General features: G+C 34.7%; 26 non-coding genes across 26 annotated transcripts; 19 read left to right on the top strand and 7 right to left on the bottom strand.

Moving 5' to 3' along the window:
- The first annotated feature begins 38,123 nt into the window (after positions 1–38,123).
- On the top strand, positions 38,124–38,196 carry TRNAM-CAU (transfer RNA methionine (anticodon CAU)). Its single transcript has one exon. It is a non-coding gene; the product is annotated as a tRNA-Met (tRNA).
- Positions 38,197–38,219: 23 nt separating this feature from the next.
- TRNAM-CAU (transfer RNA methionine (anticodon CAU)) lies at positions 38,220–38,292 on the top strand. Its single transcript has one exon. It is a non-coding gene; the product is annotated as a tRNA-Met (tRNA).
- A 119-nt stretch (positions 38,293–38,411) lies between these two features.
- On the top strand, positions 38,412–38,484 carry TRNAM-CAU (transfer RNA methionine (anticodon CAU)). Its single transcript has one exon. It is a non-coding gene; the product is annotated as a tRNA-Met (tRNA).
- Positions 38,485–38,603: 119 nt separating this feature from the next.
- On the top strand, positions 38,604–38,676 carry TRNAM-CAU (transfer RNA methionine (anticodon CAU)). The gene has a single exon. It is a non-coding gene; the product is annotated as a tRNA-Met (tRNA).
- A 119-nt stretch (positions 38,677–38,795) lies between these two features.
- TRNAM-CAU (transfer RNA methionine (anticodon CAU)) lies at positions 38,796–38,868 on the top strand. Its single transcript has one exon. It is a non-coding gene; the product is annotated as a tRNA-Met (tRNA).
- A 23-nt stretch (positions 38,869–38,891) lies between these two features.
- On the top strand, positions 38,892–38,964 carry TRNAM-CAU (transfer RNA methionine (anticodon CAU)). Its single transcript has one exon. It is a non-coding gene; the product is annotated as a tRNA-Met (tRNA).
- A 119-nt stretch (positions 38,965–39,083) lies between these two features.
- Positions 39,084–39,156, top strand: TRNAM-CAU (transfer RNA methionine (anticodon CAU)). The gene has a single exon. It is a non-coding gene; the product is annotated as a tRNA-Met (tRNA).
- A 23-nt stretch (positions 39,157–39,179) lies between these two features.
- Positions 39,180–39,252, top strand: TRNAM-CAU (transfer RNA methionine (anticodon CAU)). The gene has a single exon. It is a non-coding gene; the product is annotated as a tRNA-Met (tRNA).
- Positions 39,253–39,371: 119 nt separating this feature from the next.
- TRNAM-CAU (transfer RNA methionine (anticodon CAU)) lies at positions 39,372–39,444 on the top strand. The gene has a single exon. It is a non-coding gene; the product is annotated as a tRNA-Met (tRNA).
- A 23-nt stretch (positions 39,445–39,467) lies between these two features.
- On the top strand, positions 39,468–39,540 carry TRNAM-CAU (transfer RNA methionine (anticodon CAU)). The gene has a single exon. It is a non-coding gene; the product is annotated as a tRNA-Met (tRNA).
- A 23-nt stretch (positions 39,541–39,563) lies between these two features.
- Positions 39,564–39,636, top strand: TRNAM-CAU (transfer RNA methionine (anticodon CAU)). Its single transcript has one exon. It is a non-coding gene; the product is annotated as a tRNA-Met (tRNA).
- A 23-nt stretch (positions 39,637–39,659) lies between these two features.
- TRNAM-CAU (transfer RNA methionine (anticodon CAU)) lies at positions 39,660–39,732 on the top strand. Its single transcript has one exon. It is a non-coding gene; the product is annotated as a tRNA-Met (tRNA).
- A 23-nt stretch (positions 39,733–39,755) lies between these two features.
- TRNAM-CAU (transfer RNA methionine (anticodon CAU)) lies at positions 39,756–39,828 on the top strand. The gene has a single exon. It is a non-coding gene; the product is annotated as a tRNA-Met (tRNA).
- A 23-nt stretch (positions 39,829–39,851) lies between these two features.
- On the top strand, positions 39,852–39,924 carry TRNAM-CAU (transfer RNA methionine (anticodon CAU)). The gene has a single exon. It is a non-coding gene; the product is annotated as a tRNA-Met (tRNA).
- Positions 39,925–39,947: 23 nt separating this feature from the next.
- TRNAM-CAU (transfer RNA methionine (anticodon CAU)) lies at positions 39,948–40,020 on the top strand. The gene has a single exon. It is a non-coding gene; the product is annotated as a tRNA-Met (tRNA).
- Positions 40,021–40,043: 23 nt separating this feature from the next.
- Positions 40,044–40,116, top strand: TRNAM-CAU (transfer RNA methionine (anticodon CAU)). Its single transcript has one exon. It is a non-coding gene; the product is annotated as a tRNA-Met (tRNA).
- Positions 40,117–40,619: 503 nt separating this feature from the next.
- On the top strand, positions 40,620–40,692 carry TRNAM-CAU (transfer RNA methionine (anticodon CAU)). Its single transcript has one exon. It is a non-coding gene; the product is annotated as a tRNA-Met (tRNA).
- A 23-nt stretch (positions 40,693–40,715) lies between these two features.
- On the top strand, positions 40,716–40,788 carry TRNAM-CAU (transfer RNA methionine (anticodon CAU)). Its single transcript has one exon. It is a non-coding gene; the product is annotated as a tRNA-Met (tRNA).
- Positions 40,789–40,811: 23 nt separating this feature from the next.
- TRNAM-CAU (transfer RNA methionine (anticodon CAU)) lies at positions 40,812–40,884 on the top strand. Its single transcript has one exon. It is a non-coding gene; the product is annotated as a tRNA-Met (tRNA).
- Positions 40,885–53,285: 12,401 nt separating this feature from the next.
- On the bottom strand, positions 53,286–53,358 carry TRNAM-CAU (transfer RNA methionine (anticodon CAU)). The gene has a single exon. It is a non-coding gene; the product is annotated as a tRNA-Met (tRNA).
- Positions 53,359–53,477: 119 nt separating this feature from the next.
- On the bottom strand, positions 53,478–53,550 carry TRNAM-CAU (transfer RNA methionine (anticodon CAU)). The gene has a single exon. It is a non-coding gene; the product is annotated as a tRNA-Met (tRNA).
- A 23-nt stretch (positions 53,551–53,573) lies between these two features.
- TRNAM-CAU (transfer RNA methionine (anticodon CAU)) lies at positions 53,574–53,646 on the bottom strand. The gene has a single exon. It is a non-coding gene; the product is annotated as a tRNA-Met (tRNA).
- Positions 53,647–53,669: 23 nt separating this feature from the next.
- Positions 53,670–53,742, bottom strand: TRNAM-CAU (transfer RNA methionine (anticodon CAU)). The gene has a single exon. It is a non-coding gene; the product is annotated as a tRNA-Met (tRNA).
- Positions 53,743–53,861: 119 nt separating this feature from the next.
- TRNAM-CAU (transfer RNA methionine (anticodon CAU)) lies at positions 53,862–53,934 on the bottom strand. The gene has a single exon. It is a non-coding gene; the product is annotated as a tRNA-Met (tRNA).
- A 119-nt stretch (positions 53,935–54,053) lies between these two features.
- TRNAM-CAU (transfer RNA methionine (anticodon CAU)) lies at positions 54,054–54,126 on the bottom strand. Its single transcript has one exon. It is a non-coding gene; the product is annotated as a tRNA-Met (tRNA).
- Positions 54,127–54,245: 119 nt separating this feature from the next.
- TRNAM-CAU (transfer RNA methionine (anticodon CAU)) lies at positions 54,246–54,318 on the bottom strand. The gene has a single exon. It is a non-coding gene; the product is annotated as a tRNA-Met (tRNA).
- Between the last annotated feature and the right edge of the window lie 17,771 nt (positions 54,319–72,089).

Raw genomic sequence — 72,089 nt, 5'->3', positions numbered from 1 at the left:
TTTTGAACTGAGGCTTTGGTACTGCTTTAGTGATTCTGGTAAGCGGCAGAATATTACCATCACTAGATTCAATATCAATGCTTTCACGTCAACGTCTTTTATTTTGATTTTTGTACTGGTTTATTATTAAATTTCAATATAATAACATAAATTACTTCGCAACAGCAATTATGAGACTTGCGTCTAACTCTGGTGGCGTAGTTTATTTATTTACTTTATTGGAGATAGACAGTAACAAAAGGCAGTAAGAAAGTACAAACTTAGAAGCTTAGAAATATAATATTAGTCACAGTTGTTACTCACTATCTCACTGAGAACATATAATGATTTATAGTCAAAAAATGAAAAAACAAATAAGAAAAAAACGTTACTAAGCAGGGATCAAAGACTATGGTTTATCTATTTATATTATGTTTGTTTATATATTTATATTATGGTTTAAATTGCATTGTATGTACTCAATAATTTCGAACGAAATTGTTTTTTAAAAGATACGAGAGAGTACAAGAATATATCAATATCACTAACATATGAATTGTGGAGGTCACACATTCTGTATAAGGGTGCACGTTTACCGATATTTGTCCTAGCCGTTGATAAAAAAAGAGAGATCTAGAACGCGTTCTTGCTGCAGGAATTCGAAAGTTTACTTTTAAGCTTAAAGTTTTAGTTATAGGAAATAACATTCTATCACGACTCTGACTTGTGATGTTTATGTCTAATCAGAATATCTCTACACGACCTAGATGATGTTTACGCTTGGACCGATGATCTATTTACGAAAATGGTTAGTCATATACATGTTCGGGTCAAAATTTACATCACGAGTCAGACTTGTTTAAGCACGACAAGGGGTTAATAAATGTGATCGGAGGAATATGATGCGTGTTTTTTAAACGGTTTTATTTCGTTCGACCCGTACGGAATTTATTTGGATCAAAATTAGAAATTGAAATTTAAGCACCTTCCCGTTGTCAGATTGATCTGAAATTTGGTACACACATTTAATTTAGATGACAATACAATAAAATAAAATCAATAACATTATAAATCTAAGATGGCCGCCAATACAGAATGGCGGATTACATATTTTTCCTTAACCCCCTCAATATGGATATCACATGAAAGGGCTAGTAAAACACGATGATTATGTCAAAATTTAAAATTCAAGATGGACGCCGTTCCAATATGGCGGACTAGGTACATATTTTTTTACAACCACCACAGGGGGAGGTATCAAAAAACCGTTTAACTTAAAAGTTTTTTAAATGTATTTATTTACGTGACGTTCGTATTTTTGATTCTATTGGCCGAGTACGCTGTGACTATTCCTTACCGCAGAACTATTAAAGATATAGTTTGATATACGTTTCTTTTTTGGCAAGATTTACAAGCAATCTTTACTGGAACATCTGGTAATCTTTAATAGCGATATAAGGTGACGAGAAACTTCAACATGGTTAGTTCTAGCATCAATATATTCTGAAAAAGAAAAATCGACCACGAGATCCGGTGATTTCAAAAGCGTTCGCAACCCTCGTCACAATCCTTATATCTCCAATCAATATTATCCGCTATAAAAGTTAAATCATTCAGCTATATTGGATCCTAAATAAAAGACAGGTTGAAATATGAGGACGATTTTCGAATATTTTTTTTTACGTAAATTCATTTGACCGTGTCCGACTTGTACTGATTTATATCCTTTTGACGTTGGTTAAATATTACAGGAAAATAATAAATAAGGGATTCTATAAAGCTGTATTATTGGTTATGATAAATTAAGCTCTGTCTCTCTCTCCTTGACATTTATTATTTACATCTAATGGTGGGGTCTGCCTTTTTCGTTTGCCGCCTCCATTTCGCTTTATCCGACTTGCAGAACTGCATGTCTTTTTTGACCACATCCATCCATCTAGTTTTCGGTCGCCCTCTGGGTCTGGAACCTGGTATGATAAGATTGGATGTGATGTTGCCTATGTACTCTGGAGGCTTCCTCTTTACTTGTCTAAATCAAATTTATAATAAATAAAGCTTTGGTAGCGTAAACAGGAGAAGAATAAGATTGTAAGTCTCATATCCTATTCCCGGTAGACACTTATTAACTGCAAAGTACCAAGCCAACCACCACGAGAAGCATGAAAGGCTCTTTATGCTTACTGGAATAAACCAAAAGCTGTCTGTTTTTATAAACTATCTGTATTTTGACCATAATCAACCCAAACAATCTCCGTATTGTTTTTTTTTAACTGTATGAAACTTTATGAGGCGCTCTAAACCGGTCTTAAAGCATGAAAATTATTTATTTATTCATATCAGTCGATAGATGCCCACTTCAAGGCATAAACTTCTCCCAAAGATCACTGCAGTGATAAGTCTAGCGCTCCCGATGTGCAGCAACTTTATGTTTGATTATGTCATCGGTCGATCATGGGGGTTTACTGGTTCCTGGGCTCGGGAACCTTTCGTCTCCGACAGTTGCATGAGCGATGTGACTTGCCCGCTGCCACTTCGGACGAACAATTCTTCGAATAACAGCCGTAACATTGATTCTCCTACGGATCTCCTCATTTCTACTGCACCGCATTACTCTTTTGCTTTTGGAGTGACTGAGTATTCTTATAAAGCCTATCGGATGCAATCGCGTCTTGCATTCATTTGTATTCACTGGCGATACACACTTTCATAAATCTTCATCTTCAGGAACGTATCGTTTGCGGTAAAATTTTCTCATCAACTTTTTACTAACAATCTGTGAAGGTCGGTCTATTAGGCACAGTATCATGAATTCCCAGACGTGTAACACTTTTGTCAGATATTCCTTTACTGCAACAGAAAACAGTAAAGACTTTTTTACTGCCAGTATCATTTTTACGAAATAATACTTCTTATTATTTTCAGGCATTGACATGACATTCACTTCAAGGTATATGTCTCAAAGATCGCCACGATGACCGAACTTACGCTACCCGAATCAAGCGACTTTCTGCCGCCTTAACTTTGTCGTTGGTCCACCTACTGGAGGGCCTACCCACGCCGCGTCTACTGGTACGTTGCCTATCGAGACCCGTTCATGTAGACAAATAGAAGGTATATAATCAAGGACAAAAACTAAATTGTAATGTGATGTAAAAGAAAATCTACTATAATATGATTGTTTTTTTGGGAGTTAAGGAGAAGTGAGTAGCATAGAAGAAGACTGGTAAGCTAGAGGAATGTGAGATATTGTGAAGAAAAATAGAGGAATTTATGACTGAGATTGTGTCGGAAAAAATAGAGTAAAAATATATAAATAGTAGTGAAAAAAAAATTGAATTATAAAAACCATGTCCCTCCTAAGATGGGCAAACGAAAAATATAATGTATAAAAATAACCTTACAGATAAGGTAAGACTTGCGTCAATATAATTACGTGTTTAAAAAGAATGTGCGAGATGTACCATTTATTTATGTATAATGCATATTATATCTTCCTATTTTAATATGTGTTAATAAGTAATAGAATAAACATTGTATATGTCATATATAGTATAAATACGTAGTAGCTTAAATGTTTTGTATTATTTATCCATTGCATTTACTCACAAGCCTCTCTAAACCACAAAGTTTACACACCAAGGTATCAAGTCGGCAACTGCATAAAATGTAAAAAGATTTAATAAATAAATGATTACTAGCATCATTATGGTAAGCGTGAATTTAGATTTTAACATACAATTCTAGCAAACAAAACGATCCACGTCAGATTTAGCGAGTTTTTTTGCCAATATCAATAAAATGGTTATTTCGTCCAGTAAAAGCCACATATTATTTTACCATATTTTAAAATAACATTTGTTGTAATCTGTCGAACGTAAATCATAATCTTTTTAGATAAATTATTCAACAATTCGCCGAGTTTTGAGCTTAGCTATTTTTATTTCTGAAACTAATAAGTTATTAATTCCGTTTAAAATATGTAACGTTTATTTTGACTCATGAATAAATCTCGTCATAGCTATCCCAACAGTGTATGTATAGCCAAAAGTAACAGGTCATTGACATTTCCAAAAAAATTATGTAAAATATCTTAAACTATATTTATTGATAAATTATAAACACATGTTAACACATGTATAAGTATATACGCTATATAAAAATGTATGTATTTGTATATATATTTGTATAGGTATGTTGTTGTTATATGTACACGTCAACTACTCGTTATTTATACTTCTTTAGTTTTCATACTATGGTTGTCCGGAAGACATTGCCTCGTGTGGTAAGATCGTTCATTGTTTTTTTTTCTTTACTATTTTGCCATTATGTATATGTTTTCTAACACTGTACACGCTATATAGAATATTAACTAACTGAAAAAAATAATCCAATTTTGTGACCAAAACATACTGACAGAAGTCAGTGTAAATTCATAGCGCGTGAACTATCAAACGCGCGAAGTTAACAGCGAACTGTGAATCGCGCGAAGTTAACAGCGAACTGTGAATCGCGCGAAGTTAACAGCGAACTGTGAATCGCGCGAACTTCATACCAAAGTGTCACACTGTCCTGACAAATTCGCAGTTTCGATATTCGTTATATTGTTTGACACGTTTATGCGCATTCTTTCTTTTCTTTCTCCCTTTTTAGCCGATGGACTCCCACTGCAAGGCATAGGTCTTCCCCAAAGCTTAGCCACGATAATCGATCTTGCGTTGCCCGCGTTAATATTAAATTCTTATATATATATATATATATATATATATATATATATATATATATATATATATATATATATATATATATATATGCGTATAAACTTCGCAAAGTATTAGAATAATAATTATAATAAACATGCATGAAGTCATCCAATGTGTATATAATCCTCTGTATATATATATAGTCAGACTTTGGTAAGACAGTGAATTTAGTTTGGTACTTATTTCGTAAAAGTGACATTAATGTATAACTAAATAAAGATAAATCATAACTTCTTATTTTACAGTCCCTTGTGAGTTGACGCGAGTAATAAATCTTATTAATCATTACAGACGGGAATTACCCGAGTAACCTATTTTCCTTTATCTTCAAGGTAAAATATTTGCGTTTGAATCGTGGATTAGTATGTATTAATGATATTTCACGCATGTTGTATGTCATACTAGTTGTAACATATGACTATCGACTAGTTTCATTGCTTATCATTGTTCGAGTGTGTCATCCCATCTAGTTTATTTAGCTTTAATTAGAAAAAGAAAAAGTAAATATTTCAAAGCGATCTCTTTATACAGGGTGATTTGATATATGATTAAAAGCTCAAAAGCTTTTTGTTGATAAATGAGATATAGATTCACCGCTCTAAAGGTGCACCTTCATACAACCTTCCTGTACATGTACAGGCTCATTATTTTTTGAATGAACACACTATCGCAATGTACATGATTCCTAACGTATCAACATATTGTCAAAAACTTCTGGATCACTTTGAGCTATGCGTACCTAGTACGAATGCTCGATGAACCATTCTTTAAAGTATCTAATTATAGTACTAATATAGGAAGTAACTTTCCCATGGCGATGCTTACAGAGGCGTCAGCACAGATTGCCTATATTTCCCATGTTTGGATCACAGCATAAACTAAATAAATCCAAGCTATTTTATGTTCCTTTCATAATTGTCTACAGTTTCAGCTTAGTTCAAAAAATTTAATAATGGTATGCACGATAAGAATAACAATTTATATTTATTTAGCGACGTCAAACTGAGAAAAAAATAGAAGGAAATTTGCTCAGGTTTAGTGATATAAGGCCTATTTGAAAAACAAAATGAAACGTGTAACACACACACACACACACACACACACACACATATATATATATATATATATATATATATATATATATATATATATATGTGCTACAATCTAAATAAGTATGACTTTATGTAACAAAATAATCTATTTTTAATTTTATATCTTCATTTCTATGAAATGAACATTGCAGACAAATTTAACCGCACATACAACGACCACATTACAGGGAAGCGTAATGTAGCAGGTTCAACCACAAGGTGGATATATATACGGTCGTTGTAAGACGATCGAGATGCTTTCAATCGATGTTATTGGAAATCTACGGGTGAGGCCCATATCCAGGAGTTAATGTTCTACTGCTAAAATGATGATGATAATAATGATGGACCGCCTTGGTATAATCGTAGATAGGTTAAATTATATGTCAGGGGTAGTCAAACTGCGGCCCGTGAGTCCCATGCGGCTCTTTGAACGATTATTTTTGGCTCCGACTGATTGTCGAATTATTTCAATATTTAAAAGTATAAAAACTACGACAGGTTCTAGGAAATCGAAACGAATTACTAGTGTGAATAATAATTATTAATATTTGCCTTGTGTGATAAGATCGCCCATTGTACTTTTCTGTATATTATTGTAAAACTTATTAAATGTATCTTATCGTGTATAATAAAGAATATTAAATAAATAAATAAAATAAATAACGAAGACTTTGATAAGTAATTCTGTGTTTTCATAATTAGGAACATGGGCGACAATGACAAACTATAGAAGTCATTGTAGAAGTGACAGTTAGTGAAGGGTTGATTACAAATTTCAGAATTCTTTATTAAAAAAGTAAATGAAATCTAATAAACTCTGCGCTTAGATTAATGAACTCGCTGAGTTTGATTAATTTTTTAGACTCTGTAAATATTTCAATGTCTTTAGTAATTAAGATCGTGTTTTTAATGAAGAAGTTATGGCGTTGTAAACTGAATTTTGTTCAGCGGGAATTGACGACGGAAGAACCGAGCGTGATTTAACTTTATCGTACTTACGTTCATTAAACGTTTCATCTATATTAATTTAATAATTGTTTATAATTAATGAACAAAAATGGTAATTTTACATCTACTTACGACGGAGAAAAGATTGGCTTAAACGTAAATATATATTGTGAAATATAGCATAATAGACTTAGTAATATGTTGAATCAGGTGTAAGGAACGAAAGTGTATGTTGTGTAGCATGCTATCAACAGAAATAAAGAATGGGCTCTGTGTTTGGCACTAATCGGTGTAACATAACTCCTGAAGATGTCCCGTGGAGGGGTGAAACACGTGTTGAGTAATTTGGTGGTGGCGGTTGTGTGATTCGCATTGTTTGCCGCATACGCATTTATCAGCGGGCTGGCGGGCGGTACACTTTGTTGCACGACTACCACTGCATGTGCGGAAGTGGCTAAATATTGGTCCTTTTCTTACTTAGGATGGACTTCCGCGAGGTAACGCCTGATTCCATTAAATATTTAGAAATAAAGAATAAGAGATTAAGTGCAGGGTAAAACGCAACTACAGGATACATGGTTAAACAAAAAATTGCTAATTAAATAAATAAATAAAATGATCATCAAACAAAATAAAAGAAGTTGTAAAAAACCAAATGTTACAAGAATTGTAGATGAGGGAAAAAAGAGGTGTGTAAGAAAATTAGAAAGGAATGAATGTAAGAAAATGAGAAGGATGTAAGGAAAAATAAAAAAAATAATTGTGAATAAAGAAAGAAGAAAAATTAAAAACAAATATACAAAATTGTTTTTACCCAAAACAGTAACGTCCCTGCTTGCACAAAGCAGGAGGAACGAGAGGGATTAAAAAAACGAAAGTAATCGCCATAGCCTAGTGGATAGACATGTTAAGCAGAACATATGGTCACTGGGACTTTAAGTTTTTGAAGTAGAGAGTGTACAAAGTCTATTCACAAAGTAGACATCTTGCTAAGGTCGTCGGTAAACTTTGAATGCAGGCCGCTTTCAACCGGCGCTATTTGAAATCTGTAGGCGTATGTCTAGCTTTGAAGGTTCTACGGCTTAAAGGATGACGAACTTCAAAGTCAAAGTCAAAATCGAAATTGTCTTTATTCGAGTAGACATTACTATCGGCGCTTTTGAATCGCCTAATTGTTTTAATACCAAATACAATACTCCAGTGACCACTGCAACGACTAAAGATAGTTACAATTACCACTCTTGTGCTATTTACATCTAGCAACTTATCATGAGCCACAAATTTAAAATTAGATTCAAAATATCTTTATACAAGTATGCATTTAGATCCGCTTCTAAATTGTCAATTATTTTAACATTATAAGTAGAAAGCTACCACCGACTCGGAACGCTGATCTGTTGAGAATAGCCGGCAAGAAAATTTACAGTTGCTCTTATAAATTAAATTTATTAATTTTTAATTGTACTTTATTATATCTATTTTTCACACTTCACGATCAACTAAAAATATTTTAATGCTATAATAAGTTTAATTTAACAATATACTATTAATTTTAGATTTGTAACTAAGAAACGGAAGGTCTAAGATATACTATTTGACAATGTTGTCGGTCAATCTAGTGGAGGGCGTGACAAAGAAATTATAATAATTAAAAAATTTTATTTTGCCAAAAGTAACAATGTTACAGGAAATTCCTATTGTACTTTGTTACGTTTTAGCTAACTAAACACAAGTAAAAGATTGTAGCCAGACATAAACTGGTCAGAATAGTATTTGTAAAATAAAAATCACAATTTTAATAAATTTACTTTACACTTTTGAAATTCCAAATACATTTTAACAATCATTTTCGATATCTGTATATAAATCGAAAATGTTCACTTATTTATATATATGAAAAAATGGTTATATCGTTCATCATAATTAATCTTTATATTATACGTAATATTGTCTATATAACAATTTTGTAATGTCTTAACTTTGTACTTTTCAAGTGAAAACTTTTAATTGATCTTTTTTTACTATTATTAATGTGTAAATAATCTATATAGAAATTTTGTGTATTAATTATATGAGATTGCAGTTTAACACTTTTGTTTATTCTTTTTATAACCCTTGTTTTTTATTTATTGCTTTTTATTATTACCTTATTGTGTAAATTCAAAAATGTCTGGCGACACTCTTATCTACTCATCACACGATGTTCTCATTATTTGTCTTTTGTTAAGAGCTCGATCGATATTATAACAAAAATAAGGCAGCCGGGAATTCGCTCAACTTAAAACACGGCCGCAGGTGGCCGGGGAAGGAGTGAAATATTCAGCAAAGTTTATCGAACACTCTTGCTTATAAGCCTGCCACATGACGTTTCAAAATAAAAGTTTAAGCTTTTCATAATAAACTTAAAAAACAACATATATTTTATATCTATTTATTATCGGCGATTACTTGTGTATATAACAATTGAAATGTAATCATGTATGTTAATGGTAAACAATAGTATAACTTTGGTTATTAAAATTGAAATTTTAATTACTTTTAAACTTTAAAAACGATTTCATAATTAATTAGTCTAAGATAGCTAGAGGAAAAACAAGAAAAATATTCCTTTTGTAAATTATTCATAGAAATAGCGGAGGCGTCGTCATTTGAAAGCCGGCGAGGCGATCGAGTATTCCGGAAGCTACTTTTTCTTTACCTGAAATAATAATTATAGAAATGTATTCATTCAATTAACTTTCTTTTTTTCCCCATCTTATTTATTATGCACCTACATTGTTACATTTATATCTCGTCGTTTCAACCTACAGACTACTTTTGCAAGATATTGGCCTCCTCCAAAGGGGATATATGCGATGTGGTATTACGATACGGAGAGGGCGGTGCTGTCCATCCTCTGGAAACTTGTTTGTGAACAGTGGCAATCATGTATTTAATCTCGGAAATCAAACCCGCGACAACGATCGCAAGTTACAGTCCTCTATCACTGTGCTCAATGAGCGTGCTTTCATGACTGTAATATTCTGAGATGGAATAATACATTTTAAATTACTAGGACTAATTTAGAGTCCTTTTGGTGGACATTTGACATAGGGACTGAATATACTCGAATATTTAATGGAATCAGGCGTTACCTTGCCGAAGTCCACCCTAAGTAACTCAGACTCTGTGTTTGGCACTAATCGGTGTAACATAACTCCTAAAGATGCCCCGTGGAGGGGTGAAACACGTGTTGAGTGATTTGACGGTGGCAGTTGTGTAATTCGCATAGTTTGCCGCATCAGCGGGCTGGCGGGCGGTGCACTTTATTGCACGACTACCACTGCATGTGCGGAAGTGGCTAAATATTCGTCCTTTTCTTACTGAATATACTCGATAAAGGTCAGGTGCGATATTTTGAATGCTTGTGCATTTAATTTCGTTAAAGTGCTACCGAAACCGCTGTACCGTGCCTTAGGAAAGCGCAGCGGGGTAATTGAGAAATAAGTGAACTAGTCGACGCTGACAATTGACTGCTGATTAATGAAACAGAGCAGACTATACACCCCCCTCATGTTTAAAAAGAAGGTTCCAGACGTAATATTTATTTATCTGTAATGTTTATTACATCCTTCTAATTTAATAAACGTTTATTAGTAATTAAATAATAGTTATTTTATACATCATTTATATATAGAATACTTAGTCTGGCCTTAAATACTGTTATAATTAAAAATAAACAAAACTTCACTTTTAAATTTGGAATCTGTCATTATTATTATCGATCCAATATATCGTAAAATATTTTTTGATATTAAAACATAGTACGGTGACAAATATAGCCGAATCGCTGTGATTACATTACATAAAGTAGGTATAGTCAAAATACAATTTTTAAAATCGTCCATACGTTTAGTGTTAGTGAAATACTTATAGGTACTATAAAACCTTCTCGGTTTGTGACGAAAAAAATATGGATGTCGATGCAGTGTTCGTACGAAATACGCGATCGAACAGTAAGGGTGAAAATTCAAAGAAATCCTGTCTGAAAGCAAATGATTTATCTCGAGAGAAGAAGATAGCACCTGAACCTAATTAAATGTAGGTTTATTATAGATAGTGTGCATTATTAGTAATTCATTTATTCCACTGTTGGTGAAGCGTATGTTATTCTCTCTCTACAGTATTCGGCTTGTAACGCGAGTTTACAGATAACCGTTATATTCTAGAATACTAGCATTCAAATTCGCTTTAGAAGGTACTAATTTACTTATTTGGTTATTTTTATTATATATTGTCACGACGCAGGCTCGCCAAAAATATGCCTTCGAATGTTCTAGAATTCGGGCAACGAAACTGGCAGCGATTCTGCCCACAGCGGCACTTTTTCCGCTGTTCTCACTATTATGAGTCTACTAGTTAAACGGTTTTATTTAGTTCGACCCGTACGGAATTTTTTTGGATCAAAATTATAAGTTGAAATTTAAGCACCTTCCTGTTGTCAGATTGATCTGAAATTTGGTACACACATTTAATTTAGATGACAATACAATATAATAAAATCAAGAACATTATAATTCTAATAATTTTTCCTTAACCCAATATGGGTATCAAATGAAAGGGTTACATTAGTAAAACACAATGATTATGTCCAAATTTAAAATTCAAGATGGACGCCGTTCCAATATGGCGGACTAGGTACATATTTTTCCACAACCACCACAATATGGGTATCAAAAAACCGTTTAACTTAAAAGTTTTTTAAATGTATTTATTTTTCATTTATCTTTAGGATATAGATTGACTTAGAATGCCTCCAGTATCTGCTTTTAAAGTCTATATATGTAATAATCTTTATATTTGAAAGTTTGAAATTAATGACATTATCAATTTTATTGCAAGCCAACAGTAGTATATAACCTCTGTAGTTACAAAAGTATGATTTGGATATTCGTTCTAATGGATTTTAGTCATATCAACTTTTTGAGTCTTTACTAAACTTTTTGTGTGTGACATCTATATTGACGTTTCCTGCCTTCGTGACAGTATGTACAAGCAATGGAAAATGATCTATAGCTTCACTCCTTTTAAGGTTATACACATATAACTAATAGTATGAAAATACATTTTATATAAAGCACCGTAAAACGGCAACAGACTTCAACGAATAAAAAAAAATCGTTTCTAAAATCCAGCTGACTACTGTAACTTTTAACAAATAGTATTTGTTAGCAAATATATACGTTACGAAATACCTAAACGAATGCTTTCACTAAAGTTTACCATTAGAAACAACAAAAGAGCAATTCAGGTTGGATAAACGTTATGTGTTTAACGACATAATTTTGTGTGTACAAGATTCTTCCGCAGTATTTGAACATGTTAACATTAAATTCGCAAGCGTACGACTCGGAGAGGTTCCGGCTTTTACTGAAATTGAACATACTCGTGTTTTTTTTGGACACATTTATTTCTTCACTTCGCAAAGTTTATTTATTATATTATTTACGTCTCAAGTTTATTATTTATATTTATATGTTTCACTGTACATAAACCTTTTTTATATATTTAAATTTCATGATTAATGTACGTATTGTCGGACCGACTCCTTAACGATTGACACTAGCACAAAAAAAAATACAAATTAAAAATAAATTTTTAGGCATTCGAATTTTAAATATTCTTTCTACATTATGGCACTAAAATTAGATTATTTTATTAATTACGATGGAGTGGATGTTAAGATAACAAAGTGGATGTTAAGATAAATAATTTATTTAAACCATTGTGGTCATCGACTACGATTTTTCACAATAAAATTAATATCACTAAGAGACAAAAACTTTTAATTTTAGTAAAACAAAATTAGTAAAAAAACAGTATAAGTTTCATAGGCATATAAGTATATAAAAACTAACTAAGTATGATGTGTAGCTGTCATTTGAACCATCCTATCTTTAAAAGTCGCTTGCTAATCGACCAATAGCCTAATAACCGTCTTATGGATAGACGACGGACCTCGAGCAAAACTAAATGCAACAGGACCATAATTTATGCGCCTTGCGACTGTGGAAGCTTTCCATGATTTTATTTCCGCAGCCATGTAACTATGGCGACCTATAGGAACGCAAAGATCGCACCTACATTACGCGAGCGTTTATTTTTTTTATTAATTCTAATTTGTATCGCTAGTGGTTTTTTTACAATATTTATTTTTTGCTTAAACTAAACGCAGACAGTTGGGAGAGGGTTGCCGCTATTTGATACGGATCTTTCTTCTCCCAGCTGCGAGGCACGACAGCGTTTTATTATTTTTTACAATTTTTCTTACACAATTTTTCATTGTGGATAAATACAGCTAAAATTTATATATATTACCAATACAATTTGGAATACTAAATTATATATTAGTTGCTACATTATTTTATTCCAAGTCGCTTCCCAAGCGCTACAGACCGTTAAATGCCTTGAGATTTAGGACAATGTGAGCGCGAGCGTTTATTGTCGGCGCCGGCGCATCGGTCAACTTCGGCTATCTCCGGCCGCCGCTCGCCATTGTTAGCTATGTTCGGGCTCTAGACGCACGTTTCTTACTACTGCGATTTTTCCCAACTAATTTTTAACGTAACAATCGATACGTTATTTTTTTTTCGCTTTACCGTAAAATCGTATTTGTGATATTTAATGTATTTGTTTTAATTAAATTAGTTTCTATCTCTTCCTGTCTGTACTGTGCTAAATTCTAAATTAAACTGTTTAATAGTGAACTTTATTATTTGTTCTTTCTCATCCGACTATCGAACTTATTACTTAGTGAACAAATAGACATTAGGCAAAATACTATTTATTTACTTTATTACTTTTTATTACTACACTTTAAAGGTAAAATAAATACTACTATTAAAAAAAATAACTTAAGTCAGTTTTTATATAAAGCTAATTTTTAAAAATTAGTGTTATAGTTAGATTGTATGAAATACCATAACTTATGTAGCCTTTAAGTAAATTTTGTTACTAACTTACTTATATTGTATGGCCTCACTAGGTTCTGAATATTATTATATATTAATTTTAATTTTGACAAATATAAGCAATCCGTAATGGCATCTCGTATAGAAAAATTAATATGGTTTACTTTACACAACAGTCTTTATTTGACTAGCATAAAGAATCTATGTACACCTATCCCCCGATTTACACGGTACTTGTTTTACACGTTTTCGCTTTTACACGGTTTTCCAAATAAGTTTTTTTTTGTTTTGATAACCGATTTTATTACCATCTCTCATAATGTAAATATTTCCGGCACAAATAACTTCGAGTGATGGAAGTGAATTCGAACCTTCGATTCCGAAAAAAAGAATGAGAGTAATTTCTTTTTTGTTCTTCTCTTTAATGTATTGTAATTAAATAAAAAATAGTGTTTCCGTAATATATTAAATATTTTAACTTGTCAATGCTATAATTTTATTTCTGTGTACACCTAAAAATATTGTAAAAATCACAACTGTTAAATATCAAAATCATGCATTTTCTGCAAGTTTTTCGATTTACACGGTTTTGACTTGAAAATTTTTAATTTTCGATTTACACGTTTTTCTCAGGAACGTATCTACCGTGTAAATCGGGGGACAGGTGTACTCATAAAGTTTAATAATCTTAACAATATATTTATTAACAAAGTGGATTAACTTTTATGTAAAATGTAATTGTAAAATAAAAAATGCTGACTGTACTTCAGTGTAAGATCTTTTTTAATAAATGAATCCATTTGATGCGGGTGTCCCCTCTGTTTATTATCCCATTTCGCTTTGAAACTTAATGAGAATCCGACGGCGGACGAATTTCTCGTGAAGTGAATAAATGATATTTCGGCACTCGTAGGGAAGTATGGATACTGGTGAGTAATTTACTTATTTTTTTTCTTTATATTATTGTTATCATGTTGTCTGTCCAACGTGTAAATGTCCACGCGACAGACGGACAACCTTGTTAAAGTTTTATTGGGAATCTACGGATGGATTCCTATGTCTAATAGCGGAAATCTTTTAGTTGAAAAGATAATGACGATGAAAAAAAATTCGTAAAAAATTGTAATTGAAATTCGAACATATAAAAACACCCAAAACCTAATCTTTAGTCTCCTTAAATAGCGTCGAAAAGACAAAGCTATTTGAAGATCAATACTGCCAATTTATTGTAGACTATCTCTCTTGTACAAATGAATCTGAATAGTAAAACAATATTTCTGTATATAGCCTAGTTTTTGGGTTGATTACAGATTAGTATTCCGAGGAAATATTTACAAATTGCATTAAAATAGGTGGTGTCAATATAAGTTTTTAACTGTTAAAATGTATGTTCAGCTATTTCTGCAGCTATTATTGTATTTTCAATGAACCTATAAACTGCCTATAGACATATATATCAGTGGGTGGAGTTTAACAGGTTAGATAGGCAATGTTAGAGACAGCACCTAGCGAGCTGGAGCATAAAAATTAAAACGCTTGGATGAAAGATAGAGAGTTTATTTTAAAAGTCATCCGCCTACAACTTCAGATACACCAACGGCGTAACATATTATTTGTCATGCGAATAAACTTATTTTTAGATAGAGCTTTCACCACTCATTTGTAAATATTAAACACTGATTCAAAATTGTTCTAAGATAGTCTTTAATTCCATATACCATTGTAGCACTAAAGATTTAATACAAATTCACAAACAACAACACATATGTCACTTGACGCCGTTCGCCATTATACATTTCATAATATTTTTCGGCGTGAGACGCGGTTTTAGCAACCGCCTACAAATCATACGCCGCGCGTCCTTAGTTTTTGCGCATGCGTAGACCGATGGATTGACAGATAAGCGAAAGCATTTTGACAACTGTGATTATTTCGGTACATATCTGTCCGGATTCCCCGGGTGCGTACCGGTCCGATCTGCCAGAAATAAAGTAGGCTACACTATATGGAATCATCTTAAAAATACAGTTAAAATCGTTTGCTCTGAATGTACTACGGACCACAGGATTATAAACAATATCCTTTTATTTATCATTTAAAAATGCGTTCCTTCATACAGGCACCATGTTGTCGCAAACGAAGGGTTAAGAACCAATATATGTATTATTTTCAAATTATTTACATCTGCAATAGAAGGTTTGGATCACAATGGTAAAGTTGTGGAGCAAGTTTACTACGTTTTACTACTCTTTGGGATTTATCATTTTCCCAGTTTTGAGCTAGAATAATGCTATATATTTTTATTCTAAATTTCTTTACTAAAGAAGCTGCGGCTTCAGAAACTAAAATAAAGATAAAAATAAAAATCTTTTATTCAATGTTGATTGTAAACTTTCTTATTTTCGATTTTTCTTTGCTTCTCAAGTTGTTATAATTGTGGAAAAATGCAGGAAGAAATACCACAACAACTTTGGAAAAAGGTTTAACAATAATGATTTACGCATACTTTGTGAGATATAGCCTAAATAAATACAAAATCATTAAGCGACTCCGAAAACATAGTGTTTATTGTAATATTTTTTTTACGTATACCATTGTCAGTTATATTTTCAAGGGCGTTTATGAATAATGTTGACGTACGCGGGAACATATGACTTACACTTGGAGATGTGAAAAAAAAAATTGATTCTAGAAACACTGAACGACTACTGTTGTTATATGTGTATCTATATAATTATATATTTTATATATATATACATATAAATGTATACATATATACATATACATATACATATACATATACATATACATATACATATACATATACATATACATATACATATACATATACATATATAGGCATTGCAAATGTAGGCCGCAATACATTTTTTTTACCTCTGTCTCGGACTACTACCATTTCAACATACTAATTCGATATCCAAAATGTAGAATAACATTACCATTTATTATGGAAACATATTGTACAGAAAAATGTATATATACATATATATATATTGCAAACTTTTTTGTCAATGTCTATATTTGTTTATTTTTCCTCAAGAACTTTCTACGAAGTATTAGGAAACTTTTAAAAGAGTTGTATAAATTCGGGAAGGCTTTCTCAAGTTATGGCCTGGCTTACGGAAAAAAAGGATTAATTTTATTTATATACGTGTTGTTTTTCGCGTGTTATTTTTTGAAAGTGTTGTCAGTTGGTGCTAACGTATGGACTGTTGTAAGATAAATATAAGTTAAGTATGTTTACAAATTACTAAGGACATAAGCTATTAAGGCAACATTATTTTAGCGTAGAATTTGTGCAGTTCGTGTGAGAGATAAGACACAGAAGAAAACGCGGGAATGCCTATCAGAGGTTAAACAAATTATTTATTAATAAATATTTTTACTCAGATCTTTTGTTTTTTGTAGACAAATTAATTATATTTATATTACAACTTGCTAATATTTTAATATTTACAATTATTCTTTTATTAAACACACTACAATGGTTCCAAGAGTGTACTTGTCTGTGAAGATCACGCGACAAATTTTGACGATTTTTTTAACACAAATTTTCAATATAGTCTAATAGTAATATATTTCCAAGTTTTATAGTAATTTAAAAATTATTTATTCATTTATTCTATTAACATTTCTTTGTACACCGAAGACAATAAATAAAGAAAAAAAAATCAATTCATATGGTACAGGAGGCGGTCTTGTCGCTCGGGGTGATCTCTACCAGACAACATTTGGATGGAGATGAGATACATGAAGGAGAGGGCAGTTTATGGAGTATGTACTTACAAATATATCCAGACATATATTTGTACAAGAATACTTACACATACATATATATACTTTTATTATTTTACATTTCTATAGCGTTTTCTTGGTTCCTAAGTAATTTAATATTTATTTAATGATAGCGCAAAGGAATTATAAGAGAGTATATTGTGAAAGACTAGATTCTACAAAATAGAATGGCATACTAAAGCAAAACTTCAGTTTTAGGTCACATAGATCAAAGTCTTATAGTACTGAGCTACTAAAATTTTTTAAGTATCTCTTTTTAGACAAAAATAAATGTAGTGATTCTTATCCTGAAAGGATGCATCAAAATTGAAATGAGAAGTAGAAAATGGAAAGCGGGGATGGAAATGAAAATTGGGATATAAGAGTAAAAAATCAGTAACGTAAAAAGAAAAATTATAACCTAACAATAGGAGTAGTTAATAAATATTATAATAAATAAGAAGTCCAAAATAGAAAATTAAAATCGGAAGTGGTAATAGGTAATGGAAAATGAGTAATTGAAAATGTGTGTAGTGGTAAATAGTAATGAGAAGTGGTAAACAGTAAATCAGTTGTGGCAGACCTGTGCAGAAGACTGCCTTTGATCGTATGTCGCAGGCTTTACAAATAATTCACATTTTGTGCGTTAATTATATGGGATTTCCATTACTCAGGAACTAGTTTCAAGTGAATGGGGCAGCGACGTCCGGCTAGCGTGGAGATTATGGTATATTCCTTCATAGATATATGTTACAGAGGTCTATGCTTTGCAGTAGGTATCTAAGGACTGAAACGACGTATGTACACGATAGTGATAAACATGCATTAAGTTTATATTTACACTTAGTGTTGTGCAAATAGACAAGATTGTCATAAATATACATCGACTATGTTTTGCCAAAATTTTTATGTGAAATATAAATAATACTTTTCAAATTTTAATATGAAATACTAAATTATGTTTTCCATAACTATTTTTTGAATAAAGGCAATATGAATTTCACACGTTTATTTCACTAGCTGCTTCTATATTTAAACAGGCTTTAGAAATGAGTATTGCAACCAAAACCACATCATAAAAACTTGGCTATGCTTTTAAGACAAGATGACTTTTTAATGCAAGATGACTTTTTATCACCGAGTTAATAATGAGAATCTTCCTTTTCCTATCAAAGTACAATGGATCTTAATGAAAAGCCTTTTTAAGTTTCCCTAGCTTTAAGTCTGCCACTTATCCAATAGGCGATGTTACATATATAACTTAAGAACAAAAAACGAGATATATCATGTATTGGCATTTTGTATAACCAACAACAAGAAAGTGACGAGTTTTCTTTTTAAATTGCAGGTTTTTTTATTGATTTTTTATGTTTTTTCCTATTTATAATTATGCTATCGTCGTTTAAGACGTCGTTTAGATGCCGACTTCAAGGCATGGATCTTTTAAAAATTGGAGGGATAAACCGTAATTGCCATGCTTAGCATGCGAGATGACAATCGCACTGTGGTATTATGATACGCAGAGAAATCAGCTGTCCAGTGGCAACCCTATGTTATTAATGAATAAAATGTGTATTATATGTAAAACTGTATCCAGGGTTCGAACCCGGGACCTACGATCCAAGTCTCAGTTCTCCAACACACTGGTTATTTCAATTTACTTTTTTTCTTTACCATTCCACATTTCCCTTTATCACTACCCACTTCCCATATACAATTATTAATTTATTTTATATATATCATATATCTCACATCATTTTACTAGTTTCGTTGTTATGTTAACTAATACAAAAAAACTTCGATGCTATCTTTCAGAATAGAGATCGCTACATTTGTTTATAACTTAATAAGAGTTATTGTGTTACTGTAAAGCTTTGATTAATGATATCTAAAACAAAAGTTTTGCTTTTCTATGCTATTCTATCACATAGTTTAAAGCCTTAGTATGAGATACAAAGTCTGTAGTTATATTAATCTTGTTTACATTAAAGCACCGGTTGGATGAAAACAAATCGTTGAGACACGCCAAGGTGGCTTGCCAAAGCCGGCTTTGTTGGTGAGACATGAATACTCTAGCTTCATGAATATGGTATATCCTTAGCACAGTTTCTGGATTTAGGTATTCATGAACCGCTTTAAGCATTAGTGCTCTATCTCCATTCACCGAAGCGTAAACACTATCACTAAATTAATTCTAATATATAAAATAGTTAATTGTATATAACGTGATTGTTTATAGATATAAAAGCCGTTAATGTGTGAACATATAACTTATTTACTATCACCCTAATAATAGAAAACGTAACACAGTAAAAATGCGTTTTAAAAATAAAATTAGAACATATTAAAATTAAATATTGTTTACTATATATCAATGACGACTTTGTACTGCCTGTCGCATTCCAATTTAAGAAAATAAATTAACGTCATTTTTCACATTGATTGCTTTATACAGGTTGATTGATTTAAATGAGCTATGAATTCACCTGTTTAAAGATTTTAAATCTACCACTAATCATCCTGTATGTTTATTTGCAAATTAGAAAAATGATAAGATAAACATATTTTATACATAAGTAGAAAATATAGCCAGAGAATGGTTATTCTAATGAATATTTTAGTAATGTTTCGTAAAATTTGTTAAAGTTTTGGCTTCATTTAATTACGAGTAGGTAAAATATTAAAATGAATTTTTCTTGCAGCTGTTAATAGTAGTTGCTTCTTCTTCTCATTCGTGAGCACTTGTCTGAGTGTTAGTGTTCATACTTCTGTTGGTTCTGGTGCCCCTGCGGCTTTCGCTATGCGTCGCCATGTATCTGGATGTTAGGCGAAAACCTTAGACCAGTGTTTCCTAAAGTAGCGCCCACATCCCACAAGGAGGCAATTAGATTGTTAAGTGAACAATTTGAAAGCGAATTTCACCCTTTTGCTTTAATTTATAAATATATATGTCACATAGAAAAGCGTAAGTATTTTAGAAAGCCTAAGACATGGAAGATTGAAAACAGTACTTTAGAAAGTTTTTGATCAAGCAGGTTATTATCTCACTTGCCTTATGTTTTTATACAGGAATACTTTCCATTATAAGCCAACATTTTAATTCCAGATACTAAGCACATCTAAACAGTCAGGCCATAAGTATTGTTACAAAGAAAAACAACATTTTTTGTTATACATAGCATTTATTATTGCAATGTGTTAGGTTAATATATTAATATAATATTAAAAATATACGAAGTATCTTAAAGGGGTCTCCATTGGCTGCAGTAAAGTCCTTTAAACGTTGAGGCCCGGTATCGATAGCAGCACGCACTCTTTGTATGAGAAAATTCTTCACAGCCAATCCTATGGTATTTTTATTGGAATCAGGCGTTACCTTGCGGAAGTCCATCCTAAGTAAGAAAAGGACCAATATTTAGCCACTTCCGCACGTGCAGTGTATCACCCCTCCACGGGGCATCTTCAGGAGTTATGTTACACCGATTAGTGCTCTGTGTTTGGCACGTGTTGAGTGATTTGACGGTGGCAGTTGTGTAATTCGCATTGTTTGCCGCATGCGCATTTATCAGCAGGCTGGCGGGCGGTGCACTTTATTGCACGACTACCACTGCATGTGCGGATGTGGCTAAATATTGGTCCTTTTAATCCTATGGAATGTTTTAGAGGCTTTAAACTATCATGGGATTTAAAGCAAGCTTTACTCTATAACTGGGCTTACATCATTATCAGGGGTATCAGGACTAGATGAAGGCCAGTCTTCAGCTCTGATGAAGTATGGAACGTTGGTTTTTAACCACGATTGGGTGGATCGAACTTTATGACCCGGCGTCGTGTCTTTTTTTTTAATTAATTCTAATTTGTATCGCTAATGTTATTTTTTACAATGTTTATTTTTCGCTTTAATTAAACGCAGGCAGTTGGGACAGGGTTGCAGCTATTTGATACAGATCTTACTTCTCCCAGCTCTGAGGCACGAGCGTTTTATATTTTTTTTACAATTTTCTCTTATGGGTATATACAGCTATAATTTATACATATTAACAATACAATTTGGAATACTCAATTATATATTAGTTGATACATTATTTTATTTCAAGTCGCTGCCCAAGCGCTACAGACCGTTAAATGCCTTCAGATTTAAGACAATGTGCCGGACCAACTCATCAAAAGATTCTGCTGTAGATTTTTTCTTGAGAAGGTCTGGTAAGTTGAACGGAGGTATATTAAGGTTTTCGCAAAGGTCACGTGGAAGTCGTGTCTTGCTTAGGACCATTCTTGGTTATTGAACACGCTGTGCTTACCAAGAATTGTATCGTGATATACTTGTACATAAGTTTTGATACCCGAGTGCCGATTTTTCACGAAAATTTGACTCAGTCACTCTTTCGTTGTTAACATACCCCTAAACCATTACTTAAGTCGCATAATGCTCACGTTATGCTAGACTAAGTGTAGAATTATACAGGCGCCCCATAAATCTAAATCGCAAAAGGCAGCTACTGGCTAATCCAGTAGAATTAATAGAAAAAAAATGTTTCCTAAGTGTTTAGAAATACTTGCAATTTAAAAAATTCTATGAATTTTGTCACGCTTCGTAATAGGTTTTTATATAACTATAAATATAAATCAACGTGTATTTTAAACTTTCAGGTTAACATGAAAAACGAGGTAAACGACAGATAAAAATATGTATTACAATATCCTGATTTAAAAAATACTGTGTACTATTTCTTAAACTACATACTGCAAGTTATAACTGCATCCAACTTTATCTGACGGTGTTAAAAAAACAATATATTTCGTTATTACTCTTTCATCGTCAGCGTCTGGCTCTGTTGACGTTGATTTATGGGACAAGCTGTCTAAAAAAATTCCATTCTGCCATCTATACCAGACTTTCGAAACCAGTGAAATTTATGTGCTTTACCGTGTATATCTTCTAAAGCCAGCGTAGACGTGTTGGGTACGAATTTTTCTGCTTCAAATTTTCGAATAGAATCGAAATATAGATGACACTATATGTGTAATATATATATATGTCCCTTAGATAGTTTTATACTTTTAAGAGAACGTATTTATTGAATTATAAGGGTTTTGTTCATATATTACTGTGATCAAAAAGTAGGTGAATTTCTTATTTAAAACTAAATAATTTTTTTTTCTAGCTTGGTTGGACTGTTGAAAGGTTTAATTATCTCCGAGTTGCAATTGTTTTTCTCAAATATCTCAACTTTGTGAAACGTGTCAAAATTAGTTCAATTTTTAAAAAAAAAATGCGTCAAAAACTCGACTGATATAGTTACGCAGTCATCGTGTTTATCGCGATCTCTGGCTATTTTGAAAACTCAAAACGCTGATGCCGACCCGTCATTTTGACACAATTGAATAGATAATTGATTTAAAGGTCTTAAAGGCTATACGGGAAAGTTGATACAACCCCCTATATTCGAAATATAGAAATAATTTCTAAGAAAAAAAAATTATAAATAGTAGAGAGACAATATGTGAAAGGAATGTAGATAAACGAAAAAAGTATGTAAGATAATGTGAAGAACGAAGGAACCTGCTGTAGCCACGATCTCGTCAGCCCATCTGGCATTAGGTCTGCCTCTTGCCCTGGTACCTCGTTGCCTCTTCCATTTTAAACTCTTTGTGTTTACCTGTTATCAGCGAACTTCGCCACCTGATCTGCCCCATATTAATATTACGTATTAATCTCCCAATTCTTAAAGCTATATTTTAGTTATGGCGTATTCTCTAAGGTGAGTTAACTAAGAAATTATATAAGAAACCTTTGATCAACTTCCTGAATTTAAAGAGGGAATGAAATTACATTTAAATTATTCATTACTCTTTGGATTTATGGAACAAATTTCTTGACGTCCTTACGCCGTTAAGTTAGAGAGAAATTTCATTACACAAAGAGGATGATATTAAAGAAGCGGATATTAAAAATGTATTAATATTTTACGGCTTTCTTGTCGTCGTTTGTTGCAGGAACAGCTTCTTGCGATATTAATGCATCGGCCTAATAATACTCAGTATATTGAGTGGGTGAAACTTGAACGCCTTTAAAAAAATCTGTATTCGTTTCATATTTGGAATTTCGCGCTAAGCTCAATTGGTTACCCATAAGGCTTCACCGGAATGATCACATCCTTTATCTATACAATATTCTTTTCAATCCACTCACTCCTTATATTAAATGAAGATTTCAATTTCTTCATTATACACATGAGGCGTCTTTGAGATCATCATGGAATCTGAAATTAAAATTGCCGGCGCGTTCTTCTTAGTTTATGACCAAATCTATTATCCGTTATTATAAATTGTTCGATTGTATAATGATTTACTGCTGAATATAAGACATATAATTATTATTTAAATATTAATTTTTTTTCTTCTAATTCTTCATTTTTTCTGAGGCAAGTGCGATCCAAATCAGTTTGATGTTTTTATTTATTATTGTATTACATTTATAATATCATACCTTCTTTTATATAAATATTTATGTTATATATATATATGTATGTATGTTTAAGTATGTTTGTATATATTTTGTACACGTCAATTACCCACTATTTGTACTTCTACCTTTTCCCATACTATGGTTGTTTATAAGAGATTGCCTCGTATAATAAGAACGAGCTTTGTAGTTTTCTGTATAATATTCTGAAACTATTTAAATGTATCCTAACGTGTTTATTAAATAAAATTAAATATATGTATAAATGAGTGCGATATTGTGTTTACATCACCATTACCGTACATACATATCATAAGGACTTCCATTACTTCCACCTAAAATAGATGAGGAATAAAAGATATTACTTCATTTTAAGAACCATATGTCACTTTTTTTTAATTTATCCTATTATTATAGATCAAAGTTATATAGTTATATACGTAGCAGTGTGCAATCCGTTGACTTGAGATTAAAACCATGATCTTTTACTCATACCCTCTAGGATTAAAACATTTTAAGAACCACGCGTCACTTTATTTTATTTTATTTAGATTATTAATAAATATCACTTTGATCTATAGATCGCAATTTGTGTTGCGAGTGATGAATTGATGCACAGAAACGTGGTCTCTCACTGTGAGCTTTATTAGCAAGCTATAGCCGCTCAACGGACCTCTGGGAAAAGCTATGTCCAGAATTTCGGTACAAGACCGAATCAAACATGAATTTAAGTCACATAGCTATTTGCGAGTTAAATGGGAAACGGATTAGCAACGTAGCATGCAGAACAAGTAGTCCCTAAAGCCTTAAGGTAAGGTGAGATCATCACCAGCAAACAAGTGAAAAGAAAACCTTCGCCAACGAGATGGATAGACGATTTTGTTAAAGTCATCGAAAGACGTTCAAATTAAGCCGCTACTAACCGGTCGTATTAAATATATGTTAGATAAATATAATGGCTTGTATGAAATTTGAGTTATAAGTAAAGCTTAGTTGAAGCCTAGTTGAGCTGTAACATTTCTTATCATACCTTGCTCTGTCCTACTTTTCTTTTCTTACTTCTCCTTTGCCATACTCTCTTCTTGATTGAGATTTTTATAAATAAAACAATGGAAATTTCATTATATAATTCAAACATATTTTCACGACACTATTTCGTCGCTACCAATATATTGTTAGGAATCTATAACGAATTTATACGTCGACAAATTTCAATTTATATTAGAGCTTTTATCAAAACATTCCTTAATAATTAATATAACATTAATTAAAACTGTTACGTAGGTGTGTGTAGTAACTATATCGTCATAAATAACAATGTCGTATTAATTATGTTTATACATAATTGAAATTTAATTAAGTTTGACAAAATTTTATATTATAATTAATAAATCATTTTAGGTTATGCGGACAATATTTTAAGATACATACTGTTACGTACTGTGGATTCTGACTCGAAATGAAACACCACTGGTTCACAAGGAGTCTTTTATTTACAAATCAGATGGTAACCCTACTTCAACACAAAGTATACTTTCGCTTAGTCCAAACTACGCTTCCAAATCGCTTAAGAAATTATTGTCCAAATAACTTACCAAATAGTCACTTTTATGTCACTGATCGTAGATCTCAATCTTATAACTCGAAAAACAACACTGAACTGTCAACATGGGGAGTACATCCATTTATACTACGGATAAGGTTCTAGTAAGTGCGAGATAGTACTCAGTTAGAATTTCCGAGAACCGTAGGCAAAAATTATATATAACTTCAATGTCACGCGTGTTCACGGTACTTCTTGATCCTAGGGTTCCATGGTTTATTTTTAGAGGGTTCTGTAACTCGTGCTTTGTAACAATACTGTTAATGTTTTGAGTACTTTTTTGGTGTATTCAACAAAATATTTGAAATTTATTTATTTCACTTTCTTACTTTAAGTATATTGTATTGTACTCTACTGTTTCAAATCGTATTTTATTCTGTTCTCTTTTCTAAAATTCACAACACCTATTATAGTATAAAAAGCCGATTATGAATGCATGTATTAGGGGACTGGAAAGTAATGTCGTTGCTGTCGACATATTTAAAAATAAAACCAGTTGATTTTCGCCTCTTCGGCATTGAAATTTTTATACTGGATGACAAAAGGTTATAAAAACTTAAATTTATAAAAACTTGTTAAAAATGTATTCGTGTGAATTTAACCTAAAAAAACGACATTACTTTCTGATGCCTCTAATAATTCATCTTATCGTAATAATTACGTAATTCCATTCTATAATCTAATGCCAATGTCATTCATTCAGTACATTTTCAACTAATTAACACGCATTCTATTTTTAAAATATCTTAAGCAATTGTCGTTTTTATTAAAGAAATCGAGTACATTTATCGATAAAATTAGTTATATGTTTGTGAGCATCCGAACTATTTAGCAATACACTCTCTAGTAACATCTGTTATCATTTCAAAAAAATTAAAAGATTTTTGAAGCAATGACATAGTTCGGGGTGAATTTGAGATTGGGTATTGCATTTGACGTTCATCGGAATGACTCCGCGAATTATAAAAACAAAGACAAGTTCTTAGCACTAATACATCGAAGTCGTTCGCATGAAGATGGACTATATTAGTGTAGGTGTATATTATATTTTTTGTTCCTTATGGTCCCCGCTATTGGGGACCTCTCGTTCCCCTATCTCGTGTGGGACAGGGACTTTTTATTTCTAATAATTTATTCATATTTTTTATTATTATCATTCTCCTCTTTCATGTATCATATTATCTGTCGTGCTGTTTCTTTCGTTCTACAATTTTCCCAGTCTTTCTCTTTCATTCCATTAGCCATACATTCATCCTCAACCACTACATTCCTTACTACTTTATTTTGCAACAATACATTTATTGTTTATACATTTAACATACGTTTTCCTTACAATAATCATATTAAATTATACTGTTTATTGCACTATTTTTGGTACTACTTTATTTATTTTATTTCTATATTTTAGTGTTTGCTTTATTTTTTTATTTATGTTCAAGTCTTTTTGAATCTATTACTGTGTTTTATTTTTACCTATGGCATTTATTTATTTTGCATATTCATGCATTACCTTCTTGCAGTAGCTGAGGAAGCATTCTGCTCCCCTTCGTCTTGCATGATGGCCGAGATACTCCTTTCCTCTATCTTTTTGCCCATTCGGCATTCGAAATCTGCGCGCAGTCTTCCGAACGCCGGACAGTGGGCTACAAGGTGGACCACGGTCTGGCCCACGCCCGGTTCACAGAAGCACGAGGGGTCCTCCTTGAGCTTGACCCTGTGAAGATACTCAGAGAACCCCCTTGTGACCCGTGAAGAGCTGGGCCAAGAAGGTATCCATCTCGAAACTGCGGTGTATATTGTATTAGTGAAATGTAGTAACTACTCCGCTATTAGACGGGGCATGAAGAAGGGGGCAAAGCGGACACTGCTGCCGGCGACTTATATGCGTAGCAAAAAATGCGGGGGGAATCCGGAATTTATTTGAATTCCTTTTTAAAAGCTGTGAGATGCGTCAATTACTGTGCGATACACCAGAAAGCAGTGATGAACTGAAGGTTGCGTGGAGTTTCGCGGCCATAATAGCTACCTCATCGAGGTATTTTTTGAAGGGATATTGAGCGAAGGCTTTTAAGCTTCTTGGCGGGTCTGGATTAAGGATATTTTAGAAAGTAAAAAAAAATCTCATCTAAGTTTAAAGCGAGCTTTTCTCAAGTAAGGGTACGTTATGAGTCAATAGAGACACGTGTTTTAAGTTGAAGGCGCCATTTTAGGAGAGATCAATTTAATTCCTTTCCTATTAAATTGAGCATTCTTGGATTCTTCTCATTACGTACACCAATGAATTAGATAATAATAAATAAATAAATTAATTATAACGTAATTAGCTGGCCTAGCCAAAAAGACTGAATACCCTTTAACCACAGAATCAGTGATAATAAGTTGAAGACGCCATTTCAGGAGAGTTCAATTTTTTTTCGTTTTATAACAAATTGAGTTCATCTTGCATTCTGTATACATAATAAATTAGATGATATACATATAAATAAATATATTCAATTATTATCTAATTAACTGTCCTAACCTAAGAGGCTAAAGATCTTTTAACCACAGCAACAGTCATGACAAGGGAGCAATCGATATCAGAATATTCTGTGAGAAATCTATTCTAACAAGTAGGATATAGACGTCAGATACGCAATATAAATTGTCAGGCGTCGCTCTTATGAAGCGCTAAGAAAGATTGATGACGTCGCTACCAACTCTACATCTTATCGAACGGTATGCCGTTTAAAATATGGTAATTTCAACCCACTTCAAATATTTTTTATAACACTGTAACTAGATTTTTTTATTATTCTCCTTAATCCAATGAATTTTTCCAATCAAATTCCAATCTGGCAAAATGAATCCTCCAATCCGGTAAAATTCCTACCAGTTCTTGATATAGGCAACTGTAAAAATGTTAAATCATGGATAAAATACATATACATGCAACAAAATAAATTTATCTTAAGATATCTTAAGCTTCCGTTTCTTAGTTTTAAATCTAAAATTATAAGTATTTTATTAAATAAATCTTATCATAGCGTTCAAAAGTTTCTGGTTAATCGATATATGCGGGACTTGGTTCGTTGACACATTTGCATGGTTAATATTATAATGAATATATGAAAAAATAATTGTTAAATTTCATTTAAAAGCGCAGTTATTAAGTTTCTGGTGGGCTCTTCTTAACCGAGCTAGTGGTAGCTTACTACTTACAGTGTTAAAATAATCGACGATATCAAAAGCGCATGTACATACATGCAAAATGAATATAGATATTTTGAATTTGTAATTATGATAAATTTAAGAAGTTAAATAAGCAAAAACTTTTAATAAATTCACAGTGAATAGTGATATTTATTACATCTCATTATATACCTATTCACCAGTGTTAAAGATTTTACACTCATAACCAATCATCCTGTATATATTGAATTTATATAGTATGAATTTCATGAGATTTCCTCAGAGATAATCCGAAAGTATATATCATCGTAATGAAACCTTATGTCAAACATAAAGTCATAAATATAACCCGTGACGTGAAATATACACAATTATTTGTCGCTTCGACTTGATAAGTTGTACCCTTATAACCTCTTTAGAGAGGCCTCCCTTGAGGGACGTACCGGGCCATTATTTCACATTGTCAACGATAACATATTAAATTGTTAGCAACGGAGATTATTGAAGTTTACGAACATTAATATTCAAGAGATAAATTCTGTTAGATCTTTCTGGAAAGATAGAACACGAAGTCAAGCGAGTAGTTGAATTATGTCAAGTTAAAAGTTTCTTAATATTACCTAACCTCTCCTCATTTATAATAATAATTTGTTGATAAGAACTGGATATTAATTTAGCATTTGAAATAAGTTTGTGGTGGTAAAATGAAATAATCGGATGCTATTGAGAAAATTTATTGTTCACACAACCACTAAATAAAGTTAGGCGCGTCGGAGGGTAGGCGCGTCGGAGCGAGAGTTTATTAGAGCGTGCTTGCGTGTGCGCTGATGTGCGGCCGAACTCAGAGTGTGGAGAGACGCGCGCACCGAGCGACCTGGGATCCGGGCTACTGGTTTACGTCAATGCGTTAGGGCGCACATGTTGCCGCCGCGGACAGGACAGTCCGACGTAGTGGGACTGTCCGCCATAAGAAAATTTCACATGTATTTTAGTATTGTTTTTTTTTGCTAGGAGATCGAAAAAGAAATAAGGAGATCTACAGAAGAATCAAGGTATCCAACTAGCTGTAAGAATTGCTCGTATGAAGCGACAACAGGCGGGAAACGTTGCTCTTGCAACCAATGGTCTCTGTTACTCGAGTGGCGACCACGAGAAGGTGGACAAGGCGTTGGTTGGCCCTCTACTAGTTTGATTACTGACATAATCACGATCACTGGAAGTCGCCAGCGAAAGATCTGTGATCCTGGTGATATTTCTGGAAAGCCTATGCTTTGTAATAGGCGTCAATCAGCTGAAAGGAAGATGTAATTGGTATGCAAGCAAATATATTTATCGAAGAATTTAATAGAATAGAAAAGGTGGTCAATATTGATTTTGAATAACAAAATCTTGCGCAGATTATTCATGTAACCATGAGACGAAATATTTCTTTATGTATAGAAACAAACTCACGGTATACGAAAACATAAATAAGGAAAGATTCATAAATCAATTCTTTTCTACATGTTAGTCGCCAGGAAACCTAAACACACATATTGTTTTTGAAAGAAAAAACGAATTGAATTGTAGATATTTTGCAATAAAAAACAAAATGAAAAAGGAGGCAGGGGAACAAAACGACGGCAAAGTTTCAAGGGTCGTTAGCATGGTTTTTTTTAAATGACCCTCGTATTTTAGGACCTCTCGTTTCCCTTGGCTTATACGGGACGTTAAAAATTCAGTTAAAATGAGTTTTTCACTATTTATTCTACATTCTCTTTCGTCCTTCACATTTTATATCTCTTCACTTGCAGATATTCTTGCATCTCTTTCCTTCATCTACATTCCTAGATTACAGTTTTTTTACATTAATTATCACAGATATTTTTAAATCAAAGAATCATTGTTAATTTTATTTATTTACATTTATTTTGTTATTTTAACATTTGTCACTATGTTACTATATATTTATAAACAACTTTAACTCTTTAGACTTTTTTCCTCTCCAGGATGTTCGGGCTTGGTACATCGTCGCCGCTCGCTATATCTGGTTGTAGCGTTCAGACAATGCGCACTCCAAATACACGATTTACTATCATTCAACTTGAATTACTATCATGACTATTGTAAAGTGATTCTTAATATAAACCAGTATATCTTTGTTTCTCTTATTTACCTGTTTGCGCTTCGGTGCAATTATAATTAATTCATGTCTAAAGCCTAACATAGACTTTCCCATATTGATTTATAAAAGAACTCTGGCTAGCTTTTAGCGTTTTACAAGGCAGTTAACGTTAGTAATTAAACGGTTTTATTTAGTTCGACCCGTACGGAATTTGTTTACTTATTTGGTTGAAAATTAGAAATTGAAATTTAAACACCTTCCTGTTGTCAGATTGATCTGAAATTTGGTAAATACATTTCATTTAGATGACAATACAATATAATAAAATCGATAACATTATAAATCTAAGATGGCCGCCGATACAAAATGGCGAATTACATATTTTTCCTTAACCCCCTCAATATGGGTATCAAATGAAAAGGGCTACACTAGTGAAACCCGATGATTATGTCAAAATTTGAAATTCAAGATGGACGCCGTTCCAATATGGCGGACTAGGTAAATATTTTTCCACAACCACCACAATATGGGTATCAAAAAACCGTTTAACTTAAAAGTTTTTTAAATGTATTTATTACTCTATTTACAATAAATATCAAATTGTGCAAACTGTCTCGATTTTGATGTCACCATTTCGACAGGTAGTTCTCAACCTGTGTATCTAGTAATAAAATTAAAAATTTATCGACCACAAACAAATTCAATGCATATATATACACTTTTCGTTGTACATTGTTATCGCAGAGCTTTGTATTGTTTGCTTTGCCGTGCGTAAGCTGTTCAGTAAACAAGTTATTCATAACTTGCTTAAGTAATGTATGTTTTACAAAACTAACTTAGCCGGTTCATTGTAAACTGTTTGTAATGTTTAATATAGAGAATAAACAAATTATAATGGAAGTTATTTGCTTAATTTAATTTTGGTTTTGTATTTTACGTATACATATACATTATACATTACTATTATGTATTTTTCTGTGACTTCTTTTAGTCCTATAATATGGATCATGAGCAATCTTTGCAGTAGCTCATGTATAAAAAGCTTCTTTATCATATTTTTTAGTAAAAATTATAAAATTAATAAATAAATTATAAATTAAGGTCAGTAAAAGAAATATAGAAATATATAACAAATAACAGAAAGTATGTAATTAATAAAAAAGGAAAGAAGACATTCAAAAATTTGAATTTCCAATAAATGCTTTTAAAGAATAATTATTCTTAAATCAAAACTGTGAAAGAAAATTTAAAAAAGGATCTAAAATATTACGTATAAAATATGTAACAATGTAAAAAATATGGCGAAGATCGAAAAACAATGCGCAGGAGGTACGTAAATAAAAGCAATAGGAATAAAAGAAAATGCAAAGGAAGAAAGGAAGTAAATAAAAAAAACTACCGAAAACTTAGTGAAATCAAAGGCCCTACCCCAAAAAATTTTAGGAAAACGAAAGGTCCACAAAAAAAGCACAGGACATCCTGTGGTTGAAATGAAGTTGATGAAATGTTATACCGACTAGCTATGGTTTTATTTTAATTTACCTAAATTAGCTAATTAGGCTGAACAATTTAGTTTAACTTTAGGAATCTCTTTGAACACCCTTGTGAAAGTCCATGTCCCTATTTTTTGGACATAGTTTTGTTCTTAATAAGAATGAGTGTGAGACACAAATCAACATACAAGTCCTAATTATATATATATACATGACGCATGTTTAAGATAATTTTGTCCACTAACATTATAGGTTTATGTACTATATTTTCTAAAAACCTTAAACACCAACCAGTGAATCATATGGCTAAAATGATGATAGTCTTGGGTACCCGGACTGATAAGTCAATAATAATTTAATGGAATCAGGCGTTACCTTGCGGAAGTCCATCCTAAGTAAGAAAAGGACCAATATTTAGGAGTCAATATTTACACCTCAGGAGTTCTCCTGAAGATGCCCCGTGGAGGGGTGAAACACGTGTTGAGTAATTTTGTGGTGGCGGTTGTGTGATTCGCATTGTTTGCCGCATACGCATTTATCAGCGGGCTGGCGGGCGGTGCATTTCACTGCACGACTACCACTGCATGTGCGGAAATGGCTAAATATTTATCTTTTTCTTACTTAGCCATTAATAATTTAGAAATAAAACAAAGATTAGTATTAAATAATTTAATTGTCCGCTAGTCAATCGAGCAAAGCATACGTTTACGAAGTAAGAGATCGGCACCAATAAGTATTCAGATGATTAGTCGTAGAGCCCTCTACGGCGTAGCAGTGATAAATATTTATTTTAACACTTAATGGATAACGAATATTTTTTTATCACTGCTGTTTTAGTAGCATTTATACGTATTTTTCTGTCAAATAAATATTATAAGCGAAACGTGTTTTTTATATTTATAATATATTAGTTACATACATATCTGCTTAAATTTATGACCACTATTCAACCGCAGCGGTATCGCTGCGCCACATTTCAAAATCGCGCAAATATTTCACGACAAATATGAAAATGTCAAATGTTTCATTGGTTGTTTGTAGCTGTCTGGTGCAATGTTACAACAGGGAGTTGTATACGATACGTTTGTTTTAAGTTTTATATTTCGTAGACACGTATAGGGCGATTGGTTATTGGTATAAAAGCCTTAACATGGTGAAATTATAACCCATTTGTTATCAAATAATATATGTTATGCTTATGCCTATCCATAAATCAATGAATTTGGAAATAATACAAAACGTAATGATAATATAATAATAAAAAGCTTTTTAAAAATTGTCATTTCTGAATATTGAAATTAATCATTATTAACTAACTATCCTTGCAGACTTTATACCTACAGAAGAAAGTATTCCGAAGAAAAATAAATTAATGTAACTTATTTTAGAGTGATCACTTTATAAAAGGTAATTGGGTATTGGTGTAAAAGCTTTAATAAAATAAGCACTTAATGCAATTATATACTTACTTAGCTAGTACTTCTGTATGTAGGTGTATATTGTTCACTCACAAATTGAAGTATTAATCCTGTAGTTTGAAAATAGAACGTTCACAAGATTACATGGATCAATCATGCGGGTGCTGGGTGCGTTGCGTTATAGAGAGTGATCTCGGGGCTGACGACCCGCGTAGTTTTTGATTTAAATTTTTTTATTCAAATAGGCATTTACATGTAATTTTGAATTATCAAAAATGGTTTAAAAAGGTTTCCTAGTACCTTTATCGATAAAATTCCTTTACCTACCTGACCAAACATGTATCAACCCTGACAATGATGTTTTTGTAGCTTGTTCCAGAGATGAGCTAATATTTGATCATTACAGATCTCAAACCTTCTGAAGATAGTTGGTAATAGTAATGTAAATTAAGTGCAATATAGGTAGTAAGAAAATAAACAAAAATTTAGTATAAATTAATTTTTATATAAATGATAAAATTACTGAAGGTAGAATTGTAGAACTCTGGAGGAAAGTAGATGATATATCGATAGATAATATGGAAAGGAGTAAGATATTGTGAAAGACGAAAGACGAGTATGGAAATAAAAACAAAAAAAAATTATGTAAATAAGGACCCTGTCTACCTATGATATAGGTTGAACGAGACGCCTTAAAACCAGGGGTTGGGCCATGAAACTATGAATTAAAACAAAAACCTATTGAAAGTTATAGAGAGATTTCAGTATCATACCTCTCTTTTCTACCTCCAATGCATTGAAATTCTTAATGAATTTATTCTTGTTTATTTCACAAATGGTTCTAACAAGTAAACACAGCAACATAATCATTTTAGTCGACAGAAGTCCAATGCTAAACATGGACGCTTACATAGATTTCCAATAAGACCGTTCGAAAAATTTTTGATCCAGCGTTTTCCACCTTTTCAAGGTCATATATTCACCTAGTGGAGTGATTTCATATGCTTCGCTTGCTGGTTTGTGGTCTTTCCTCCAGTACCTCAAAGCCCCAGGGGCCATCTGTTCTGCTCGCCCTGTGACTTGCCCATAGTAACTTCAATTTGCTAGGTTCTATTGGTTACTTTCGTTCATCTACTATTAATGTTTTCGCTGTTATACCCTTTGTAATGTAATTTTACATGATTTTATTATTGTTTATGACGTACAGGTTTAACAAATTTTAACGTAATCTAGTAACATTAAAAACGACGCCAGGAAACCTAGAATGTAGTGGTTGAGGTGATGGATGTATGGCTAATGGAATGAAAGAGAAAGACTGGGAAAATTGTAGAATGAAAGAAACAGTACGACAGATAAGATGATACATGAAAGAGAAGAATGATAATAATAAAAAATATGATTAAATTACTAGAAATTAAAAGTCCTTGTCCCTCACGAGATAGTGGAACGAGAAAAAAAAAAAACGACGCCAATGTTGCCTTGAAAACCATTCCATAAACGAGCTAACATTTGCTGTATATGAGTTAGAAATAAATGTGAATAAAAACAAATTAAATCGAATCTCCGTGTTTAAGTTGCTCCGTAAATTTTATTACACTTCAAAACATGACGACGTCGTTACTGACTTTTATTGGTTTAATTTTAATAGAAAAGAGAGCAAGCCGAGAACAACTTAAGTTAGAGCAACGCTGTACTTATTCCGAGGCGTACTTAAGTTGACTAGAGCGCCTTTAATAGATTCTTCAGCGCTCCGTTTCAAACGTTTAAAAAAATTCGATGAATTTTATTTATCGCAAATAGAGAAAAGTGTGTTTGGATTTTTATCCTTGGTGTAAACTTTTTAAAATGGTATTTTCTTTAAAGCTTGGACAATATTCTATATATATTCTATATATATTCTATATATATTCTACATATATTCTATATATAGAATATATAAAATATATATAGAATATTGTCCAAGCTTTAAAGTTAAATAAAATTTAATAAGTTTAATTATTAATATATATATATATATATATATTAATAATACTTAGCCTACAATGGTACTCTGTGTTGTAAGATTACAAAGTGTTTTTTGTCGATTTAATAATTATATATCAAGTAATATATAACATCTTCTAGTGACGAGCACGAACCTGTAAACCCCGCGTGGGTAGGTTGCCCACTAGATGGGCTGACTACCTTATTAGGCTCACGAGGAGTAGCTGTAAGCGGGCAGCAAAGGATCGGTCATCGTGGCGATCTTTTAAGGAGCCATATGCTTTGCAGTGAGCGTCCTTACGAGCGTTTTCTTACTTAGGATGGACTTCCGCGAAGTAACGCCTGATTCCATTTAATACGCTTTAAACAATTACTCTGGAGCAACGCTGCAGATATTGAGTTAATATTTGTTATTAAAAAAAATACCAGTGTGAGCTATTTTCTCCATGCAAGCTCGGGAATCTTTTCAATTTTTTAATAAAGTCGATATTCTTAAGGCTGTGTCAATATATATCTATAATAATGTTTCGTTTGTCTTTAAAAACATCAAAAATGTTTATAAAAAAGTTTAAATTTATCATGAAAACAATGTATAAAGATGATTACTCCTAGTTTGTGTCTTCATAAATTAAATAAATTATTTATGGCACAAAATATACGTAAGCATAATAAAAATCGAAAATTTCGGACCCGCCACTAGAGAAACTTAAAATCAATATTTAAAAGATATGACTGAAAAACTTATAATATTCTATCCAAGAACACTATACGGATGTTAATGTGTGAATTAAATGTTGTTGATTTTTACTCAGGAAGCTAATTATTGTCAAGCACACTTTATAAAACTATTTTTGTAAAGAGCAACTGTTGAGTTTCTCAGCAGATCTGCCTTCCGTGCCGGTGGTAGTTTCTTGTAGGAGTGACAATAATAGCTTTTTTGTTAATTGACTATTCAAGTGCCTGTAATAGCTTATTTGAATAAAGAAAATTTTGCCACGGCGCCACGGAGAGTATTATGCTCATGATAACTTTATGAGATCAAATCATGATTAAGGATTCCTGTAGATAAACGAAAGCAACTTTTATCCAGCGGATTCGTATATTAAGGTTGCAGTGCATTATATAGCATGCAGATAAGCTAATGCCTTAAGAATAAGGAATGTAGTTAACTGAATTGCAAACACAGCGCAGGATATCCCATCCACAAGTGGCTACATAGTGGGCTATGGTCCACTTAGTGGGATCCTACCCACACGGCGTCTCGGTGGACGCCTAGAACTGGTGTTCATGGTTGACGGATGTTTCCCCACCCACTGCCACTTCGGACAAACACTACATTCTTCGAATTACATCTGTAAATTTTATTCCTTTTCGAAATTCTTTATCTGTAAATCGATTTCGCAGCGAGTTTCCGAGCACAAACCTCTCCACTGCTCTCTGGGTGACCTAGAATCTTTACTATTTACTATTTACTTTATTGGAGATAGACAGTAACAAAAGGCAGTGAGAAAGTACAAACTTAGGAGCTCAGAAATACAAAATTAGTTACAGTTGTTACCTTATAACTATCTCACTGAGAACATATAATGATTTATAGTTAAACAATGAAAAAACAAATAAAAATAAAAACATTACTAAACAGGGATCCAAGACTATGGTTTATATATTTATATTATGGTTTAAATTGCATTGTATGTACTCAATAATTTCGAACGAAATTGTTTTTTAAAAGATGCGAGAGAGCACGAGAATATATCAATATCACTAACATATGAATTGTGGAGGTCACGCATTCTGTATAAGGGTACACGTTTACCGATATTTGTCCTAGCTGTTGATAATAAAAGAGAGATTTAGAACGCTGCCGGAATTCGAAATTTTATCTTCTTGAATCTTCTTTTATCTTCTTATAAAGCCTATCGTAAGCGGCCACGTCTCATATCTATAGAACGATTGTTTGTAAAAAAACTGTCACGTATTAAGTGTACACGTGAAAATAGAATTTGCTATTAAATGAAACCCGCTTATAAACGCAAACACTACGCGATTTGCGCCACTCCAGTAGCATCGTACGGTTGCATAATGTTATTGCTTATGCAATTATATTACTTAACTTAATACAGCCGCAGTTAAAGTGCTCATAATTAATAATTCATTATGGAAGTATATGCAGTATGCATTAAATTTTCAAGTTGCAAGAAGGAGTCTGTTTTATAAAGAAATTTTGCTATTGTCTGTTTACAAAATAAAGTGAAGTGAACAAGCCTCGGTGGCGCAGTAGGCAGCGCGTGAGTCTCATAATCTTAAGGTCGTGAGTTCGATCCTCACCCGGGGCAATGTTTTTGTCGTCAGCGAACAAGCCTCGGTGGCGCAGTAGGCAGCGCGTAAGTCTCATAATCTTAAGGTCGTGAGTTCGATCCTCACCCGGGGCAATGTTTTTGTCGTCAGCGAACAAGCCTCGGTGGCGCAGTAGGCAGCGCGTAAGTCTCATAATCTTAAGGTCGTGAGTTCGATCCTCACCCGGGGCAATGTTTTTGTCGTCAGCGAACAAGCCTCGGTGGCGCAGTAGGCAGCGCGTAAGTCTCATAATCTTAAGGTCGTGAATTCGATCCTCACCCGGGGCAATGTTTTTGTCGTCAGCGAACAAGCCTCGGTGGCGCAGTAGGCAGCGCGTAAGTCTCATAATCTTAAGGTCGTGAGTTCGATCCTCACCCGGGGCAATGTTTTTGTCGTCAGCGAACAAGCCTCGGTGGCGCAGTAGGCAGCGCGTAAGTCTCATAATCTTAAGGTCGTGAATTCGATCCTCACCCGGGGCAATGTTTTTGTCGTCAGCGAACAAGCCTCGGTGGCGCAGTAGGCAGCGCGTAAGTCTCATAATCTTAAGGTCGTGAGTTCGATCCTCACCCGGGGCAATGTTTTTGTCGTCAGCGAACAAGCCTCGGTGGCGCAGTAGGCAGCGCGTAAGTCTCATAATCTTAAGGTCGTGAATTCGATCCTCACCCGGGGCAATGTTTTTGTCGTCAGCGAACAAGCCTCGGTGGCGCAGTAGGCAGCGCGTAAGTCTCATAATCTTAAGGTCGTGAGTTCGATCCTCACCCGGGGCAATGTTTTTGTCGTCAGCGAACAAGCCTCGGTGGCGCAGTAGGCAGCGCGTAAGTCTCATAATCTTAAGGTCGTGAGTTCGATCCTCACCCGGGGCAATGTTTTTGTCGTCAGCGAACAAACCTCGGTGGCGCAGTAGGCAGCGCGTAAGTCTCATAATCTTAAGGTCGTGAATTCGATCCTCACCCGGGGCAATGTTTTTGTCGTCAGCGAACAAGCCTCGGTGGCGCAGTAGGCAGCGCGTAAGTCTCATAATCTTAAGGTCGTGAGTTCGATCCTCACCCGGGGCAATGTTTTTGTCGTCAGCGAACAAGCCTCGGTGGCGCAGTAGGCAGCGCGTAAGTCTCATAATCTTAAGGTCGTGAGTTCGATCCTCACCCGGGGCAATGTTTTTGTCGTCAGCGAACAAGCCTCGGTGGCGCAGTAGACAGCGCGTAAGTCTCATAATCTTAACGTCGTGAGTTCGATCCTCACCCGGGGCAATGTTTTTGTCTTCAGCGAACAAGCCTCGGTGGCGCAGTAGGCAGCGCGTAAGTCTCATAATCTTAAGGTCGTGAGTTCGATCCTCACCCGGGGCAATGTTTTTGTCGTCAGCGAACAAGCCTCGGTGGCGCAGTAGGCAGCGCGTAAGTCTCATAATCTTAAGGTCGTGAGTTCGATCCTCACCCGGGGCAATGTTTTTGTCGTCAGCGAACAAGCCTCGGTGGCGCAGTAGGCAGCGCGTAAGTCTCATAATCTTAAGGTCGTGAGTTCGATCCTCACCCGGGGCAATGTTTTTGTCGTCAGCGAACAAGCCTCGGTGGCGCAGTAGGCAGCGCGTAAGTCTCATAATCTTAAGGTCGTGAGTTCGATCCTCACCCGGGGCAATGTTTTTGTCGTCAGCGAACAAGCCTCGGTGGCGCAGTAGGCAGCGCGTAAGTCTCATAATCTTAAGGTCGTGAGTTCGATCCTCACCCGGGGCAATGTTTTTGTCGTCAGCGAACAAGCCTCGGTGGCGCAGTAGGCAGCGCGTAAGTCTCATAATCTTAAGGTCGTGAGTTCGATCCTCACCCGGGGCAATGTTTTTGTCTTCAGCGAACAAGCCTCGGTGGCGCAGTAGGCAGCGCGTAAGTCTCATAATCTTAAGGTCGTGAGTTCGATCCTCACCCGGGGCAATGTTTTTGTCGTCAGCGAACAAGCCTCGGTGGCGCAGTAGGCAGCGCGTAAGTCTCATAATCTTAAGGTCGTGAGTTCGATCCTCACCCGGGGCAATGTTTTTGTCGTCAGCGAACAAGCCTCGGTGGCGCAGTAGACAGCGCGTAAGTCTCATAATCTTAAGGTCGTGAGTTCGATCCTCACCCGGGGCAATGTTTTTGTCGTCAGCGAACAAGCCTCGGTGGCGCAGTAGATAGCGCGTAAGTCTCATAATCTTAAGGTCGTGAGTTCGATCCTCACCCGGGGCAATGTTTTTGTCGTCAGCGAACACGCCTCGGTGGCGCAGTAGACAGCGCGTAAGTCTCATAATCTTAAGGTCGTGAGTTCGATCCTCACCCGGGGCAATGTTTTTGTCGTCAGCGAACAAGCCTCGGTGGCGCAGTAGGCAGCGCGTAAGTCTCATAATCTTAAGGTCGTAAGTTCGATCCTCACCCGGGGCAATGTTTTTGTCGTCAGCGAACAAGCCTCGGTGGCGCAGTAGACAGCGCGTAAGTCTCATAATCTTAAGGTCGTGAGTTCGATCCTCACCCGGGGCAATGTTTTTGTCGTCAGCGAACAAGCCTCGGTGGCGCAGTAGGCAGCGCGTAAGTCTCATAATCTTAAGGTCGTGAGTTCGATCCTCACCCGGGGCAATGTTTTTGTCGTCAGCGAACAAGCCTCGGTGGCGCAGTAGGCAGCGCGTAAGTCTCATAATCTTAAGGTCGTGAGTTCGATCCTCACCCGGGGCAATGTTTTTGTCTTCAGCGAACAAGCCTCGGTGGCGCAGTAGGCAGCGCGTAAGTCTCATAATCTTAAGGTCGTGAGTTCGATCCTCACCCGGGGCAATGTTTTTGTCGTCAGCGAACACGCTTCGGAACAACACGTTTTAATAAAGTTTGATAAAGATTTATAAATATACACTTTATTAGATATAGCCTAATGAAATCAATATAAGCACGCTACATCACTGCCAATGATTCTTACCGTTTAAATATTTTTAATGTGCTTTCTGAATTTTGGTGTTGTTAGTCTAATAATATTTTGTGGCATTTTATTAAAAAATCTGATTCCGTTTATTACAAATGAATTGGAGATTTATTACAGATTTGGAAACTTAGTTACAGCTTTGCTTTGTGAATACGAACACAAGTTTAAGATAACTTCAACTTTTATTACTTTAAACAATGACGTCTTTAAGGTTATTTTTGCAACTGTTAGGTTAAGATATTTTTTTCGTTTCATTCATTTATCTAAAGTAAATAATGTGATAACTATTAAACAAGTTTTACTTATTTTTTTTCTATTCTTCTGCAATATATACCTAATAAAAAGTTTAGTAAAACGGTGGTAGAATAAATAATATGATTATAACAAACTGAGAACCTTGGATGACAATAGGCTTTCTATATAAATACTTTGTAATGACTTGCGTAGCTGACAGATGTGATAGATGGACCGCCTAAGCTTCAGTAATGAATATAATGTTCTTTCTTTTCAAATAAATTCTACACGGATTACGAATAAGGTGACAGTTTACCTTCTGTTGTGAAACCTAGGCATTCATAGACTTTTTGAACCCTCATTACTATCATTTATGTCTACATCTGAACATGTGCCTCCTTTATAAATTTATAAAAGACAGGGTTGGAGGTGCCTTGCATTCAGCATCTAACGACGATCTTTATAAAGTCATCTGTCCACTTTGTGAGTAGATTTCTTAAGTTTTGCTAGCTGTCTTCTATTCACCTAACTTAAGGTAGCAGCAGCCATATCTTCTGCGTAGCATAGGGTCTGCCTACTGTAATTTCAACGTGACAATTATCTTGGCTATACCGTTACTTTCATTCATCTTCGTATCTCCTCATCACTGTATTAATCTCGGAGAGAAATCCCGTAGCCCTTTCTATGGCTGTCTACTGGTAGACATGAGCTTCCTCCAAAGATTTTCAATAGGAGATGTTAGAAACGGTAACAATTCAGCGTCCTCCGACCCTAAGTTATTTGTCTACTTTGTCGGCAGATTTTTTCCTAAGCTGCACTTGACAGTCTGTTTTCTCTACAAAGAGCCCTAAAACCTGTACAAATTGATAATTACACTTTTGCGCTGTATACGATTTTGAAATAAAAAATCTTTCATAGCTTTACATTCAGTCGCTATTTTGACATATAAAATGTTGCATCATTAGCTTAGCCAATTGATTATCTATAGTACTTTTTAATGTGACGATTATTTATATTAAGTCCCTGGATACGGGCAGAGCAGGGCCGGTAATCGAGGCGATCTTTGGGGAAAACCTATACAGCAGTACACGTCCATCGGCTGAAAAGAAGATGTTTGCGAGTGTTCATCATTGAAGCCGCCATATTTTAATTATTTTTTAAATGTAGGGTACTCTGAAAGGATCGTAGCGAAATAATCACAGTTCCTCTGTGTTTGGCACTAATCGGTGTAACATAACTCCTGAGGATGCCCCGTGAAGGGGTGAAACACGTGGTGAGTAAATTAACGGTGGCGGTTGTGTAATTCGCATTGTTTGCCACATCCGCATTTATCAGCGGGCTGGCGGGCAGTGCATTTTGTTGCACGACTACCACTGCATGTGCGGAAGTGGCTAAATATTGGTCCTTTTCTTACTTAGGATGGACTTCCGCAAGGTAACGCCTTATTCCATTAAATTATCACAGTTGTCAAAATGTTTTCGCTTATCTGTCAATACATCGGTCTACGTATGCGCAAAAAACTAAGGACGCGCGGCGTATGGTTTGTAGGCGGTTGTCAAAACCGCGTCTTATGCCGAAAAATATTATGAAATTTAATAATGGCCAACGGCGCCAAATGACATATGTGTTGTTGTTTGTGAATTTGTATTAAATCTTTAGTGCGGCGATGGAATACGGAATTAAAGACTATGTTATATCAATTTTGAATCAATGTTTCATATTTACAAATCAGTGGTCTAAGGGTTATGTAAAAATTATTTAATTCGCATGGCAAATAATTTCTTACGGCGTGTGTGTGATGTTGTAGGCGGATGACTTTTAAAATAAACTGTCTATCTATCATCCAAGCGTTTTAGTAATTGTGCTCCAGCTTGTTAGGAGTTGTCTCTAACATTGCCTACCGAATCTGTTAACCTCCCCAGGATCATTACAAATACAAAATATAAGTGATAAGACCGTCCATTTTACCCTTTTGTTTAATAATATGAAACTATTTAAATGTATCCTAGCGTGTAAAATAAAGAATGTTAAATAAAATAAAAATGAATGTAGAATGGATTGCATGTTGAGGAGGAAAGTGTGCTTTTAATAAACGGAAAATTCTTTCGTAGTTTTGTTCTTGATAAAGATGCCTCTATGTCCCGTTATGTTGTCTTAATAGAGTAAATTTACACGTTTGCTTAACGAATTACATTTCCATTTCGAAAACACAACAGCCAACCTATTTACGCAGCGGATGACAACATACATTGTGCTACAAAATGCGCCCCAAATGCGTAATGCTCCAGTTTCCCGGCCTGTGCTGTCTTTGTTTTCATTTTCAGTCTGCCGCATAGCAATGTTGGATCGAGACGATGTCTTACGAATACCTATAATGATACGTTTTTATAAAATCACTGAACACTATATTAAGATGCGGGCTTTTATTGAAGCATGTTATTTTATAGATTAGTGTGAGGTAACGTTATGCGTCCTAAGTTTTGCATATATTGACATATTTTGCAATATATTTAGATTTGTACATTTACAAAGTTATATGTATGATCTTAAAATATGAAGAATGATCGTTATTGACTGTTTTTGTTTACCTTTTTATTACTTAAATTATTTAGTTCCTTGTTTATATCATTTAATTATGTTATTAATATTTGTTTAATTGATTATTTATGATTTAAATTATTACTGATGGCGTTGTAAAATTAAATGTATAAATACATAATGGATTGTAGAGGTAGAATGTGTTGTTTAAAGAATTGTTCGTATGAAGTGACAGTGAGTGGATACATCGCTTCTAGAACCTATAACCGTTGGGACCCAAAGGTTCTCGAGTGGTGACCACGAACCGGTAGACGGGGCTTTGGTATGCCTCCTATTAGATGCACCCATTACATTGTTAAGGGCGCGGGCAGTCGCTGTTGTTCCATTACAACATTTTTTTCTCTTATCTATCTATTTTGTTCTCTTACCCTCTATTTATATTCCATTCACACCTCACCTCCATACACCATACCTTTCAATTTTGATTTTTATTATTTTTAATGGAATCAGACGTTACCTTGCGAAAGTCCATCCTAAGTAAGAAAAGGACCAATATTTAGCCAGAGTATCACTCTGTGTTTGGCACTAATCGGTGTAACATAACTCCTGAAGATGCCCCGTGAAGGGGTGAAACACGTGTTGAGTGATTTGGCGGTGGCAGTCGTGTGATTCGCATTGTTTGCCGCATACACATTTATCAGCGGGCTGGCGGGCGGTGCACTTTGTTGCACGACTACTACAGCATGTGCGGAAGTGGCTAAATATTAGTCCTTTTCTTACTTGATTTTTATTGTTTTTTATTATCACATTTTGACTCTACACAATTTTTGACTCTTAAATTTTGTAATTTTATTCTTATTTTTTTTATAATTTTAATTAAGAATTTCTTAACATATCTTAATTCTTATCTGACTTATGTTGCATTTTACTTATTACCTCCTTTATAATTTTTCGGTGATACCGAAGATTTGTTGACACTCTTTGTCTCCAAATAGGGAGGCGATGGTGCTACTTTTCACCCTTCATCCTTACTCTAACTCACGGTCTGTTCTTGCACTTGTAAATACTCTGTCGTATCTTACGAAACTCAAGGGAGGAAATGATGAGGCCCATTCTAGGCTGGGTCTACACGACACTGGGTATATTGTCTATGTGCGAACACTACTGAATTACTAATGCTTTTTGAAAAAAGTTTTTAATGATTTACTTCAAAGAAATTGTAGGAGCTCTAAACTCAATACTTCTATCTGTCTAGAAAAACTCAATTACTAACTTCGAAGGTCGTATTTCGGTTTAAATTAAAGTCTTCGATGAACCAGTTATACTGAATTAATCAGATCTTCATTTATTTAATTTGTTCGAGTACTAATTTATTTTGAGTTTGGTATAAAGTAAGTGATATAAAAATTTGTTTCATCATTTATTCCTTTGTCACCAAGATGTGGCAGAAGGCGTCTACGGTACGTTTCCATCCCGAGCGGTCTTGAGCCTGGCACTTTACTTCGCTCCACGTTATTCCAACTGCCTTCACTTCTGATCGTCCGCCGCTAGGTTTGCTTTGGGCGGCCACGTCTTCGCTTTCCTTCATTCCATTCTAAAGCTTGCCTCGGTATGTGATCAGGGTGCCTTCGAAGCGTGTGGCCTATCCATTTTCACTTGCGGTGTTTGATCTGCTGGTCGATCGGCATCTCACCACAGCGTTTCCAGAGATCTACGTTGGAGACCAGTTCTCAGGCCAGTATATACCAAGAATAGTTGAAATAAAATTTCTGTTTGTTTATATGTAATATTCTTATGGTCGGGGAAAAAAATCTTCTTTTATTAAGACGGTTCCAGTTCAATACTCTATAGTGTGAGTGCTTCAAAAAATCACAGACTTCAGTCAATAGGCACCTATTCGTTTAATTTAACAACCCATAAATAAGGCAGCAATCAAAGGTATGTACCGATTAGATTTCATCATCATGTCCACTGGAGCTAAGAGACGTCCACTGCCAGGTACAAAGACCGGTATTACGCTGTCCGCATTGTCGGTCCATCTAATGGAGAGGTTGGTATCCGCCATTTGAGAATTTTTTGGCCCCAACGTCCGTCTTATATTTGAGTAAACAAATGGATATTTTTTAAGTCTATTTTCTATCAATTTCGCAACAGTACAGAAGCTTGTCATAGAATTTCCGCGCGTTATATAGGGGAAACAGTTGTTATACAAAGGATATTAAAACACTTTATATGAAAGCGCTTTAAGATTATCGTTTTATATGGATATTACAGTTTCTACTTATATTTTAATTTTACTATAAACCGTTTGGATATCTCACGTTTCACTTAAATAGAAATAAAATTTGTTAAAGCAGAACAAAACGGCGAACGGCGGAAAACGGCGGAAGCCGCCAAGCTGCAGTAATTGGAAATGTAAACCCCGGTTTTGTAATGCTTATAATTATAACACTAGAATGTATAAACACATGTAGCAAGCTAAATAGTTTTGTGGATAAGAATTTGAAAATTATAATGAAACAAAGATTTAATAAAAAGAAATTCAATATATTTTAGTGTTGTAAATATCAATGTTCGGTCGTTAGAAAAAATATTGCAGCCAAGTGCGCACTCAATTTTTTTAATGGACTTTTAGACATATTTTAGCAAAAATGTGTGTATATTTACAACCATAATGATAACATTTATTGCACATTGCACACGATGGTAAATTGCACTTCAAGGCCCATGAAGATTTCATAATTTTTTGTGACATTATATTATTTATTTTTTGGATTACGCATATAGTGTCGTTTCAAAGAGGACGTAACGTCGGTAAAGCAGTACTAAGTCGATGAGCATGACTGGCTAGCGCCATCTAGTAGGTTTTTAAAGAAAATGTGATGAAACAGTTTTAGATATTAACTTAATTTCAGAGCCATATGTCGTCGACAGTCGGACGCAGTACAGATTTCTAATAACCGACTGAATGCCTCTTCAAATCGATCTTGTCGGGAGAGGCCTGCGTCGAGCGTCTTTTTATGCTATTTTTGTCGCTACGTAGTTTTCACTCTAGAAACCTATGGACCCGACGGCTATTCGCACGGCCGACTATGCTCGTTACTTTTTTATTATCAGATCTGTTTATTTCATAATATTATAAGAAAAAAAATGTAAAAATAAAAGACAACTGTACAAAGTTTTACTGAAGTAACTAAACTAATAATTATTAATATATTTAATTAAAATACGTAATATATATGCGTATATAAAAGTATGTGACACATAACAGATCAATCATATTGCTACTTTACTTAAATACATAAATGAATGTATAGAATAAATATTGTAAAAGGGTAAAAAAGAAATCAAAACAGTGACAAATAATTAAACATCACAAATCTTTTATTAGAGCCAAACACAGAGTGGCACTAATCGGTGTAACATAACTCCTGAAGATGCCCCGTGGTGGGGTGAAACACGTGTTGAGTGATTTAACGGTGGTAGTTGTGTAATTCGCATTGTTTGCCGTATAAGCATTTATCAGCGGACTGGCGGGCGGTGCACTTTGTTGCACGACTACTACTGCATGTGCGGAAGTGGCTAAATATTGATCCTTTTCTTACTTAAGATGGATTTTCGCAAGGTAACGCCTGATTCCATTAAAAGATGTACTTCTTTTTGACAAAGATTTAATCTATATTGCAAATCATTGTGCAGACGGGTGGCATGTACAGTAAATGACTTTCAAGACTTTTAAAGAATCTTGTCATATATAATAAGAAGGCTGTAATAATAAAAATATATACAGAGAATAATAAAGTTATTATTGCATTATTATTTTAAACAATCCGTCGCCGTCATCAATCTTCACATATCAGCGTTACAGCACCGCAAATCTCCACGCCATAAACACGGGGTTTTTTCGCCCAACCGAAGCGTCTACCGGGAGAAATTCTCCGCACTTACACGAAAAAAAATTGCTGTCGTAACAAAGCCTTATTCTCTCGTAAATCTTACGCCGTCACTGATATCAGCCGAGAAACGGCAAATTGATGACACACGTGTGAATACAAAATGAGTTCTTATGAAAATTTTAAACGTAGAAGATTATTAGAAGAATTGTTTACCAGTAATTGATGATATCCTTTTGAGTTTTTTTTTAAATGACCCCCGCTATTAGAGGCCTTCCGTACCCCTAACTTATTTATGCGTTAGAGAGTTCTATTTCTTTTTAATAATTTTTTCACTAATGTTTTTATTTTTGCGCTCTTCTTCTATGCATCTTAAGATCTTTCATTCTCTCCTTACATTCTACATTTCACCTGTCTTGCCCTTTCATTCCATTTTCCCTCTTTTCCGATGCCTTTCATCCATCACCTCGTTTCTCAGTTTTTACAATTTTTTTTTTATTTTTTTCATAATTTATTTATATACTTATTATTTTGTTTACACTATTTTTATCAGCGGGACAGTTGGCCAACTCTTCCAAGGCAGAGTCGCAATATATACAAAATTACTTCAATTTCAAAAATGAGCCCAAATGCAAATACAACGATAGCATTGATGGCGGCGTCCGAATTCAATTCCTCGTTCGAATTTTAATTTGATCGCGTATCAATTATTTTATGTAAAGTATTTATTAGTAGCAAACAATACGAAACATTTTTGAAGTCACGAAGAGTCTACCAACTGTTTTGATTATAAATGCATGTTAACCGAAAAGTATAGACGAAATATCTAATAGATTCAGGCGTTACTTTGCGGAAGTCCATCCTAAGTAAGAAAAGGACTAATATATAGCTACTTCCGCTATGTAGCAGTAGTCGTGCAATAAAGTGCACCGCCAGCCCGCTGATAAATGCGCATGCGACAAACAATGCGAATTACACAACCACCACCGTTAAATCACTCAACACGTGTTTCACTCCTCCACGGGGCATCTTCAGGAGTAATGTTACACCGATGAGTGTTAAACACCGAGTCGTTTGTGTGACCGCATCTTTTATTAATCAGCAATGGGAGGAAATATAACAAAATAATTTAGATAATAACTAAAAAATTAAACAAATAAAATAGTGGCGGTCTTATCGCTCGAAGGAATCTCTAGCAGGCAACTTGGTTTGAGATGAGAGACGTAAAGGAGAGGGCAGTTTAGGGTGTACATAAATATATATGAATATACTACACATTTTAGAGTATAACTTGTATACATACATAAACATACATACTAAGATATTTACAAATATATATATATTAAACATGATAAAGATATTAATAGATAACAAATATATATATCCTATTATAGAGGCCAAGGAAGCGATCTTTCACCATATTTTTAAAAGCTGGAATTGATTTAACGCGCCTTATTACTTCTGATAATTTATTTCTACATTCTTTCCACAATCTGTCATAAATATAGAAGAATAAACAGGCGTAGTTAATTTCTTTCAAGTAATTCAAGTTCTCTGATGATCTTAGTCTTATACACGTTAAAGTCACGTAAATAAAGTAAGTCACGTAAAAAAGAAATCTAGTTTTAAGGTAAGAGGAAGTCTTTGTACTAAGGTTCACAACATTATTAGATTTTTACGTTTCCAATAAATAATTTTGGAAGAAATTAAAAAGATCATTGTAAATTATTGAATAAAAGCTTGAATAAAGCACTGGCCCTTAGATTTGGCAAAGATTTTAGATTAAAAGGTTGTGTGGGTCTCTGCGTAGGTTGAACTATAAAAGAACGCGATAAAAATAGTATCAGAGGCTCTTTGAATTACGCCGCATTTCTAATTTTCTCCTAAGCAATGAACGCGAAATTTAATCTACTAATTTTACTCGATTTTTACATTTTTCTTTATCTTATTAATGATCTTTTGTATTACATTTAAATTAATATTTTTCTTTTATCAAATTTCTCGGTATGAGATCAAAGTCAAAATTTATTATCAGGGCGTTAAAATATTAAGAATACAATTGAAAAAAAACCACTCCTATGAGAATCAACATTTAATTCCTAGGGGTAAAGCAGTGACGTCATCAAAACTGGACCTATTACTTAGCTTAAATAAAAATTAAAACTTATACTGCTAATACAACTATTTCCATACTAGGACTTAGTCTAAATGAAATAACTAGGAATAAATTCATAGTATAGAAAAATAACGAGTGTATGTGGTGTATGTAGAAGGGAGAGATATAACAACGCCATCTATCATCAATCTGTGGATTTAAAAATGCCAAGACCGAACTTCACCTCATTTATAGAACAGGTTTCTAAAGCAGTCTTGATAGAATAATTTGAAATTTTGTAAGTAAGAGAACGGAATCTGGTCGGTGAAATTACATGAAAATGGATTATGGAAAAGTCTACATAAACCTTCATGGGTAGTCAAGCCCGTCAAAGCCTCTTTTTCTACAATGCGTTTGACCTGCACGGCATCAATGATGTGCTGAGAAGTTATTTATCTTATTTACATACACATTTATCTACACCATAGATAATAACTATAATAAAAAAGAAACAATTCCTATAAAGGTACTAGAGGCGGTCTTCGATGTATTATTTTTTATACGTGTTTTTACGTTTACTATGTGTAAGGAATACAATATCGAATGAGAACTAAATTGCTATTAAACTGACATTTCTAAAATATACGGAGTTGTTAATATTTTATTATATATTAAATATGATTTACCCCAAATAAAACATTGTAGACTAAACACAGCTCTGATTCATTATTTTTGTCGTTTAAAAATTTGTTTTTTATACGATGTCCTTCTTCGAAAGATAATTCAATACAAATTTGTATGGAACTCACTAATCCACGATACACATGGTGATTGATGTAACAGTTTTAAAGGGAAATATAAGCAATCATCCTGTATAATTATCTAAATGTAACGGGAGATGTCTTGTAATTTAGATATCATTTTATTTTAAACCCGTATCGATTGTTTTCTAAGGTGCAATGACATTTGTTAAGTTTTGAATGTTAAAGTTATAGCAAAGTGAAATCGTTTCAAGTTTAATATATTTAAATGTAATTTATTCAAAGTGCTAAACTCAAAAAGAAATTCCGTTAAATGTTACCAATTCACGAAAAGAAGCCATTACGCCTGTTGTAAGAAACAATCCATTTAACTTTAATGGAATGTCTCCGTTGAATTTTACTTTGAGATACTTTATTAAATTAGCGAATAAAGAACTCAATTGCAGATGGCCAATTCGACTTTACAGTTTTTTATATCGACCAACGATTAGCATTCCTAACACGACTTTTATTATTACGTCTATATACCGCATATATTTTCTTTTGTTTTACAAAATTTTTCGCACCTTTTTCCTTGATTCCTGAAATGGTTACTTACAGTGATTATTTACTATTTGTAGTTTCAGCCCAAAGACGCCTCGGCTGGTTTTATCATAGTCGACACGCTAGGCAGGCGAGTTAGCGGTCAATGTGTGATATTACAGTACGCAGAGGACCCAGCCATCCATCACCTGGAAAATTTGTAAGCGGCGAAAGTCTCATATAATTAATATACAAAGAGTGAATTATATAAGATTGTGTATGTAATCGAACCCGCCACCTATGATCGCAAGTTTCAGTCCTTACCGTTGTGATATCAGTGCTCAATTATTACTATCATTACATATCTATTTTTAAACAAATTATTATTGAACTGTGTTTCCTTGTAGAACTAGATTATAAAATCTAGGTCAGCTGTTATATCTTGGTATGTACATAGAACTGTTTTATCATATTTTCTTTAAAAACCTACTAGATGGCGCTAACCAGTGAGCCGCATAGAATTAGTACTGATTTACCGACGTTTTGTGCGCTTTATAACCACTTGGTATGCGAGTAATACGTGCGCCTAGAATTTATAATTCTATATCACGAAAATTATGTTTCTGTCCTTCTGGATCTTGAAGAGCAGCCTACAATCGTCTACAGTATGGTCCCTAAAAACTAAAGTCGTGTAATACTAACAATGTAGCATGTATATTGTTGATTTAAAAAGGTTAAAGTTTGTATACCTCTTTTAAATAAACTGTATAAAGTTGTCACATTGAAATTCTATACTAATACGTTAGACTAATAATTTCTGAAATAAAATATGTTTACAGGGACAGATGGTAAACGATAATTTATTTTAATATATAGTTATACAAATTTTGAAATCTATTTATCGAATTACATTATTATTACTTTATTTATTATTTCTGGGAACACTGATTTTTGTAAAGGATTTACCATTCATTAGATAACAGCTAATGAGTATACATTTACCCTTTTAAATATATTACACCTTTTGTGTGTTATATATTTAAAAGTATGTATTTGAAGTTGTTCTGCTAGCCGATCTAGGCTTTGTGCAGCTTCATCGAAATTGGGCCCGTGGAAACAGAGGTCCACGGACTAAAAAAATTTCACTGGGGATCGTACCCCAGTTAAAACGAATAATATAGTTTTCCGCGTGTGTACGTACACACGCGGAAAACTATACCCGTGTCGCTGTATAGTAAATGAGGTGTAGTGTATGAAAGACGAAGCGAGGACTACTCGGCGGTTGAGAGATACACGGGCCTCTCCGGACCGACCTCGCTCGAACGCGGGTTAGGCGGATGCGGCCGCCGAGTCATGTGTATGAAAGTGGTGCATGATATGTGCATCGAAACCGCCGGGGCTTGATGTGAGGTGCATATCCTGACGTTGGAACGGGGATGCGGAATTATTTAAACTCCGTTTTAATTGCATTCTAGCCGTTAAACTTAACGGCTAGAATGCAAACCACGTCGAGGACAACCTTGGCAAAATAGAGAACCGAAAAGGCTTTGAGCTCCTCGGCCCTCTCGGGGGGTCCTCTTTGCCTGCCGAGGGGCATTGATTTTATTTTGGGTTTTCTTTGGGGTTTCGAGGGCTGCGGAGCGGTATCACATCTAAAATAAATCACCTTGTATGGGAGCAGTAAATAAGGAATAAAATTTGGTATATCAGCGAGCGAAACCGCAGCTGTAGTTAAGGGTTGTTTCAGATTGTTCTTATCATATTATTATAATGGGTTGCCATCAATATAATCACGCCGGCGTGTCGGTTAAATGCCATTACTCAGGGTTATAAATCAATCTTTGACACTAACAGAGTGCGGGTAGATAATATTGTAATGGGTGGTAATTGGGATATAAATTTGTCACGTTCAAGAATTTCTTCCGGTGTTACCCTAATATACGTTATAATCAATAAAACATTACTTTGATCATAAAAAAATACAGGATGATCGGTTACATATTTAAAGGGATGGTGAATATAAAGCTCATTTCTCATAATTTTTTTTTCTTTTGAAATACGAAAAAAAAAAACAAAATGGAAACAATAATTAATTTTAATTGGAGGTAATTCGAATTTGATCATGAGGTGTTTGAATTTACGAAACCATTATTTTTTTTTCGATAGAATATAGTCGTACTGTGCCACCGAGGCTTGTTCGCTGGCGACAAAAACATTGCCCCGGGTGAGGATCGAACTCACGACCTTAAGATTATGAGACTTACGCGCTGCCTACTGCGCCACCGAGGCTTGTTCGCTGTCGACAAAAACATTGCCCCGGGTGAGGACCGAACTCACGACCTTAAGATTATGAGACTTACGCGTTGCCTACTGCGCCACCGAGGCTTGTTCGCTGACGTCAAAAACATTGCCCCGGGTGAGGATCGAACTCACGACCTTAAGATTATGAGACTTACGCGCTGCCTACTGCGCCACCGAGGCTTGTTCGCTGACGACAAAAACATTGCCCCGGGTGAGGATCGAACTCACGACCTTAAGATTATGAGACTTACGCGCTGCCTACTGCGCCACCGAGGCTTGTTCGCTGACGACAAAAACATTGCCCCGGGTGAGGATCGAACTCACGACCTTAAGATTATGAGACTTACGCGCTGCCTACTGCGCCACCGAGGCTTGTTCGCTGACGACAAAAACATTGCCCCGGGTGAGGATCGAACTCGCGACCTTAAGATTATGAGACTTACGCGCTGCCTACTGCGCCACCGAGGCTTGTTCGCTGACGACAAAAACATTGCCCCGGGTGAGGATCGAACTCACGACCTTAAGATTATGAGACTTACGCGCTGCCTACTGCGCCACCGAGGCCTGTTCGCTGACGACAAAAACATTGCCCCGGGTGAGGATCGAACTCGCGACCTTAAGATTATGAGACTTACGCGCTGCCTACTGCGCCACCGAGGCTTGTTCGCTGACGACAAAAACATTGCCCCGGGTGAGGATCGAACTCACGACCTTAAGATTATGAGACTTACGCGCTGCCTACTGCGCCACCGAGGCCTGTTCGCTGACGACAAAAACATTGCTCCGGGTGAGGATCGAACTCGCGACCTTAAGATTATGAGACTTACGCGCTGCCTACTGCGCCACCGAGGCTTGTTCGCTGACGACAAAAACATTGCCCCGGGTGAGGATCGAACTCACGACCTTAAGATTATGAGACTTACGCGCTGCCTACTGCGCCACCGAGGCTTGTTCGCTGACGACAAAACTAACAAACTACTAAACTAATAAACTAACCTAACCTAAGCTTGTTTATTGATGGTAAAAATAATGCACAGGGTGAGGAGTAATGCTTGTAATAATTAGTATTTACACGATCACCATTCATAGTTGCATGGTTTTTTATTACTCACATTTGAATAACAATAAAGGTATATAGAATAGCAAAAATTCCACTTTTTGAAAAGGACACTTTGAACACTTTGAAACACTCGCGAGACATGAGTAGAAAATCATGATTAATAATATATTTCTTTGATAAACACAAGATAAACAAAATGAAAACTGTAAGTGGTACTCTATACGAACCCAGGTACTAGGGAGGTATAAAAACACATAGACAAAGTTTATTGATATATCCGATGCCATCTTAGCTACTCAGCGCCGGCAAGAGACTCCGTCTATGTTTATTCTAGACAATCTATTTGTGTTTGTATAAAACTGACGTTTTCCTGCCTTACTAAAGTAAATCTCACAAAGTAAACGTCTTTGTGGAATGTACTTTTTAAATTCAATCACAACGTAACAGTAAATTGTGATGACGTTTTTAATAAAACGTTCAAATTTTCATACTGCAATAATTAAATAAAATTTGTTTACTTATAACTAGTTGACCATGAGATATGTAATGTAGTTTAATTTTATTAACTGCATAAAAATCATTTACTTATTTAACATTTATTTTTATATTCTTCACGCGGTTAATTAATAAAATAAGAATGCATACGTTTTTGTAAAAACGCCAGTGAACACGATAATGTAGTATACATATTTATCTGTTCCCCATTTGCTTCACATGGACCGCACTGCTTTTATGTGGGGACATTCTTTGTAATTTTTAATATGTCAAAAACATTCCGACCAAAATGTATGCTTATAAGCGTTATAGTATGAAAAAATGCATTGTTAATGAACGACAGAAACACTCTTGCGCGTATGTAGATAACATACATTTTCATAATGAAGGAAACAGAAACGAATGATCTTTATATATATATATATATGTAAATATACATGTGTGTGTGTGTAAATACACAAAGGTTCATGTATATTTTTATAAATTACAGAAATAAAATTAAAATAATGCACATTAATCTGACAAACAATATAAAGATTATCAAAAATACAAATTTGTCAGTATACTATGAACTTCGTGCATTTGACTATTTGATATGAAGTTCGCGCGGTTCACATTTCGCTCAACACTGACGTTTAACAGTGGTTGTAGTCAGTATGTATTGATCACGAAATTGGATTATTTATTTTAGTTAGTTAACATTCTTTCATAAGAATAATAAAGAAAAAGGATTATATAATGGCAGGTTTTATTACATGAAGGAATTTCTTTCTTTCTTCGTATATATATGTCACTACGATACGATACATAGTATGAATAAATATTGTTGTTATTATAAATTAAATATAGATCGTTGTTGAAATATTGTTGTTATTAAAAGTAACGTCGGATTAACAAGTTGATTTTGTTCATTATAATCTTCTTCTTTTCAGCCAATGAGAAGCTTTGCTATGACTCCCAGACATTATCTATGTCGTCAGCACAACTAGCGGGTGGCCTGTCTACACCAACTAATGGATTGTGATAGCTATTCAAGAACCTTTCGGCCCCATCGGTGGCACGAGCTGTGCGCCCATTGTCACTTCAGACAGGCAATTCTTAGAGCTACGTCGGTGATCTTGATTCTTCTGAAAAAGAATTTATAAAATTCGAATTACTACGATTCGAATTAAAATTAATGGTTATGTACTATTTGTCCATACATTGCATGTAACAAATTTCACAGTTATTTTGTGACTTTATACAGGCCGTTTGAAATTAGATGTAATTTTAAAATCTTTTTTGCTGTCAAATTAGCTGTACATTCACACCTTTATAGTTTTTCCACCTATTAGCAATCACCATATAGATTGTTAATTAAAAATTAATACGTTTTGGAATATCATACTAAAATAAAAAACTACGTAACATGTGTTGATCAAGTGGAAGTCGAATATCAAAATATATTTCAGCATAATTTCTTTATTCATTTAGTTTCGATTTTAAGTTTGAGCTGCGGCCACTAGGCGGTATATGCGTCGTGGTAGACCCCTTTCTAGTCTTAGTCGTGTAACCAGTGACCTGATGATGGTATTTCAGAAGTTCTTTATGTGTTACAAATATTGATGTTACAGGAGCCTTTTCTGTACAAAACCCTTCACAGTAAAGCCTTTGCAATTGTTATTTACATTATCATATGTCGTATTAGAGTGACAACAAAAAAATGTTTTTAAAATACGCAACGTGATTTCTGTCACAGACAAATGTATGTTTTAAGTCTATGTTTACATTGGGTCGTTTCATTGTACGTTCCCCTCCTGCGCAGAGAAGGGCGGAACCCTACTCCGCGACATGTCTTTTACAAATATAAGCGAAAAAAATTGGTGTGCTCAGTTTGTTTACCATGGGAAGATAACAGGGTGTGGTAAAACATTCAGCTGTTTTTAATTTCATGTATGATTTTTTTACAAGTTTTTATTTAATCATTTTTACGCCGGAGTATATTGTATGATACAGTTACCATTTCTACGGAACCTAATGCAAGATAATACATACTTATATTTATTTCTAATGATAATTTACCGCACTATTTTTCGTATATTTATTAATATTCATAAGAACATAGATAAGATAACCTTTTTTATGTATACGATTATTGAGCAGTGTTAGCGGTACAGCAATAAGCCATCTTAGGTTGCGGGTTCGATTTTGTTTTTATTTTTCCTTTTATTTTTTATTAATGGTCCCCGCTATTGGGGACCTCTCGTTCCCCTATCTCGTGTGGGACAGGGATTTTTTATTTCTAATAATTTATTCATATAATTTTTTATTATTATCATTCTCCTCTTTCATATAATTATATTATCTGTCGTACTGTTCCTTTCATTCTACAATTTTCCCAATTTTCCCAGTCTTTCTCTTTCATTCCATTAGCCATACATCCATCCTCAACCACTACATTCTAGGTTTCCTTACTATTTTATTTTGTAACATTACATTTATTGTTCAAACATTTAACACATATTTTCTTTATAATTATCATATTATGTTATACTGTTTTTTGCACTATTTTTGGTACTACTTTATTTATTTTATTTCTATATTTTAGTGTTTGCTTTACTTTTTTATTCATATTCAAGTCTATTTGAATCTATTACTGTGTTTTATTTTTACCTTTGGCATTTATCACCACCTTCCTGCAGTAGCTGAGGAAGCATTCTGCTCCCCTTCGTCTTGCATGATGGCCAAGATACTCATTTCCTCTATCTTTTTGCCCATCCGGCATTCGGAATCTGCGCGCAGTCTTCCGAACGCCGGACAGTGGGCCACAAGGTGGGCCACGGTCTGGCCCACGCCCGGTTCGCAGTAGCACGAGGGATCCTCCTTGAGCTTGAACCGGTGAAGGTACTCAGAGAACCCCCCGTGACCCGTGAAGATGCGAGTTCGATTTCCGTGATACAGTCTCATATAATTTAAACTTTATGCATTAATTATATTGCATTTTCACTGCTTACAAATAAGTTTTTTTCCTGCATATCATAATACGACACCGCGATCGCCAAATCGCCTGCCAATCCGCGTGATTATGGTATATACCCCATAGATATATTTGGGGGAGGCCTATACCTTGCAGTGGACGATGGTGGCGATTATCATTAACTATATGATATGAATTATACGTATCATTTTAAGAATTAACACATAAACAATATGTCACATCCCTTTGACTTTATAAACTACTCAAAACAAAATAGGGCCTACCGCAATTTTGTCTCTAATCGTGTTTAATAAATAATTCATATACTAATCATTGACAGAATGAAGCACTACCACTTCTAGCACACATGTTTATTGGTTCATAATGATGTTTTAAAAGTTAACTTTTTTGTTGATTTCAAGTGGGTAGACAAAAAAGTAAAGTGCTTAAATTTATCCATTTCTTAAATTTTCAATCGTTTGTGTTCTCAGTCTTGCTTTAAGCGCAATACTTTGATCACACTTTGCTTAGCTGTGTTTTTTTCGTTTTGGCATTATTCCCGATTACAATGCCAGGTTCTCGTCGTCATATGGATGTGGAAACTTCGACAAGGGCAGTTCTTTTGCTTCAAGAGGGAGAATCGCAAAGATCGGTTGCATCTCGCCTTGATGTGTCACGGGGAGCTATTCGAAACGTATGGGAGCGGTTCCAGGAGACAGGTAGAGTGGCTGGAAGACCTGGATCAGGAAGGATTCGAGCCACAACTGCTCAAGAAGACCGGTACATTCGATTGACTGCGCGCCGGGACCGCACGACAACCGCCCGGACCTTGCAATCCCGGCTAAGGCAATCTACTGGCACACGCGTTAGTGATCAAACCATTCGGAATCGACTCCACGAGGACGAGCAACATTCTAGGATGCGTGTTATTCGTTTAAAATTAACAAGGGCTCACCGGGCAACACGTTTGAGGTTTGCGCATGAGCATTTGGATTGGACCATGGACAATTGGAGGACAGTACTCTTTTCAGACGAGTGTAAAGTTAAGTTTTTTAGCGATGACAGACGTGTACGTGTGTGGGGAAGAGAAGGAGAACGTTTTACTGAACTATGCATGCACGGTACTGATCGTTTTGGGGGCCCGAGTGTGATGATTTGGGGCGGTATAAGCTTGTTAGGCAAAACAGAGCTGGTGATCTTGAACGAAGGGACGGTAACTGCAGCCAGTTACGTCGAGCAAGTAATCCGACCTTATGTCATCCCATATTCACAAAGAGTAGGTGATAATTTTGTGTTTATACAAGACAACGCTCGTGCGCATACAGCTAGGGTCACTCAGAGGGCACTTTCTGATGCCAATATCTCGGTTTTACCTAGGCCAGCAATGAGTCCCGATCTCAACCCGATTGAGCATTTATGGGATCAATTGAAAAGAAGTCTTAAGAGACCCATAGCCACGTTAACAGCCAACAGGACCTCATAAACGGGCTGAAACTCTGTTGGGAACGAATACCCGACCAAAACATCACTCATCTGATTGAGAGTGTACCAGATAGACTCAGAGAGTGCATACGAAGCAAAGGAGGTCCTACTCGATACTAAATAAAAGCTCCCGGCAAGTTTATTTAAAACAAACAGTGTATATAAAAGTTTTTATTGACAGTCTACTTAGTGCTCATTTTCTCTAAAAATGTGTATTTGAGTGTATTGCGATAAAATTAAACAATTCTAACGTTATTTTGTTTTTACTTAATGTGTAAAACCCTAATTCAACATCGACTAATTGTAAAAATTTAATAATCATGTATGCACATAAATTAAGGGGCAAAATGATGGTGGGCCCTATTTTGTTTTGAGTAGTATATATTCTGTTTTCGATGTAGAAAAATAATAAACAAATTATCATGCAGTTGTGTATTATATCTTTTTTAATACTAAGATTTAACTATATAGGATTGCCATAGCTTATGAACAAGTTTCCAGTAAGGTAAGGGTATTTGTAGTTGGCCATGTATTAGTAGTTGAACGTTTTGTATGAAATTTTAAATAATAATTTTTAAGTGCTAAATGATTTGTTGAATTGAAAGACATATTAGCAAAACTTTTCTGAAGGGTACAAGAATTTCCTTTAAGTACCCACTGATATTCTAAAATTTAAATGTATGTGGTCAATAAAAAAAAAACATTTTAGCAGCGCTTTTCAGTGGTCAATTACTGGTGCTGTTACCTTAAATGTGCATCAGCGTCCTCTGCGTACCATAATACCACATTGCAATAGCCAATCTGCTTGCTGAGCATGGTCAATATGGTATATCTCCCATAGATATCTTTAGTGAAGGCATATATCTTGCAGAGGGCGTCTATCGGATGAAAAGATAAAAGAGAAGAGGATATTTGCCATAAATTTTTCTTCGTCAATTTTTTCAATAAAAGAGTATGTGCTTTAGATTTCACAAACGGCTCTCTTCCGTAGCACAAAAGTTGTATTGACTTCAGTAGTAAAACTCAATAAAAGTAACTCGTAAGTAATGCTGTGAAAATAACTAAAATAGAATACAGATGTTTGTCAAATGTCCGTCAAACAACGGATTCTTTTAAGTACATATATTATGGTACTAGGCAATTCAATGAGCAATCGTAGCCCATTGGTTGAGCTGGCACATGCGATCGTAGGTTGTGGGTTCAATTCTCAAGATACAATCTCAGATAATTCACACTGTTCATTATTTATACGTAATTTCCAATGCTTACATACAAGATTTCAGTGGATGAGTAGCAGTGGTCTCTGAGTACCATAATACTGCAATCCGCCCGCCCATCGTAGCGATTATGATATATCGTATATAGATATCTTAGGAGGAGATTTGCCTTGCAATGGGCATAGCTACTGTCTATTTCAACTAAATGATTTAGTAATACTCGCTTCACAAACTGAAACTTTGCGTTTACAATACAAGTACAGAGCCACAAGTTTGTTATCTATTGTTTTAATGGCGGTCCTCTCTGCGGCTGCTGGCGTTCGGATAAATAAATGCCTAAGTGTTATGATAGCAATAAAATTTAACATTGTTTTAGTGTTATTGTATTACTCGAATAGACTACATTTTATTTATGAAAACAAATGATTTTTAGTCATATCTTTAATTTCTTTATCTGCGTAGCTAGACATAGGCCTCCCTTTTTCTTTTCTGTCGATGGATGTCTACTGCAAGATACAGACTTCCATCAAAGATTAACACGATTACCGGTCCTGCGCTACTTGCTTTCAGCTACTTCCCCCGACCTTAACTATGCCTAAGAAAGGGACTAATATATAGCTACTTCCGTTATATAGCAGTAGTTGTGCAATGATGTACACCGCCCGCCAGCTCGCTGATATATGCGCGTGCCGCAAATAATGCGTATGTTACACTACACAACTACCACCGTTAATTCACCCTCGGTGTTTGGCACTGGTCGGTGTAACATCTCCTGAGGATGTCCCGTGGAGGGGTGAAACACGTGTTGTGTGAATTAATGGTGGTAGTTGTGTTTCGCATTGTTTACCGCACGCGCATTTATCAGCGGGCTGGCGGGCGGTGCACTTCATTGCACGACTACTGCTGCATAGCGGAAGTAGCTATACATTAGTCCCTTTCTTAGTTAGGATGGACTTCCGCAAGGTAACGCCTGAATCTATTAGACACTTAACTATGTCATCGATCCACCTAGTAGAAGTTATACTCGCGCCACGTCCACTGGCTCGTGGGGTCCACTTGAGAACCTTTCACCTCTAGGTCCTGAATTTGAGAGTACGAACTGGTAAACGCAGCGCAGGACATCTATCCAGGAGGCAAACAAAAGATCTTTTTAGTGTCGTATATTCACCAATTATGTGTCTATTCCAGGCGTTTTGAGTTTTTAATTTTTTTTTATATGTTATCTGTTACCGGATTATTTATGTTAGACGTTGATATAGCTATCGCTAAAGCTCTACTTATAATTTTGATATATGTATATAGACATATAGAAAACATTTTTACTTAATTAATTTTTAAGAAACAATTATAAATAATATATATTTAATTTAGAATAAAGCTCTCCTATTACCTACCGTGAAAAACTCGTTTGTGGAAAATAACAGGTAATACTATACGAAAATTTCCTATTAGAATTTAAGCTTCATAAACATTTTGGGCTTCCAAATAATTTGCCTGTTGTTGGTTTAATTACTGCTTCCGCGATCGGGGCCGAGTGACGCTTTGTTTGCTTTTGAGGATTTATTTTAAACAACGTTAGCTCTATTTTCAATTTTATAAATTTCATTCATTACAGACGTACCCTATGTAATACTGGTGATGATTTACGGTATAGAAATGTGGACTCTTACTTCAGGCTTTATTGGTAAGTCACTCAGAGAGAGAGAGGGAGCTATGCTCAAGATTAATCAGAAGAAAGAAGATCGCTAGATGATTAAAAATAGTGGATGTTGCACCATTGTCAAACTGAACTGGTAGTGGGTAAGATACATGACGCGGTAAATATATGAGCACTGGATCCTTAAGGTTCTATAGTGGACAACGCAGACTGACAAACCCAGCGTGGGGACTTCTACCCACAAAGTGGATAAACCACCTTGTTAAGGTAGACTATGCTTAACATATCTTAATTTTAGTGTTTTTTGGTTGGAATTTAAAAACGTTTAGAATTATTTCTTTAGACAATCTAGTGTTAAGCGTATTAAAAAGACGTTACATTATTCAGTGTGAACTGTTATAAAGGCTTTACAGGTGTAAATGTACAGATAATTTTTTAATAAAAAGCTTAAATGCTTTTACACTTATATACAATCGTTCTGTATTTCCTGATCACAGGCTGTACTGTATTCGGTGCGGAGAGAGCAAAATACTTGTAGTTAGCAAAGAGAACAGAGAAGGAGGCCTCACTGGTGGGTAAAGAAGACTGTCATCAGCACTTTTTTGGAGTCCTTCAAAAAGGTAATAGACAAAAACAATAAAACGCAATAAATAAAAAAACAAAAATAATGGAAATAGTAAACAAGAGTGCTATAATAGCTGTGATATTAGAAATGTTAATTAAGTGCGATAATGATTGTTAGAAAATAAACAAGAATTAATAATAAATAAATTGTTAACCAAATGATTAACATATTCAACTTTAAGTTGTAGAACTCTGAAGTAAAGTATGGAAAGGCATGAAATATATTGTGGAGGATATTAGAGGAAAGAATGAAAGACGAGAAAGACGACAGATGAGTATAGGAACTAATTAAAATTACAATATAAATAAGGACCCTCACCAACCTTCATCGGGGTTGAACGAGATGCCCCAGAAACGGGGCCAACAAAAAAAAAATCATTATGTACACAGTGATTACTGTAAAATGTTATTTTTTTTCTATGCGAATGCGACACGCCAATAACTTCTGGAAGTACATAGTCTGCAAGATGTTAAACATTAATAATTTTTTATATCTAATAATCTACATTTTGAAAACATTTTTTCTTACAATATTATCATTCCGATTTTTAAATAGGGTGTACTATATATTAATGATATATACACGTTCACCCTATAAAACATTTAGTTTCATAACAAATCAACCTGTATACATATTAAACATTGTCAAAGTAAATCAAATAGGAGAATAAATGAAGTAAACTTGTGAGGTAAAATTGAGTTAAAATATTTACTCCGAGAACATTTTCTCATTAGAAGTTTCGTGCGTAACAACCGAAATTCATGAGACGCCCAGCGCGCACCGTACGAGATGCTGTATTAGTGAACTTTTGAAATACCTACACGTGAGCACCTGGATATAATAATTCACTTTACGGGTTTGCGTACTTATAACAAGTTTGTATTTGAATTTATCCTAAGGCAAAACTTTCGGACTTGAAATATATACCTATATATATCGGAAAGATACATACAGTTCTTCTTCTTCTTCTTGAAGTGCCTCTCCAACTAGTGGAGGTTGGCTATCAGCTTCCTGCTCTCTTCCTTATTTTTAGTTCTGCGTAATAGCTCAGCAGCGCTGGCGATTCCGGTCCACTCTCTAATGTTACGAAGCCACGACTTCTTTCTCCTACCAACCTTCCTTTTACCAGCGACCTTTCCCATCATGATAAGTTGAAGGAGATTGTATCGTTGGTGTCGAAGAACGTGTCCCAAGTAAGCGATTTTCCTTCGTTATATATACATACAGTAGTGCTTGTTAAAAAAAAGACAGTAATTTTGCGTTTCATTATCCTATATCCTCCATATTTCAGCCGTACGTCGACAACTCCAGTATATGGACCTTCCAAATAGACTGCCATTAGAACCGATTTGTCTTTTTTTATATTCCGTCGAACTTGACAAGGTAGTCAATCTTATGGATAGATATTCCTCGCTTCCTAATCCGTGATCTCCGCTTCTAACTATAAGGCTCTAGGGGCCATCCACTCTGATCACAACGTAGTCTGCCCACTGTAACTTCAACTTGTTAATCCCCTGGTCTATATCTGTTCGTCTCCGTATCTCCTCATTCTTGATTTCAGTTCGTTTTTATAACAAACAGTTTATTGGACAACATTTTATTACTACTCCATAATACATAATACCATATAAAATATAATTACGTATTCAGGATAATTGATTATAGATGTAAAAGCTTAAAAGAGTGATGATATAATTCATTTATGGGAAAAAAAACTTAAAAGTTTCGAAATGTAACAAATATAACTTCTGACAGTATAAAGTCTGCAGGGACATGTTATTGATATTGTTACGTACTGTGGATTCTGACTCGGAATGAAACACCACTGGTTCACAACGAGTTCTTTATTCACAAATCAGATGGTCACCCTACTTTAACACAAAGTATACTTTCGCTTAGTCCAAACTTCGCTTCTAAATCTCTCAAGAAATCATTGTCCAAATATGTTGCCAAATATTCAATTTGTGTCACTGATCGGAAATCTTAGACATAACTCAAAAAACAACACTGAACTGTCGACATGGGGAGTACACCTATTTATACTACGGAGAAGGTTCTAATAAGTTCGAGGTAGTACACGGTCAGAATTTCCGAGAACCGTACACATAAATCTATAAATAACTTCAAGGTCACGCGTGTTTACGACACTTCTTGATCTTAGGGTTCCGTGTTTATTTTTTAGAAGGTTCTGTAACTCGTGCTTTGTAATAATATGTAGCAATCTCCAATTTATAAACAATTTTTTTTTACCATAATATCATTACGATATTTATTATATTTGACAGCTTTGACTTTTAGATAGGGTTTACGATATATTAATTGACAGTAAACTAGCTATATATACCGCCTTCAGACCTATAAATACCTTGTATGATATATATTTACAACGGAATTATTCAGGTAAATATACATTGAGAGAAACGTAAAAGTTTCTGTTTAAAAAAAAAACGTAACAAAAATTTTATAAACACAAAGCCCTATTGTAACTGTACAACCGCCATTAAAAGTTCGCAGTGCGTTTTTGCGCGGCTCGGATTGTTATGTGAATTGTTAAATTTTCGGGGTTTTAGCTTTCGTCGAGTGTACGGTAAATATAGTCAACATAGCGTTGTATATGCGGTGTCGTAATTGCGGTTAGGTATAACTAGCTTATACTGTTAGAGTTAACTAAAACTTCCGTCGTTTCAAAATTTCAGGCATGGCGCTCTAATTTTATAATAAAACATAATTTTTTAATCAACTATTTATACTATTGAATGTAAGACAATCTTGCGTCACTCGTCTTTGTTCCAATGCTGATGTTCCACTTATAGACATGCACACATATACATCTCACCTATACACACATACACAAGGATAGCAGATTATCATAGGAACATATTAAGAAAATTTAATTTGAATTTTACTTTTGTAAAAAATATGTAAAGTGTCCGGTAGCAGAATTCGAATTTCAAATTCAACTCTTTCCATAACCAATAAGCGAAAGAACAGAGAATAAACGGTTTTAGCTTTCGTAAGCGTGCGAATTTTTAAAAATAATTAAATTAGTACTCTAGTTTAAATATTTCGTGTAGTTTTTTTTAATTTTTTCATCCTAATTTTGTCTTGGCTTTAAATAAATTAAACATCATAATCGATCATAATCGACTTTCAGTACTTCGTGTATATTAGAAACCGTTTCCAACAATATATAAACATAATACAGTTTAACTTAAGGCATTGCTCGTAGTACACCAGGCAAAATCGGAGTGGGAATCGAGTGCAGCTGGGTACGGGGCCGTTTTCTTTCCGCCCCCTGCGACATACATCGATCCTTAAACAAAAAATCTCGTATCTATTAAATTTTTCAGACCTCTTATTCTAAATTAGAATATTACGTATACAAAAGATTTTTAATTTCTTAAATTATCATGTTAAGACAACATATTTAAAGTTGTTCTCGAGGTTGAGATGAAAAAGATAATATAAGAAGAAAGTGTCGTCTCTCTCGCGGGGGACGACAAATGTCGTCCTACATTTCTAAGATTCTGCAAGGAAGTGGAAAAACAGACCCTTGCTAGGAACAAAAGCAAGAATTAATATAAAAGCCTAAACCCTTTTTATTAAATAAAACATTTTAAATAAAGACAACAAGTAAATATATGCTGCGAAATAAAAAGTGATATAACTAGGAATGTAGACGAGGAAAGAAACGTGATGTGTAAAAGAAGAACAGAACGTGAAGAAATGAAAGATTTTGTGAAGGGTGTGAGGAAAAGAGAGAAAGCATTTGTGAGGTCAAAAAGGACAAAAAAAATGCAAAGAAAATAAAAATAGAAAAGATTATTTACAGCCCCCTAGTGACGTTCTTGCCCCAGAGGAGGAACGAGTATTTGAACAAAAAATATGTTTGAAGTGATTAAATCGAATGTGTTACTTAAAAACATCCGGTCATTTATACAAGTAATAAGATAAAAAAATGAACAAAAGAGAATTAAATTCCTACAAACATAGCTCGAGAGCAGAGTGCTTTGTGCCATGATTCGTGAGTAATTTCAACGAAGGCATTTAGGTTCAACACAATTCCTACATTTTCTCGACGATATTTACTGTTGTCGTATAACGTTTGGTCGTCCGTTGACTGACATGAATTAAGCTCTGTTTAGTAGAGTAAATATATTTACAAATAGAACTTAATAAAGCGTTCACTTGTGAGATACTCAAAGGTCCAGTAGTAACGAATTTAAAGTCTTTGGTGTTAGTATAGTTCAGTCTCCTTGTTCACAGCCGATGGACGCCCTATGCAAGCCATATCTACCTCAAAGGCCTCCAACTTAACTATGTCATCAGCTTACTTAGTGGTAGGCTTAATTGCGCCGCGTCTTGAGAAACTTTTATCCCCAACGGCCATCTTTTACACGAACAATTCTTCGAGCTAGCTCGGTAATATTGGTTATTCTGTGAATTTGCTCATTTTATTTGATCTCGCAGCGAAACTCTCAGCATAGCCCTCTTCGTTGCTTTCGGTGAATTTGAGCATTCTAATGAGACTTGCCGTAAAACTTTACTTTCACTTACGACGGGCCTCATAGTTCATTCCGTTATTAAGAAAAGAATCAATATTTAGCCACTTCCGCAGATGCAGTGGTAGTCGTGCAACAAAGCGTACCGCCCGCCAGCCCACTGATAAATGCGTATGCGGCAAAAAATGCAAATTACACAACTGCCACTTACCCCTCCACGGGGCATCGTCAGAAGTTATGTTACACCGATTAGTGCCAAACACAGGGTGTAAAAATGTTGAGTGATTTGGTGGTGGCAGTTGTGTAATTCGCATTGTTTGCCGCATACAGAAGCCGAATATGCACGTGCGGAAATGGTTAAATATTGGTCCTTTTCTTACTTAGACTTCCGCAAGGTAACGCCTGATTCCATTAAATATTCATTACGTTAGTCTAATTGTACATTTTATTTCATCATCATTGCAGCAGCATGAGGTCTACTGCACATAGGCTTCTCTTATAGACTTTCAACAGGACCAATAGCAAGCGGTCTGTAAATAGTGGATCATTACCATGCCATTCTATAGACGCCCACTGTAAGATAAAAGCCTTACCCATAGATCGTTACGATGACAGGTCTTGTTTGCAATCTTGACTATATTATCAGTCTACCTAGTAGGGGAATAACTCACGTCGTATCTACGGAATAGTGGATATTATAAATCTATAATATGAGAAGACTATCTCTCTCTCTCTCCCTCTCTCTCTCTCTCTCTTCTATTATGTGATGGTGAGCTATTTTTTTTATTTATGACTCCGTTTCGTATTCCGTTTTTTGCTGTTTAGATTTTCTTAGTTTCATAAAAGGAGTAGTTCAATAAACTTACTTTTTTACCTTAAAGTTATCCACCGTCTTTCCTGTTAATTATTTTGTGAATGTTATAAATAAATTTTGTCATTTAATACTACATTTATTGCTTTCATTATTTTCTTCTTTTTGTAATAGGGGTAGTTCAAACTTACCTTTTTCTCTGTTTCTGTCAACTGTTGAGTGTTTGTTTTAATATGATTTCGTTGTTAAAGAACTTTTTGAAAAACTTTTGCCGTTTTTGTCGAAATTTCGAGTTTGAATTGATCGTCATCATTTCATTATCACGTCTATCAATGAACATAGGCCACCTTTATACGTTTACAATAAGACCCGTTGGTAGAGGCCCGCTTTTAGCGTCTTTCGATGACCTTAGTCGAGTTTCTTCCTGATTCTTCTCCACAACTATAACACCTTACGAAGCAGAGATAAAAATAAAATACATAAAAAATAGTTGACGATCAATAAGAGTTCTGTTAAAAGTTCCAAAGTTGAATAACTTAATTTTAACTTAATCTTTACAAGGTCGTCTGTTCACTTTGAAGGTGGACGTCGTACGCTGAGCTTGCGGGTCAGTGACCTTATCTCCTGAAATTTAAAGCCTTGGTAGACATATAGCCTACGTCTTTCGTGTCCTAACTACTGCCACTTTCACTTACCAATCAACTGGACCAGCTGTTCATGATCACCTGTGGAATGTATTAATACTTGTGTCAAACACAAGACCCAAATCTTAACCTTTAACTGTGGACGCGCGGTCTCACAGACCGCTTGCAGTTTGTAATTTTTGTGTTTACCCCCTTTTCCCTTGCCCCCCCGTTTAATGCTCTCAGTAGCTTTAGTTTTAGCGCCGAAACGTATATTGAGATGATAGGTTGTGTCGGCGGCCCCAAATTAGCTGAGTTATTTTACTTTATACTTTGACCGCGGTCTGTCGGACCGCACGTCCGCGTTTCCTGCGCAAATAATATAAACGGTGACTTTTTTAATTTGATTGTTTTATGTTATTTTCCTTCAAAATTTCAATGAATATTGAACGAGAAGATGGCCTATGCTCATTTTATATCGCATTCTTGACTTGTGTGGTATAAATGCTCATGTACTACACTATGAGCACCAGAGCAAAAAAATAGAAAGTGGAGTATTCCTAAAAAAATAGCACGATCTTTAGTCGTTCTGCATATGCAAAGAGGAGCAATAAAACCAAGTATTTCAAACGAATTGAAAATGACAATGAGGCTAGTTTTATTAGGGGCAGATATGCTCATAGATGAACCCCCTAGCCTGGAGGGATATTCATTAAAGCGAAAAACATGCCGTCTTTGTCCGCCAAAACTAAAGAGAAAGTCCAATTACACTTGTATAAGTTGTAGGCAGGTCATATGTTTACAGTGTTCCAAACCCTTGTGCAATTACTGCCAATAATTTTAAGAAATTGAACCAATGTCAAAAATTTTGTATTTTAATTTGAGAAGACTTTAATTCGTTTTTATATTAGGTTAAACTGTAGATTTATAGTTTTTATTGTTATTTTTTCTAAAAAGTTTAATTCATTCGAGTTTTTCGTCCTACAATCGATCTCTAGTAAATGTATGCCAAAAAGTGCCTTTTTTGTTAGTATGCTTTATTTTATTTACTAATAAAGAAAGATTGATTAAAGGCCTCGAAATTATTTAATTTCAATATACTTAAAATACAATAAGTACAATAGTGTACAAATAAAATTAATATTTACGTAATATTTGGACTTCAGAACATAGCGGTCCGAGAGACCGCGCGTCCATAGTAGTGTGACAAAAAAATGACGTCCATAGTTAAAGGTTAAGTATAAAAGTTTTAAAGGCATGTATATAGCCTTTTCTGTCAATATATGTATAGTATACTGTATTAAAACTAACGCAATGATTATAAATATTTCAAAATAAGAATTAAAATTAGATAGCAAATGCATACTATGTACTGCTAAGTTATTGGCCTATTACATTCCGATAGAGTTTCTTGAAAAATCATTTAAGTATTTCACCGAAAAATTAGCTATATCATCCCTTTAAGGCTTTATGTACACCCAACTTAAAAGAAAATTCTGCATTTATGAATGTACACTTATATGTGGAATATTTATTCAATTAAAATTCTATTATACATTTTACATGTGTCACCCCAGCTACATATCTAGTGGATTACATTTGTAATTGTTGCCTCTCAGAGGTTCGCTCGTTACAACCTCTCTTAATCTTGGGCCTTATGTTTTATGCAATTTCCAGGGAACGGTATATGTTCAAATAATATGTATTATATTTTGCAATACGTCACTAGTGGAATTTTCAACATTCATTTATAAGATTTTGTAAAAATTTAAATCTTTTATCGTTAATACGGTTATGTAATAGTAAACAGTTGTGAACCGGGCGTGGACCAGACCGTGATACGCCTTGTGGCCCAGTGTCCCGCATTCGGAAGACTTCGGCTCGACTTCGAGTGCCGGTCTGGCGTAAAAATCAGGGAGGAATCAATAGCCTCCCTGATAAGAGAAGAAACAACGAAGGATGACTTCCTCTCATTCTGTAGGGTAATAATTACCAAAGTAATTTATAAAAACAGAAGTTAAATAAGTTTATTAAAATAGTAAATAAAATATAAGTAATAATAGTAATAATTGTAAGTAAATTGTAAATAAATAAAATTATAAAACTAATGGGAAATAAATGTAAAATAAACAGAAATAAAATAAATAAAATGTTAATGTGTAATGAGAGAGGAATGGAAGGTCATAGAGCGAAAGAGAATCAAAGAAGGGATGTGGAATGAATACCGAATGGAAGATCATTAGATGCATAAATGAACAGAGAGAGAGAAAATAAAAAAGTTCGTGAAAAATTATATATTTAATTTAAACAAAAATTCCCTGTCCCACACCAGATAGGGGAAACGAGATACTCCCAATAGTGGGGTTAAAAAAAAAGTAAACAGTGATAGTTCAGCGGTAGAGGAGTGAGATTTACGACCGTAGGTCGCGGATTCGATTCTTGTGATACAGTTTCATATATAAATCAAACTTTGTGTGATGCGTAGCAGCATCTTCTACGCACCATAGTGTCACACTGCAATCGCCAATCTACCTGCAAAATCTAACGATTATGGTATGTCCCTCCATATCTCTAGGAAGAGGCCTACCCTTTGCAGTTGGCGAATATGGCCTGAGACGATAATATTTTATAATGGTTATAATTTACGAGGTAATTATGACAAGTTCCAATATTTTTTTGACAACGGTATATATATCGTAATAACAGGAATTGTTTGCTGATAGGCAAGTAGCGACCACAAGTAAGTTGACACCGCGTGGGTAGTTCCGCCCACTAGGTGGACTAAGCATACTGCGAGGTATCAGAAGAAGTAGTTGGAGACGGGTAGCGGAAGACCGGTTATCGTGATGATCTCTGAAGGAAGTCTAAGTGGTGGTGAGGGCACGGGGGGTTCTCTGAGTACCTCCACAGGTTCAAGCTCAAGGAGGACCCCTCGTGCTTCTGTGAACCGGGCGTGGACCAGACCGTGATCCACCTTGTGGCCCGGTGTCCCGCATTCGAGGAACTCTACCGGACAGTCCAAAACCGAACACTCATTTAGAAAAAAAAATTACTGCAGAATCTTTTGGCCCGGCACATTATCTCAAACCTCAAGACATTTAACGGTCTGTAACTCTTGAGCAACGGCTTCAGTAAAATTTATAAGTTACATTGTTTAAATTAATAAACTTTAGCTGTATTTACCCATAAAAAAACTTTTTTTTTAATAAAATGAAGCTGTGACTCGCAACTTGGTGAAGAAAGATCCGTATCAAATAGCGGCAATCCCTCTCCCAGCCGCCAGCACTAAGC

Source organism: Battus philenor, unplaced genomic scaffold (genome assembly GCF_028537555.1).
Source record: "Battus philenor isolate CCGP_79_NKW_IND1 unplaced genomic scaffold, ilBatPhil1.0.hap1 SCAF_21, whole genome shotgun sequence".
Classification (NCBI taxonomy): Eukaryota; Metazoa; Arthropoda; class Insecta; order Lepidoptera; family Papilionidae; genus Battus; species Battus philenor.
Note: the sequence above shows the minus strand (reverse complement) of the source record. Positions and strands in the feature narration are given on the sequence as shown.